Consider the following 65,321-nt stretch of genomic DNA (forward strand, 5'->3'; position numbering starts at 1 on the left):
CGCGGGCTAAGTGGAAAACCATTGTAATCTGTTGAGATTAGTGGATTAAATCCTCAGGTGAGGTAAATCACTCCAAGGAGGTGGACTGGAGTAGTTTAGTTAACAACGAACCAGGATAAAAATAACTATTCAATTTGTTTTTATCGTTCAAGTTTTTAGACTACACTTATTCAAACCCCCCCTTTCTAAGTGTTTTTCTATCCTTCAATTGGTATCAGAGCGCCGGTTCTAAGGTGCAAGCACTTAACCGTGTTTAGAAAAGATTCAGGAAGAGAAAAACGCTTCAGTAAAAGATGGCTGGTGAAATTCCAACAAACCCACCTGCATCTACATCTGGCTCTGCTGAGCAATATAATGGTAACAATGGTTATACTAGACCACCAGTATTTGATGGTGAAAACTTTGAATACTGGAAAGATAAACTGGAAAGTTACTTTCTTGGTCTAGATGGTGAACTATGGGATCTTCTGATGGATGGTTACAAACATCCAGTGAAAGCTAGTGGCGTAAGGCTTACAAGGCAAGAAGTGGATGATGATCAGAATAAGCTTTTCAAGAATCATCATAAATGTAGAACTGTTTTGCTGAATGCTATCTCTCATGCTGAGTATGAGAAGATATCTAACAGGGAAACAGCCTATGATATATATGAGTCATTGAAAATGACCCATGAGGGAAATGCTCAAGTCAAGGAGACTAAAGCTCTTGCTCTAATCCAGAGATATGAAGCCTTCAAGATGGAGGATGATGAAAACATTGAAAAGATGTTCTCAAGATTTCAAACGCTAACTGCTGGATTAAGAGTTCTGGATAAAGGCTACACCAAGGCTGATCATGTAAAGAAGATTATCAGAAGCTTACCCAGAAGATGGGGTCCGATGGTAACAGCATTCAAGATTGCAAAGAATCTGAATGAAGTTTCTTTGGAAGAGCTTATCAGTGCCTTGAGAAGCCATGAAATAGAGCTGGATGCAAACGAGCCTCAGAAGAAAGGTAAGTCTATTGCATTAAAATCTAATGTTAAAAAATGCACTAACGCTTTTCAGGCTAAAGAAGAAGATTCTGAAGAATCAGAATCAAAAGAAGAAGATGAACTGTCCATGATCTCCAGAAGGGTAAAGCAACTCTGGAAGAGCAAGCAAAGGAAGTTCAGAGGCTTCAGAAGTTCAAAGAGATTTGAACGAGGAGAATCTTCTGGTGACAGAAGATCTGACAAGAAGAAGGCTGTCTGCTATGAGTGCAATGAGCCTGGACACTTCAAGAATGAATGTCCAAAACTTCAGAAGGAGAATCCCAAGAAGAAGTTTCATAAGAAGAAAGGTCTTATGGCAACATGGGATGATTCTGAATCAGAATCAGAATCAGACTCTGAAGGAGAGCAAGCCAACTTTGCGCTGATGGCTACAGAAGATGATGGATCAGAATCTACATCAGAATCAGATTCTAAAGAGGTATTTTCTGAAATATCTAGAGAAGAATTAGTTTCCAGTTTAACAGAACTTCTGGAACTCAAGGCTCATCTTAGTATCAAATACAAAAAGCTAAAGAAGCAGTTTGAATTTGAAACTAAGAAGCTGGAAGTGGAAAACTCTGAACTGAAGGAAAAAGTTTTAAATCTATCCAAAGATAGTGGATCTCCTTCTGAAACAGAAAAATCCATTCCGAGTCTCAATCATATTCTGAAAGAATATGACTCGAGCTTCAGAAAGTTCTTATCTAGAAGTATTGGCAGAAGTCATCTTGCTTCTATGATATATGGTGTTTCTGGAAACAGAAGGTTTGGCTTTGGCTATGAGGGTGATACCTCACATAAATTTGAACCTATTGATGATCTGAAGATCACATACAAGCCATTGTATGATCAGTTCAAATATGACCATGCACATGATATTAGGCTCACTTCACATGCACAGAGTTTTAACACTGTTCACACCAAGAAGCATGTGACACATCCCAAGAAATATCATGCTGACAAACCTAAAGAATATCATGTTGTTCCTCCTGTTAAATATTATGCTAAACCCAAGTTCAATCAGAACTTGAGGAGAACTAACAAGAAAGGACCCAAGAAATTGTGGGTACCTAAGGAGTAGATAATTTCTGTTGCAGATATCCTTGGCTGCAAAGAGGACAAAAAGCAAAATGTCATGGTACCTGGACTCTGGGTGCTCGCGACACATGGCGGGAAGAAGGTCTACATTCCAAGACCTGGTGCTTAAACCAGGTGGAGAAGTCAAGTTTGGAGGAGATCAGAAGGGCAAAATCATTGGCTCTGGAACCATAAGTCTTGGTAACTCTCCTTCCATAACTAATGTACTTCTTGTAGAAGGATTAACGCATAACTTATTGTCCATAAGTCAATTAAGTGACAATGGTTATGATATAATCTTCAATCAAAAGTCTTGCAAGGCTGTAAGGCAGAAGGATGGCTCAATCCTATTTACAGGCAAGAGAAAGAACAACATTTATAAGATTGATCTTTCTGATCTTGAGAAGCAGAAGGTGACTTGTCTTATGTCTGTTTCTGAAGAGCAATGGGTCTGGCACAGAAGATTAGGACATGCTAGTTTGAGAAAGATTTCTCAGATTAACAAACTAAATCTGGTCAGAGGACTCCCAAATCTGAAATACAAATCAGATGCTCTTTGTGAAGCATGTCAGAAGGGCAAGTTCTCCAAACCTGCATTCAAGTCTAAGAATGTTGTTTCTTCCTCAAGGCCGTTAGAACTCTTGCACATTGATCTGTTTGGCCCAGTCAAAACAGCATCTGTCAGAGGGAAGAAATATGGATTAGTCATCATAGATGATTATAGCCGCTGGACATGGGTAAAGTTCTTAAAACACAAGGATGAGTCTCATTCAGTGTTCTTTGAATTCTGCACTCAGATCCAATCTGAGAAGGAGTGCAAGATCATAAAGGTCAGAAGTGATCATGGTGGCGAATTTGAGAACAGATTCTTTGAGGAGTTCTTCAAAGAAAATGGTATTGCCCATGATTTCTCTTGCCCTAGAACTCCACAACAAAATGGAGTTGTAGAGCGAAAGAATAGGACTCTACAAGAAATGGCCAGAACCATGATCAATGAAACCAATATGGCTAAGCACTTCTGGGCAGAAGCAATAAACACTGCGTGTTATATTCAGAATAGAATCTCTATAAGACCTATTATAAATAAGACTCCTTATGAATTGTGGAAGAATAGAAAGCCCAACATTTCATATTTTCATCCTTTTGGATGTGTGTGTTTTATTCTGAATACTAAAGATCATCTTGGTAAGTTTGATTCTAAAGCACAAAAGTGTTTCCTTCTTGGATATTCTGAACGCTCAAAAGGCTACAGAGTATACAATACTGAAACATTGGTTGTAGAAGAATCAATCAATATCAGGTTTGATGATAAGCTTGGTCTTGAAAAGCCAAAGCAGTTTGAGAATTTTGCAGATTTTGATATTGATATATCAGAAGCTGTAGAACCAAGAAGCAAAGCTGCAGAAGCTGGTAGTCTCAGAAGCAATGGATCAGAAGATCAAGTTGCTGCTTCTTTAGAGAATCTCAGGATTTCTGAAGAGCCAACAGTCAGAAGATCACCCAGACTTGCATCAGCTCATTCAGAAGATGTGATCCTTGGAAAGAAAGACGATCCCATCAGAACAAGGGCATTCCTTAAGAATAATGCAGACTGTCAATTAGGTCTTGTTTCTTTGATCGAGCCAACTTCTGTTGATCAAGCTCTAGAAGATCCAGACTGGATAATTGCCATGCAAGAAGAACTCAATCAGTTTACAACGAATGATGTATGGGACTTGGTTCCTAGACCAAAAGGATTTAACATCATCGGCACTAAATGGGTATTCAGAAACAAGCTAAGCGAGAAGGGAGAAGTGGTAAGAAATAAAGCCAGACTGGTTGCTCAGGGCTATAGTCAGCAAGAAGAAATTGACTACACAGAAACCTTTGCACCAGTGGCCAGGTTAGAATCTATTCGTCTTTTAATTTCTTTTGCCACTCAACACAACATCACTCTTTATCAGATGGATGTCAAGAGTGCCTTCTTAAATGGTTATATAGATGAAGAAGTTTATGTCCATCAACCTACTGGTTTTGAAGACTCCAAGTCTCCAAATCATGTTTTTAAATTAAAGAAATCATTATACGAATTGAAGCAAGCTCCCAGAGCTTGGTATGAACGTTTAAGTTCTCTCCTTCTGGAAAATGGTTTCACTAGAGGAAAAGTGGACACTACTCTTTTTTGTAAAACCTTTAAAAAGGATATTTTAATCTGTCAAATATATGTTGATGATATCATCTTTGGAACATCTAATGCTACACTTGGAAAGGAGTTTGCTGAGTCTATGCAGGCTGAATTTGAAATGAGCATGATGGGAGAACTCAAGTACTTCCTTGGGATTCAAATCAACCAAACTTCTGATGGAACATATGTTCATCAAACGAAGTATGTGAAAGAACTTCTGAAGAAGTTTAATCTTTCTGAAAGCAAAGAAGCCAAAACTCCTATGCATCCAACATGTGTCCTAGGTGAGGATGAGGTAAGTAAGAAGGTAGATCAGAAGTTGTACAGAGGTATGATTGGATCTCTTCTATACCTAACTGCTTCTAGACCTGACATTCTCTTCAGTGTTTGTTTGTGTGCTAGATTCCAATCAGATCCGAGAGAATCTCATTTAACTGCTGTTAAGAGAATTCTGAAGTATCTGAAAGGTACTACTAATGTTGGTTTAGTCTACAGAAGATCCAAAGAATACAACTTAGTAGGATTCTGTGATGCTGACTATGCTGGAGATAGAATTGAAAGAAAGAGCACTTCTGGAAGTTGTCAATTTCTTGGAAGTCATCTGATCTCATGGTACAGCAAGAAGCAAGCTACTATTTCCCTCTCAACAACAGAAGCAGAATATGTTGCTGCTGCTGGTTGTAGCACACAAATGCTCTGAATGAGAAGTCAGCTAGAAGATTATCAGATATATGAGAGTAACATTCCTATCTTCTGTGATAATACTTCTGCTATATGTTTATCAAAGAATCCTATCTTACATTCAAAAGCTAAACATATTGAGATTAAACATCATTTCATAAGGGACTATGTTCAGAAGGGTGTTATATCTTTAAACTTTGTGGATACAGACCATCAATGGGCTGATATCTTTACAAAACCCCTTGCTGAAGATAGGTTTAAGTTCATTCTGAAGAATATCAGTATGGACTTGTGCCCAGAATGAGAAGATGAGAAGATCTTTGTATGAGTATCTTCTGAAATGTGGTAAGACTAGGCAGCCATAAGAAGTTCTGATACTAATCAATTAGAATCTCTGATTCTGTTATCTCTAACGTGTCATTATCTAAGTTGATTCAGAAGCTTTTTTAAAGCAAAACAGCTGTCACCAGTCTCTCTAGAAAATGAACCAATATTCACTATTTCTGGACAAGCATGCGTGCAGTTGAGGGGACGCTTACTTAGGTAACTGTGCTAATCACTTCTTTTGTCATAATTATCTCTCCTCACGTCACGTAACATTAAATGCTATCCATCATTCCTTTTTATTTCTTTTCTTTTATATTCTTCAAACGTTTCTTTTCCCTCTCATATTTCTCTCTCTTGCATTCAGTTTCTTTTTCTCTCTCTCTCTCTACATTCATATCATAAACCCTAGCGGTTCTTCTCTATCTGCAACTTCACCATGAATCCTTCGTCAAGCTCATCAAATCAAGCAACTGATCGTAAACAAAAGAGAAAGGCAACCGAAGAATCTGAAAACAAACCAAAAAGGATAAGGATCACCTACGATCCTCTCAAGGTGAATCCGTTTGAAGCTATGATGTCTGGAAACTACTCTAGACGTGTGTTTAAACCCCTTGAAGGTATCCCTCAATCACCTCCCTCTTCACAGACCTCCACCACCTCTTCCTCTTCATTCATCTCTCTGCAATCACCATCATCACCGTCTGATATCTCTTCCCCCTCAACCCATCTCACAGATATCTCCTTATCTCTCTCACACCCTTTTCCCACCAGAACACCTAACCCCTACAGCTGTGTGTATCCTGATTCCAGATTCATAGTCAACCCTCCAACACCTACCACTCATACCTATCTAGAGCTTTTACACTCAGATGTAAATAGCTGGTTGGAGATTCTGGGTGCTGCACACCTTAACCATCTGGATGAGCCTGCTACCTGCAACCTCTGGGAAGCCTTTCGCCAGGATTTTCTGGTTAGGGCTATGGATGTCCAGAGAAGGATCATGACTGAAGCACCTGGTGCTCGTGGCCTTCTTTTGGAAGCTGGTGAAAGCAGCTATCACCATCTCATCAGGAACAGAAGAGTTCTTGAAGAGAGGATACCTGCAGATGAGATGGAAGAAGGAAATCCCTGCAGAGACATCGTGGTATGGAGACCAAGGAATCCAGTGCTGACTGGAGATTTTTAATGGTTGTTTAATTGGTTCAGAATGAACCCTTCTGAAAGCGCTCCTCACATGGTCTTTCCAGAAGTGGTTTATCCTGCAGAAGTTGCTGGTCCAACTCCTCCAACAAACCTAGCAGCTATTCTTCAGGCGTTGGAAGTTGGAGCTTCTGAGTTGCCTGAACCAGAATATGCTAAGGATGCTTCTGAGTCAGACTCAGATGTTGAGATGGAAGGTGCAGAAGCTGAAGACCTTCTAGAAGATCGCCCTGCTGAGATTGTTGTCCCTGTTGGCAGAAGTTTTGGCGCTTCTTCTTCTGGTGAACCCTCAACTCTGATGAACACTTTGGACGCTCTACATCAGAATCAAGCCATTCTAGCTTCTCGTTTAGACACGCAAGAAGCAACCAATGCTGAGTTTCGCTCCTTCATGGCAAGGCAAACTGCAAGCACTGACGGGATTCATGACATACTGGCGCAGATTTTGTCTAGGCTAGGGTCTTAGTCTTTGGTCATTGTCGTTTTCTTTCCTTGTTGCATCTGCTTGTTCTGCATCTTTTTGTGTACTTTCTCTTTCAAATCAATGAAAAAGTTTAATTTTGTTTCATTCCTATTGTCTTTTGTTTATCATCTGAATCTTTTATGTTTTTGATGTTATGACAAAAAGGGGGAGAAAATGTGATAAATAATCTGATTAATATTATCAGTTACCGAGTAAAAAGGCCCCACATTTGCTAACAGAACTTGCAAAGTTCTATGGTTTTTGAGTGTTGACTTGCAGGAATTGAAGATCCTCTTTAAAGCTCAACATAAGAAGCAACGAGATGAGGAAAAGCAATTCTATAAAGAATTAAGCTCTTGGATTCTTGAAGCAAGCTGAGTGCTATGAAGCTTCAGAATCAGAAGCAAGAAGGAAGAATGTTCAGATATTCTGATGATAGAATATGCTCTGAAACATTATGTTTATTTGTTTTGATACATATTATGTGGCTCTGATACATATTATGTGTTCTGACTCATTCATGCTGACTTTTGTCGTTTAGCGTTGTTCTGTAACATTTCAGGATGTAGAGATGCTCTAATGATGCTCTAGTACATTCAACAATGTTCTGATACAATCTAGCATGAAGTGATGTAAGAAGAAATTCAAGCTCTGAAGCTGTCCTGATGGAAGCAAGAATCAGAAGCTGTGAATGTTCTGAAGATCAAAGAAATTCAAGTTCTGAAGCTGTCTGATGGAAGCAAGAATCAGAAGCTGTGAATGTTCTGAAGATCAAAGAAATTCAAGTTCTGAAGCTGTCCGATGGAAGCAAGAATCAGAAGCTGTGAATGTTCTGAAGATCAAAGAAATTCAAGTTCTGAAGCTGTCCGATGGAAGCAAGAATCAGAAGTCATGAATGTTCTGAAGATCAAGCATATGTGAACGTCTCTACTGAAATACTCAGGCAAGTCTTTTATTATTAAAATTCTTCTAGTATTTATTTCAGGGGGAGATTATCTATCTCAGGGGGAGATTATAAATCTCAGGGAGAGACATATTCACATGCTTATGCTTTAGCTGTGTAATTGTCTTTAGCCGTCTGCTCTTTCTGATCGCAAATTCATATCATTTATATATGTTTTTGTCATCATCAAAAAGGGGGAGATTGTTAGAACAAGATTTGTTCTGATCAATATTCTTAGTTTTGATGATAACAAGGATATGAATTTTGGATGAGATAATGTGGTACTCTAATACACTGCAATTTCCCTTTCAGGAAATATATAAAGAGTATGCACAAATCAGCGCTCAGAAGCTTTGACTCAGAAGGTTCAGCATGCAACATCAGAACATGGTCTGGCAAGACATCAGAAGATGGTCAAAGCAGAATCAGAACATGGGTCTATGGAAGCATTAGAAGAACTTGAGTTCAGAAGCTGAAGCACTGAAGTTCTCATGGTATCACGCTCAGAAGCTCTTTAAGGTCAGAAGACAAGAAGATGCTCTGCACCAAGCTGTTTGACTCTGATGATATTCAAACATTGTATACATAAACATCAGATCAGAAGCAAGTACAAGATGGCAGGCTACGCTGACTGACAAAAGGAACGTTAGAAGCTATTAAAGGCAACGTCAGTAGACACAGCGTAAACAAGGCTCGAGGTAGTTGACAAAAGAGTGAAACATTAAATGCAATGTTGTACGGAATACGCAAAGCATTAAATGCTCCCAACGGTCATCTTCTCAAGTGCTTATAAATATGAAGTTCTGATGAGAAGCAAGGTTACCGATTCTGACGAATTCTGTGAATACAAACTTGCTGAAACGCTGTTCAAATCAAAGCTCACAAACTTCATCTTCATCAAAGCTCACTACATTGCTGTTGTAATATATTAGTGAGATTAAGCTTAAACTTTAAGAGAAATATCATTGTTGTGATTATAGCTTTTCAGAAGCATTGTAATACTCTTAGAATTGATTACATTAATTTGTAAGTAACTAGAGTGATCAAGTGTGATCAGGATACTCTAGGAAGTCTTAGCTTGTGTCTAAGCAGTTGTAACTAGAGTGATCACGTGGTGGTCAGGATACTCTAGAAAGTCTTAGCTTGTGTCTAAGCAATTGTTCCTGGAGTGATCAGGTTGTGATCAGGATACTCTAGAAGACTTAGTCGCGGGCTAAGTGGAAAACCATTGTAATCTGTTGAGATTAGTGGATTAAATCCTCAGGTGAGGTAAATCACTCCAAGGGGGTGGACTGGAGTAGTTTAGTTAACAACGAACCAGGATAAAAATAACTGTGCAATTTGTTTTTATCGTTCAAGTTTTTAGACTATACTTATTCAAACCCCCCCTTTCTAAGTGTTTTTCTATCCTTCATAAAGGACTCGAAGTGTTCGTGTCTGTACTCGATCGTGACATTTTGGTCATTTGTTTGCCATTTCTTAAATTCATTTACACATAACAACATAAAGGATAAAAAAAACTTTCATAAAACAAATGCAAAAATGAACAAACACTTTAGCACTGTCCCACCGGGTGTGCCATTTTGTTTACCCTTGGATTTGGTAAACTTCGCTAGTCTCTTCTTAAATGTTACTTGTGAGATCGACTAGAGAATCTCACAACAATGCTTTGGTTTTCAAGAGTTTTTTATGAGAAGTCCTTCGATTCTATGATGGCGTCGACACGGCGTCTGACACGTTCGGGATTTGATAAAGGTATTTTCACTAACGTACTTGGTGAAAATTAAACAAACAAAAACAACCGAAGGCGTTCGACACACCTGATCGACAAGTAATAGTTTTGTATAAAGTGCTTGGTGAAAATCAAACCAAAAATAAAGTAAGAAAACGACAGGAAAAGTAGATGGTTCAAACATACATAGTCCTTGTTTGACTCATTTTGCTCTTTCGCTTGGGTACTTTGAGTGTGTAGCGTGTAGGCGTTTGTAAAATTGTGAACCCCTTAAACTATGTACAAAGTTCTTTATTTATAGTGCATAAAAATAACTACTTCATGGAGGTTGTCGACTTCACGTTCTTCCATGTATCCTTCAACCCCCGACTTCACGTTCTCCATTCAACTGTTTTCCCTCCAAATGCTCACTTGCGTGATACGAGTTGTTTTATTTAGATCTTATGGGCTTTCACCCATGTTTTGGGCCTTTCCACTTTTCTTAGGCCTAATAAACAATTTTGACTTGATTAGCTTTTAGTCGACCAAACGAGGTTCGACCTAAGATTTTGTCTTTACAACTTATTCTTTTCCAATTCCATCTTTTGACTGGAATTTCTATGTGGTCGAAAATCCTTACCAACACTTACATTTCAGAGTGTTTGTATCTAATATCCTTTCATCAAATCAACGTAAAAGATCTATCTGAATTAATAAAAATATTTTTCAATGTAAAATTGTTATTTTTTCGTTGTTTTCAAATATAGTATAAAATGGTCGCATGGTACAAATACTAGTATTAGTATATATGATGATTAACATGTCATGATTTTCTAAGATGCTGAAAGTGATTAAATATGTGGATGAATCATTTAAAACGAGAGGGAAGGAGTAATAAATGAAGTGGGCCCGCAAGAGTTTTCTTAACAACGTTAACTTGGTAAACTTGGGGAACAAGATGTTATAATGCCAACACTCGTTTATCGAAGCCCGACCAACTGTTCCATATCCGAACCAAATAGGCTCGGTTTTGCTTCGGTCAACGGTAGGCCCAACCGAACCACAGGCTCGTTCCCTAACTCATTCCCTCCGAACCATTGGTTCGGAAACCAAGCATCTTCCATAGCAAATACCAACAATGCACAGGTCGAATTTCCCGCTCATTCACACGCTGTCGCTTTCGCTTTTTCGATTGAAAAGAAAGAAACAGATTAAATGAACTGAACAGTCAACACAACACAACACTGAGAACGAACTCTTCTACTTCATTCATTCATTAATCGCTCTCTTTATCGAATGCGTTTTCTTCATCATTCATTTCTTTCATACCAATCATGGCTAGGTCAGTTATAGCAATACCGTGTTTGTGTTAATGTGTAAATCCAACTTTTAATTTTTGGGGTTTCATTTTTCATCTTCCTTTTGAGTTGGTGAAGTTCAATCAATGATGTGAATGCTTGTTTTTTTTCTTCTATTTATGGAATGATAGTTTGTTGGCAAATAAAGGAATATTCAATTTGGGGGTTTATTGCCCAAAATGGGAGATACATTAATCTATTTTGTAATAATGCATTAAGAGTTTTTCAGCTAGCAATTTGTTTTGTATGGAATAATCAACATGGAGTGTAATTTGTCATACAGGAGCTGGCTTATTGACATAGGAGGATTTGCAAAGAAAGTGAAAAGAACTACACTGTCTTCAGCTGATCAGATAAAGGATTGTGGCGCATATCGTGAATGTCCAAACTGTTATTGGCGTATAGACAATAGTGATGTATGTAATAAGTTTACATTTCATCATATTTGTTGAGTTCATAATATCGCAAAAATAGATATTTCAATATAACTATTGTTTTTTGATTTGTAGGTTTCTAGTGAGTGGCCTGGCTTTCCGCTTGGTATAAAGTTTGATCCTTCTGATGTGGAACTGTTAGACCATTTAGCGGCTAAATGTGGTGTTGGGAACGCAACTCCTCACATGTTTATCGAAGAGTTCATACCAACATTGGAAGGAGACCAAGGCATTTGCTATACACATCCTGAAAATCTTCCAGGTGAGAATTTTACGACCGATGTTTACTACGTAAGCATTCACCACTCTGTCCGTTATATTATCAATCAACTGTTAAAATAAATTTAGTGGCGAAAAATACATACAACAGGTCCCATGGATTAACTATCTCAATGATTAGGAATGATAATATTAAATCTAAAAGTAGAAGTAGCATGTGTTGCATAAAATATGCTAGATTGTAAAAAAAGAACATAGTTTGTATACAGGACAATCCCATTATTGCCACTTTTAAGTTACAAGTGAAGGGAAACTATAGGCCTTATGTTTATGAAAAATTTGGAATTAAATAGTATGTCATTAGATACGTTTCATCATACGACTTTATTGACTGTTTGCTCCTTACGACAGACCTGATCTAATAGATTAATGCTTTGGTTCTTATTATTTCAAACCTGACAAAAATCACAAAATACTGGACTATCTTCTGCACGCTAGCACTCAATGGTTGTAAATAAGTTGTTATTTGCCAGAAAATTGGATACAATGTACTCCGTCATATTATAAGTTACGGTTAATCGAATCTCAGTCATCAATGCCATTCTTGGCCTTACATTTCCCCTGTAAACTATAACCTAATCACGATTTAGATCATTTGAATGAGAATATGGGAATTATTAGACCTACCTTTGATTGATGGGATTGAGGAAAGGAAGCCTTATCACTGTCAAACAAATGAAGTGGTTACTAATTATATTTCATAAGCAAATTTCTACATGTTATGTTATAGTGATATTTTTCTGTAACTAAGAACATTATTGCCTGTTTTGTTGTTTAGGTGCTAAGAAAGATGGGAGTAGTGTTCATTTCTTTCACAGAACAATGAATGCATATAGTACTGGTCAACGAAAGCGTCGAAAGATTCAACATCATGGTTCGACAGAAGATCATGTACGCTGGCACAAGACTGGTAAGACCAAAGCTGTAATAGAAGATGGAGTACATAAGGGCTATAAGAAGATCATGGTTCTGTATATAAGATCTGAGAAAGAGTCAAAATCCTACAAATCTGACTGGAAAATGCATCAGTACCATCTGGGGACTGGTGAAGATGAGAAGAATGGAGAATATGTGGTTTCAAAAATATTTTATAAACATAATGAGAAAAATGAGGAGAAACCAATGGCTGAAGAATCTGAGAATATACCATCACGAACAAGTCCAAAGACTCCAAAACCAAATCCTCCAAACCTACTGCGTGCAGGAAAAAGTGTTGGCAATGATGATAACATCGATGAAACTGCACTGTTGTCGTCTGCCGAGGTGCGTAGCAATATCTGAAAACATAACTTTCAATTTCAACTACAAAAATAACACTGTTTTTCTTTCTCGACTGTTTATTATGTTGTACTGGAAACAGTGAAAATAATCTTTGAATACAGAAAAAAGTGAAAACAAGGTAATTTTTCAGAAAACATAAACTTCAATTCCAATTACCAAAATAACACTGTTTTTACTTTCGTTACTGTTAATTAAGTTCTACTGGAAACGGAGAAAATAAACTTTGAATACACATAAAAGCGAAAAGGTGATGATGCTTTTGTAATAAAAATCAGAAACTATAGATAGAAATGGAAACCGAACAGGCCATATTATTCTCCCTTATAGAAGATAATAGCAGTTTTGCTTGTCATGATTTTCACTGAAACTTGTTCAAGTTCTAATGAGTAGTGAGTATAGAAGTAATGGTAACAGTTTTACTCTAGTAGTAGTAGTTATTATTATCATTATTTGACCATGTCTACTACTACTACATTCTATTGTTCTTCTCTAAAATTTTAATTTTATGAACTAGGATGCCAAGTCTATCCCTGTAGAATCACATGCCCCACAATCTGAAACTCGGGATCAGGACAATGCAGACAACTCTGCATGGTTGGTTGATGAATTACAGACCATGAAAAATTACGAATACGACGGCTTGGATGACATATTATTGTGCAAGGAGATTTTAGATTCATCAGCTCTATTTAATGATTCTGGATTGAACTCAATCACTCCCAATGACCTCGCTTACTATGAAAACAAAATGACAGGAAATTGTAATGTAGCTAGTGAAACTTCAACTTCTGTTCTGGATACACTGGATTTGGGTACTCCTCCAGATTATGATCTTTCGGTAAGCATCTGATTATGGTTATTGGTTACTACTTACTACTCTTACTTGACTTTTTAGAGTTTTACAAGTTAATGACATGCTATGTGAATCTCAATTTGCATGCAGAATTTGACATTTTGTTCTCAAGACAGTATCCTTGATTGGCTGGACTGGTTGTGAGGTACTTTTTGAAGCAAGTTCTTTTTTCTACTGATGTTAATCCCAGAAGTGTTTCATCCAGATGCTTGGCCAGTGTTGCCCTTTCGCCGTTTCACTCTTCAATTGCAATGCTGTTGTATGTTTTTATGAATCATGATTAGGTTAAGTTTTCTTCATCAAGGCGGTATTTCTGTTAGAACAGTTTTGGTGGTGTATTTGGTTCTTCTGTGGCCAACATAAACTTTTGTTTTGAATCATTATGTCACAGCCATGGAATTAGTGAATATATCTTTGGTGCTATGATCCAAAATGGTGCAGTAGATTCTTATCTTTATGTACCAGATATCTGATGAGTGGTTGTATGTGAATATTGTATCATGATGAACATATTGGTTATCGAAGTTATGTGCTGTAGTAGATTCTTAACTATCTTTTTTCCACTACTTTCATTATGTACCAGAAGTCTAGTTTAGCTTTCATAATCTCCCTCTATTAACATTCAAAGTAAACAATAGTACAATAACCCTTAGTTTACATAAATTTTGCATGTTGTATCTTATGACTAGAACTGGAAACTCCAGCTAGAACACAGTAAATAATACATTATAGAATGAACTAAATTTTAATGTACAATATAGAATTTTACGATGGAATTAACCAAAGTTTCCACTCTATTGTTTGGAAAGTTGATAAAAAGAAATGAATTTTAACATATAAGATGCAATTCTAGGAGTGTTTGCGGGTTGAGTTGGGTCTAATTTGATTAAATCTAATACCCGACCCAATCAATAATCTTTGGTTTAGGTTGAGTGTTCAACCTGTACTACTAAGACTAAATCCGAACCAAATCAACTCGTTCACTAATGGGTTGAGTTGGGTTGGGTTTGTGGATCATCCACTAAATATAATTTTTAAATTCTAAATTAAATATCAATTTAATTAACACATTTATTTTACAAAAAAATTAAAAAAAATTATAAAATTTTATATTTAATTTGAATAAAATATATCATTTAATACCTAAAAATTCTTTTAGGATTCAGATCAAATAAAAAAATATACAAATGGTGTAAAATATAATTTAAAAAGTAAGATACATCTTTTTGAATAAATAAATTTGATTTAAACTTAGACTTTTACAATTAATAAAAACTATATTTATATTTAAAAATATATATGCATTAGAAATACACCATGAGAACTTTAGGCAAAATTTGAGCAGAGTAACAACTGTGTTCAGATGAATCCCTTATCACAATGTCTTGGAATTAACCATCAAAAACTTTTATATAATCACTTGCATACACAAAGAGAAATAACCCAATGCCTTGGAGTAAACTCCAAGGACTTCTAGACAAACAAACACAATACAATTGAAGTATCAAGAACTCAGATGAAACTCCAAAGTGCTAGGGTCAAGATCCTAATTCTAAGTCCATAGGTCAATCCTCCAAGCTTAGGATAAGGTAACCAAAGTCCAAATCCACGTTAAGTATTTTATAATTTATTAGTGTTTTAAGTACAAAAGTAAAAGTATGGTCCAAGTAGACAAAAGAAAAAGAGCATAAGCATAAACATAGGTCCAAATGGACAAAAGGAAAATAGCCATAAACATAAACTTGATAATTGATGATGAATGGATATATAAAGCATAAAGCAAAAATAAAAGTAAAAGAAGCATAAAATAAAGTTAGCAGTTAGTAGTTAATTGTTAGAAATTAGTAGTTATTAGTTAGCATGAATGATAAAAAATGATTAACCAATGAACTTAGGTAAAGGTTGATGAAAATTTATCAGAGGATTGATAGAATCAAAACCTCTACACAATAAGCTTTCAAAAATTTTGAACCAATTGTCAAATAGTTAACCATCCTTGGACTTTGCTTGATTTGTCAGAAGTCAAAGATTAAACATTAGAAACCTCTAGTTTGATGCAACCGTTATCCATTCCCGAGTGTAAGTGGGATAATATTTCCATGGATTTTGTGTCAGGTTTGCCTAGGACACCGAGTAATTATGATGCGATTTGGGTTATTGTGGATAGATTGACAAATTCTGCTCACTTTATTCTGATGATGACGGATTATCTGATGGAGAAGCTTGCAAAGCTTTATGTTGAGAAGATTGTTTGTTTGCATGGTATTTCATCGAGTATTGTTTCAGATAGAGATCTAAGGTTTACTTCGAGATTTTGGGAAGGGTTGTAAGGTGCTTTGGGTACTAAGTTGTATTTGAGTTCTGCGTGTAACGTCCGGAAAAATAATTATTTTCTTAATTTAGTCATTTGTGATGTTTATTGAAATTTTCGCTTTTTGGAACGATTTAGTCGGTATTAGTTCGGGATAGCGGATCGATATTTAATTGAAAATTTTAATATTTTTAGTATTAGAAATATTAATGAGTTAATATTTAGCGTTTTGGGAATTTTCCGAGTAATTAAGATTTGACCGGAAATATGAGACATTGAGTTATTAGAGGATTTTATCAGTATTTATTTTACTATTTTATTTGACTTTATTTGGTGTGTTAATTAATTAATTGATTATTAGATAGTATAATAATTGATTATATTAATTAACTTGGTGTGTATATTTGTGTCTATTTAATTATTGGTGTTATTTAATTTAGTAACTAAAATAGAAATACTAAATAGTATATATTATATTGGGCTTATTTAGTGATGTTAGGAGTAAATAGGGAGTGTTATAATTAGGCCCATATTGTGTAGTTGGTAAGAGTTAGGAAGTGAGGTACCACATTTCTCTTTATTTCCTTTTCATTTTCACGGATAGAGAGGGAGAGAAGCTGAGAAAGAAAAGAAGGAAAAGAGAAAAGAGAAAGGGGAAGAACTAGGAGCAACTAGGGTTTGAAGAAAAAATTGAATAGGTAAGGGGGAGAATCTTTATTATTATGAGTTAGTATGATTGGGTCAATGGGTAGATTAACATAATTTAGGGATTTTGTTCTTCAATTTTTATGGTTTTGACATTGTTAGATTTTAATGAGTAATCCTTGATATGTGATAATTAATTATGTTTGAAATTGATATATTGAAGCCTTGTTTTACTATGTAGTACACTTAAGAATGAAAGGAAGAATAAGAAAGTAGCAGTCCTGTAGCGACATTATTTCTTTTCTTTGAAACAGTACTATAGCGACATTGTTTCTTTTCTTATGTAGATACATTGCTACTATATATTACTTCACATGAGCTATGATATACACATTGATTCATTATGGCATATGCTTAAATACTGTAGCAGCATGACAAGTTTACTAATATAATATTTAGTGATTATGTAAAATCTTTACATGCTGTTTAAATAATTTTGATACTTGTAGGATCTTAGACCACCCACATCGGTGGGTACTTCACCAAATTCAAAAAAATTGTGTCACTAAGTTCTGCTTTTGAACAGTTTATGCGTGGCTTTGTTTTTTGAAAGTGACCTTGCAGAGCACTGTCGTAATATGGCCACATCAGCAATATTGAAACAAAATATATAATAAAAAAATTGGCTTAATTACACTTTTGATCCCCCTCTATTTTCAACTTTCTAAAGTATTCGCCCCCTATTTTAAAAGCCAGGTTTCTAGTCCCCAAACTTTGCTCTACTCGGGATTTTCAAGGTCCCCCTCCACTTGGCTGCTTCATTAATAACGTGGCATACACAATACGCTGCCAAGTCATATTTTTTCTTTTTTTTTTCCACAAATCTATTTTCTAATTATGGATAATTTTTTTTATTTAAAAAACAATTCGTTTCATCTCTCTTCATAAACCCATCGTCCTCGTTCTTCTCCATCCTCTATGGCCGTTTTCACTAACCTCCAATCATGACCTAAAATGGAAAAAAAATTCTCCACCCTAAACATGATTCTGAAACCCGTATCTACATTCACCTCATGAATTTCTTTTAATTTCAACTTTCCTTCACTTTCCTTCATGAACACTAACTTTTTAAATTGAAATTAAATAGTAAACAAACTTGGATTCATTCAATTATAATGGGGGTTTGGCTCCGCACAGCAAAATGAACACTTTGGTACCAAAATTTCGATGGCCGAGTGAAAAATCTTACCTAACCGGAGCTATTCCGACATCTTTCTCGTCTCCGGCAACGCATACAACTTCAAGTAAGATTACTTTTTGATCCTCTCTTCTTCTGCTACTCCTTTTCTCCTTGTTCTTAAACTCTTCTTCTCTATCATTTAAATATTCTCTTTGGCTGCGAATTTTGGTTTGAATTTGGTTGATGAAGCGTTGAGTTCTGGACTTAATTGATGTGTTTTGCAGGTTACTAAAGATTTTGGATGGTGAAGGTTGTTACTGTTATTTTAATTGCAGGTTCTGAACGAGTTTTGATGGAAATTAAATGTGGAGGAAGAGTGGATTTATCTGCATAATTTTTGTGTAGTTTCTTTTCCCTTCAAGCAGTCACAACCTGCTCTTTAAATGGGAAGTTGTAATGAAATTATTGGTGAAAATTGAGAGGGAAATATTGAGATTGAGTGAAGGTTTTAAGGAATATGAAAAAGTTTGTTGAAGGTGAGTTATGTATGAATTTTCTACAGGTTTTTGTTGTGTTTGTAGATCGGTGAGTTGAAACAAGGTTTGGTGAAGAAGATGAATAAATGAATGGGGAAATAAAACAAATAAATGTTTTTTAAATAAAAAATTATCCATAATTAAAAAATAGATTTTTGAAAAAAAATGAAAAAATATGACTTGGCAGCGTATTGTGTATGCCACGTCATTAATGAAGCGGCCAAGTGGAGGGGACCTTGAAAATCTCAAGTGGAGCAAAGTTTAGGGACTAGAAACCTAACTTTTAAAATGGGGGGGCGAATACTTCAGAAAGTTGAAAATAGGGGGACCAAAAGTGTAATTAAGCCTAAAAAATTAATCTATAACAATAAATATGATAGTTAATAAATATAATAGTTTTACTTTACAACATTAAATATTACAATTTTATTTTTCAACGGTAAAAACTTGTATAATTTTCAAACGGTCATTTTTTGATTTATCAGTGTGGCTTTACAATGTAACAGTTATATTTTCAAACGGTCATTTTTTTGTTGCTATATATACTTGTATAATTTTTTTAAGACTTACATACTTAACTTCAATTTGTTTTTCATTTCATTCAAGAAAATTTCATCTTATTTTTTTTCAATGAACCCCAACCATCATAATTCTTGGTCTAATTTTATACAAAATGGTGGCAATCCTCGTTCTATCTCAAATCTACAAAACACCACATATTTTGAAAATACATCTCATAATCCAAATTCACACCATAATCCAAATTTTCAAAATTCTATTTTTATCCCAAATCCACAAAATAACCCATACTTTAGAAATTTCACACATCAAATGCCACATTTTCCAAATCAATATCAACAACTTTCATCTCAATCAACTAATTCTATTATGCCTCATGAAGTTCATATGTGTACTAGTGGTGCGAAATCAAATGACCAAGAGTCCGAAATACCACAATTTTGCACTCAAGATGGTTTGGAAACTATCAACCTTGATGAAGATGTTGGAATCACATCGGTTGTAAATATGCCGAAAACAAGATTTCAACCAAAGGAGGATGAGCTTCTCATTCAGTCATGGCTCAACATTTCAAAGGATCCAATTGTTGGGGTTGATCAAAAAGGAGATAGCTTTTAGAAGAGAATTGGTGAAGCTTATAATAAGCATCGCGGCAAGATTTTTCAAGAGAGGAAACCAATGACATTAAAAGGTCGATGGCACAAAAAGATTAACCCCTCTGTTAATAAATTTGTTGGGTGCTACAAGCAAGCCATGAGTTTTAAAAAAAGTGGGAGCTCCGAGAGCAACATCATTTCAACTGCATATGATATTCATTACCAAGATGAGCGTGAAAAATTTACATTTGAGAGTGCATGGAGATTATTGAAAGATGAACCCAAATGGCTTGCAAGTTCATCAGAACCTTCTACAAAAAGAACAAAGAATTCGGCTTCTGGAGCATATTCTTCATCTTCTAACTCTCCAACACCAACAAGCAACAAATGCAATTCACCATCACCTTCTTCGTTACGTCGACCAATCGGTCAAAAGGCAGCAAAAAGAAAGGAGAAAGAAAAGCTAGTGGAAAGATCAACACCCGATGTCAAATTTAATACTTTGCAAGACGACTTCCAAAAGAAAAAGTTAAGATAGAGAAGAAAAGAATTGATGCAGAGAAGCATAAGGCTGAGAGAGATATGGTAAGATTGAAGATCAATGATTTGTAAATACTTTCAAAAGACACATCATACATGGATTCAAGACAACTGCAAGCTCATGAGTTATTGTGTGACGTGATTAGAAGAGAATATGGGCTTGATTAATTATGTATGTTGAATAGTTTTTAGTATATCATTATTTATTTTTAGTAGTCAATTTGTAGTTGTTATTCAAAGTCAATATTATTCAAACTAGCTGTTATTCAAACTAGCCGTTATTCGTAGCCCTATAAATACTCTTAACTAGAGTAATAAGCTTCACACTCTTTTCCAACTTATCTTCCTCTTTTCCAACTTATTTTTATTTATTTTTAATATATGTTGTTTCCTTTTTATTACATTTTGATATAGTTGAATTAATTTGTTTAAATTATATATTTATATACTAATGTAAAATATAAATTTGGAATATATTGTAAGTTTAGTAGTGCCCATTTTAAAATTTTAGATGAGTGGTATGAATATTTGATAAATATAGTTGGGTGGTTTAAGTAATTGGAAAATGTGAAATAATATATTATATTAGATGGGGTCCATTTATACCACCAAATTGGGTGGCATGGATGTGGATGCACTTAAAAGATTTTATGTACTTCATTTTCAATTCTATCATGAGTGTACTAGTATAAAATTATACTGTCTTGGTTTAACTGGAAGAAGTACTGTAGCTTCACTTCTAGAATTATATATATAATAGAATTTGGAAATGAACTATTATAAATTGAAATACAATAGAAACAGTCTCGTTTGATCGAATTGCCGAATTAAGCGGTATAATTAGTTATCCGGAATTTGATGAAAATTTACGTGGTAGCTAAGTTTAATTAGTAGATTAATATGGTGGTGTTATTTTGTTGAAAATGTGATATTTACGAACCGACCGAAATAATGTGGATTTAAATATCTTTTATATTAATTATTGATTTTGGAATAGAAAATGAATTAATAACTTGGAACTAATGAAGTGTATTTATTAATTAGTTGATTTACTTAATAGTTAAATTAATTTCAATAAGTATAATTAATTGGAATATAATAGATATTGAATTGATTATTTGTTTGTCGGTAACTTACGGTATTTTGGAAAGTTTGACCGTAGTTGTATTTTGGCCAATACTAATGAATTGATACTTGGTTTGGAAGTATATTATTATATTTTGTTGGCAATATGAATCAACATGAGATAGTATGATTTACTAGTGTTAATTGTATTTTGTGAATCATAGTTGAATATTGTTTCTATTATGTGAATTGATATCAATGTGTTGTAAATGTTGTGTATAATTTGATATATAATTCATAGAGTTGAATTATTATGGGTATGCGGTAAGTTAAGATTGATGAGATGATCTTAATTGCATAGTTAGTTGGTAATTGTACAATTATTCATGGCATAGTCGGCTTTATTGTGGAACCGGTGAAACTGTGGGTTCACATGGTAATAGACGGTGATCCTTGAATGGAAATAGACGTAGAATACGTTGATCTTTAATTGGAAACGTATGTGGTGGCTTTGATCTTGTCTGGATCGGAAGTGTGGCTTGGATTCTAGATATTGAATTGGAAAGCGGTGAAACGTTGGGTTCAGATTGCGGTACCACATGCATAGCGTCACATATCTTGCATTGAGTCACAATAGAATTATGCGATAATTGAATATGTGAAGTTGATGTAGTTGTGATATGTGTATGAGTGAGTTTGAATACATATTTGATTAAATGAGTGATGTTTGAATACATATTTGATTAAATGTGTGAATATGTGATAATTATGGTTGTGTGCATAATTGAGAATATAATATTGGAATTGAAATATTATACTATTTATACTTGTTGTATACTTGATAACATGTGAAATATAGATCGATTACTATTATCTACATGGTTATACATAGTGTGATTAATTACTTGAATTGTTGATTTAACCATTGTATCTTATTATACTTTCTTCATAATGATTCGTATTCTCACCCTTCTGTTTTAATGTTGCCCTCGTTTGACGACATGCAGGTTCTGGAGTTTAGTAGCTCGTGCGTGATCTAGCTAGAGATTCTTCCGTGTTTGTTGGAGATTAGATAGTGAGTCGATGCTCTGGTCATGTAACACTGGGTAGATTAGTCGTGTTGAACTCATGTTTCTATTTGGTTATGTATTATGTTATGACTTGAGAACCTGTTTATTTGGCTACTTGTTATTGAGAGGCTTTTAAGACAAATATTCTGATTATGGTTTATTTTATGTTGAGATGATTATTGAGATATGATCATGGTATGGGACATGAATCATTTTATGAAATACATGAGTATTTTAGTATTTTCCGCTGTGAATGCATATTCTGTGTGAATTGTAATTAAATGTTTAGGTGTTATTTGAAATGACCAGGTGTATTGTATATTGTAGATAAATGCTATCGGTTTTTTAAAAGCTTTTAGTTTTTGAAAACATCGATGTGACGTCCTTTTGAATTATATGCATGCTTATTCTCTGATTATATGCTTATTTATTTTGGGGTATAAAAGGGGTGTTACACTACGTATCATCTACAAGCTGATGGTCAGACTGAGAGGACGATTCAGTCGCTTGAGGATCTTTTGAGAGCTTGTGTTTTGGAAAGGTGGTGTTTGGGAAAGTTATTTGCAGAAGAATCTCTCTCAAGCATGCTTAAAGGTTGTACTTCACCATGTGAACCCTAACTTTCATGTTCCTTCACCAAGAAGCAAACTTTGAATTTGTGACATGTCTTCCCTTATTTACTTGCACGCGTGTTTTGTTAACTGTTAGAGCGCATCGTCTTAGTGGCTATGTTTTGAGTCTTTCACCTAAGGGGCGTGGGTTCAAACCTTGCTAGGAACAATCTTTTTTTAGCACTATTTTATTTCACTTTTTCTTCAACTTTGATAAATCATTAAAAAAAAGCAAAATTAATCATTTTAATTTGATTTTTTTGTACTACTTATTTAACTTGTCTATTTTGCTAATATATTTTAAAATCCCAAAAATATTATTTATTTAGTCATTTTAAAATTAAAATAAAAACAAGTCTTTTATATGTTTTAAACCTTAAAAATCATTTTCTTTTAATATTTTTCACCAAGTAAACTCTTAATATTTTGTGTGAATCTCTTCTAGGGTTAGGTAAAATTCACCTTGACCATACCATGTTCCCTTAAACCAACTCTATTTTAGGATTTGGTCTTTAAATCAATTTTAAATTCAATTAGGTTTAGGTGTGTTTCAAAACCCTAATTCAAAACCCTATTGCAAAACCCTAGTTTAAAACGTTTGATCTTTAGCTTCACCATGTTAATATAACTTGTTTGCTTTGATCTCTCATTGCTTGTGTACTTGTACATACTTGTTGATAATTTTGTCCTCGTACATTTGTGTTATATTCATATTATTAACACTGTATATATACATTGTTTACTAACCATATGCATGAGATATCCATCCATCATCCATCATATTCATTCATACATGAAATGATTCAAAGGTATAAACATCCTTTTGCCCATCATCATTTGAGTTTAAATTGATCTCTTTGTTATACTTATTTGTTTACTTTTGTGACACATGTTATCACACACACGCACACACACACACACACACACACACACACACACACACACACACACACACACACACACTCACACACACACACACACACACACACACACACACACACACACACTTGAGGTATCCATGAATGATTGCTTAAGTTGTTGAAATATCCAAAGGAATGAGAATGGTATTGACTAAAATTGTTAAGGTACTCAATCTCTCTTCCAAACTCTTTATCTTTGTGCTTAGTATTGTTAAAGCTTTGCATCCCACTTTTTTTTGAAAATGGTTTTGTATGGTTAAAGCTCAGCCTTTTTAAATCAACCCTTGGTTTTGTATTGTTAAAGCTCAATCAACTTTTTTTAAACCCTAGCCTTGTATTGCTAAAGCTTGGCTCTTTTATTAAAACTTGTTAAGTATTGTTAAAGCTTAACATTTTAAAAATCTGTTGAGTATTGTTAAAGCTCAACACCCAAAAAGATTTTGCCACTTGGATCTTTTATTTTCCTTTTAAGAGGAACTACAAAAGCTCTGACTCCCCCATTGCACTTAAGGGGTATGTAGGCCTAAGATGCGATATCTTATCGAGCTCACTTTAAAACCTTCTTTTCTCATCCTGCCACTATATTTAAACAAAAAACACAAAAGCAGTTTTATAACAATGACAATACAATAAAAAGGTTCCTATATAGTACCATAGATATGAGTGGTGCTTAAAACCTTCCCCTTGCATAACAAACCCCCTGTACCCAAATCTATGATAAGTTTATTAGTTTTGATTTTAAAAAACTTATGTGGGTTTTATTTCGCTCTTTCTCCCATTTCTTTTAGAAACAATAAAGCGCGGTGGCGACTCTGTTTAAAACATATGAGCCAAGTCAATTCAATGGCTTCAGTCTCACAAATTTCACTGTTACGCAATTCAGGAAAAACGATTTTTTTACAAACTTGTAGTTATTTCCTGTCATTGGTGACAATTTTAGCTAATTCACACTATAAAACAACATACATATGCCTAATGATAGTAGAAACCTTCACCTAGATAATGCATCTCTCTAAATAAATAGTATAAATTATGTAACAATAAGATTTCTTCAAACCATATTAGATACTAAAGATATCATATTCTCTTCTTACCATAACTGAAGCATTTAACCCCTCAACCTATAATTAAAGGTTTAAGTGTGAAAGAATTCGATTACACTGAAATACACTACATATTCAAATCTAATTGCACAAGATTTTTGTAGTATTTAGTGTTATTTTCTTGTACTGTGTTTGTTTTTGTCCCATTTTCAAGTATCATGCTCGTTTGGACCCCTCCTTGAAGAAACGAAGCTAAAAGGCCAAGGAATCGAGTTTTTGAGCAAAGTGTACTCATGGCGTTCAGCATGGCGGCCATTCTATGAGACACCATGAAGTTTCTTCCTTCACCCAGGAGACAACTGCCACGTCCCCACGATCTCACCATTTCTCAAAGGTGGTGGGCGCTGGGCTAGGGTGGCGGCCGCCGTTTGTGCAAAAGTTTGTCCCTCCCAAAAGGAGTTAAAGGGCACTCTTGTAAAACCACGCCATGAATTTCCTCTATAAATAGGAGTTTTTGTTTCGTTTTGCGATCATCGAACTTAGTTCACAACACTAACCCTATATTTACCATATGTAAAAGCAATAATTTGTCACATTTAGGGATTATTACACATTAGTTTTTGTTAGGTTGGAGCACTTTACTTTAAATCTTGCCGCCATTTTCACTCCAGTCAAGTTTACCTTCAGTTGTACCAGATTAAAGCCTCTGATTGGAGCAGGTTTCATATTTAAAGTTTGCTTCCACATTTTAATTATTATCTGTCTTGTTCTAAGTTTTAATTTATTTTTTTTACTTGCTTTTATTGCTAATTTAATATGATGAAATTTAACATGCTTATTTCCGTTTTCATGTCTGGCTAAATTTTTAAAGGTTAGAATGTAAGGATCATTGTCACGATGATACTCCACACAACGTATTTGTAGAAATACTTTAGGGGTTGTTTTTAACTTTTAAAACAAGTTTTTTGTACTAAATTATTTTGGATAAGATCGAAAGCTGTCAAATCTTCAAACTTAAACTTGGTTAGTTTTTTACTATTTAAAAAGGGAGAAAGCATTTTAGCTAGTTACTTAGGAATCTTTAACGCTTCTAGAAAATGATTTTGAAATTATTTTCGGACGCGTTGTGGGTTTGAAATCCGGTTCATTGAGCAAAAGCCATGATGAACCTCTTTTAAGTTAAATTTTCCAAGTTAAAACAAATTTTTACCAAGCAAGAAATCAATTTCTTAAAAATAGACTTACTACTTTAACGCAATAAACACCTTTTATAACTGACAAGGAAATGCATTAATTATAGGGTAAGTTTGGTTCTTAGTACGCTAAAGCGACAAGTTTTCCGTTAAGTTGATCCTTTACAAGAGTATAAAATATTTCCCCATAAGTATTTCTATTTAGAGATTAGTGGAGTATTATCCGACTAATGTGAATTACATTCGAGCCTATCTTTTACCTGAATTTGCATTCTTTACTTTCTCTAATTATATGTTCTCAAATCTTGATTCGATCCGCCTTAGATAGACACCTTAACAATATAAATCGATAGATTGACATTTGGTCTTTGTGGGAACAATAATATTTTGTATTACTTCGACGTGATTCATATACTTGCAATTTACACCACATCAACTAGCGCTACCCTCAACTGCATCTTTGCCCGCACCAACAGCTAGTTTCATTCTGCTCGGGCAGCCCATCCAGGATGACGGGCACGAGCTTCCCGCCCTAGGTTTCACGCAGAATTCCTGGTAGTGACCTATTTTTAGGCCTGAATACTAGATGTCCAGCCCAAAAATAGGGACCAATGGTTATGCACTGGGAGCATTATACCCTCTCATTTGAGAGGGTTAGGTATTCAAATCTTATCCTAAAAACACTCTCATGTATCTCTGCACTCTTATTGACTTTATCAACAGAGTACCTTGTAGGTACACCCCTCCTTCTTGATTCCAACATTGTGAACAAAGTCTCTTGCCCACTTCAGATTCTGATCAACCGGTAAGGTCACTTCTCCTTTCATTAGAAATCAAGTTTTTTTTGTCTGCATATTTATACTAGCTGTTGTTGATGATTTTTGTTAAGATTTTGTCTTGTCACATGAACATCTATAACAAAGGAAGGCAGATTTATTATTTAAAGTTGTATACAAAACCATCAATATAAGTTAGTCAATCCAGGAAAAACTGTTTTTTACAAACTTGTAGTTATTTCCTGACATTGGTGACAATTTTAGCTAATTCACACTGTAAAACAACATACATATGCCCAATGACAGTAGAAACCTTCACCTAGATAATGCCTCTCTGTAAATAAACATTATAAATTATGTAACAATAAGATTTCTCCAAACCATATTAGATACTAAACATCTCATATTTTCTTCTTACCACAACTGAAGCATTTAACCCCTCAACCTATAATCTCAATAGTCAATTGATCATTAAGTAATCACACGTTTTCCATCAACCATCAACAAATAATACATCAAGGAGGTTTGAAGATGAATCGTTACTCTCAATCTCCTCAAAGAAACCATTGACGACATTTTCTCTTTTGGCTTTACGCTCTTTGATGACAAAATCTTTTGTTTCCATGCAGTAATTTTGTTGACCTTACTTCGATGGTCTTTCTGCCACAACAAATTTATTTCCATCACGAGGTCTCTCAGCAAAACCTGCCAATACTGACCAAAAATGGGAACACGTTAGAAACTACAAGATGTAGTTGGGAAGGATTAGTTTACTTGACAATCTGCACTATTTGTGTCGAAAGCAAATGAATGGAATTAGAATGCATAATCCATAAAATTGTCATAAATATAATATAATGAAAAAAAACGAGCACATTCACAACAAAGAGAACATACATCCACAAAGGATGGACTATCATTTAGCCTGACTTGCACTAGTTATAGAGTAATTTATGTTGAATGGCAATTGTTCCAAAACAAAGCCATAAGAACTATGGAACTAGGGTAAACAACATTGTATACAAATGCTCCAACAAACACAAGAACACAAAGTTTAGGGACAAGTCGGGTTCATTGTGACATTTCTTGATGTTCTGTTGTAGGGGTACAATACAAACACATCCACTAAAACTCCCCACTAATTCACCTGCCTCATACGATTAATCAATTTTAAAGGGATTACTACATTTTTTAATTAAAGGATCAAAGCAAAACAATAAATTTAATTAAGGGATCAAAAGATGAATTAAATCTAGTAATGATATTTCGACACCAAAGTGTACACCTACTTCGTAGTTATTGTTCATCAATATGATGACCAATAAAAAAATTTATAAAAAAAATTATTTAAAAAAAATTATAACACAAAAATAAGTTTTGTCATTAACCAATTTTACTATTGCATTAACCACAAAAATGTGTTATTAACCACATATTTTACTTAAAATTTATTAACCAAGTTTTCTTTTTAGTTTTTTACCAACGATTTAGTCTAATTCGGGAGTCAGTTCTGGCATCAAGTGGTTCAAGCCCTCTCCCGATCACAGTTGCTGGGGATCAAACCGTGGTTCTCCCTACTTCAATAACCAATAAAATGCATAACATTAACCAAATTTTGACAGTTAATTATAAAATATAATAAACAGTGTTTACACTTCATTAACCAATTTTATTTTTTATATATTTTATATAATTCACAATTTAATATCAAAATTTGGTTAATATAACGTAAAGATTGATTATTATATTTTATAATTTAATTTAGTGGTTAATAAAGTAATAAACTTGATTAAGAAATTAAAAGTAAAACATGTCGTTAATAACATACAATTTTTTTATTTTTTTAATTATTGTTCAACAATATGATGAATAGTATTTTAAAATAAATAAATAAATACAACAAAAATATTTATAAAAAAATATTTTTATTTAAAAATATTTTTCATAAACAAATATAATGTAAAAATAGCATTACTTAATACATAAGTATGATTAATTAATTCCTTATGAGCTTTATTGATAATAACATTGATTTCTTTTCCCTCATAATTAATACACATAGTACCTTTATATATTTTTCTCTTTTTGCTATCAACAAAAAGATTAAAGAAAAAAATGCAATAAAAAACGGGTTAAAGAAGAGAAAAAATAAAATTTAATTAAGATAATAAAGACAACATAAGTTCACCAAAAACATAAGTAGTGCTCAAACATATCAATCTCAAGGGTTTTTTGGGAACTTAAAGTTGTAATCAATTTCATTTGTTATTTTATTAGCTTTTTAAATTGTTGATTTTAAACTATTTTTTTCTTATTTTCAATTTTCAATAATCCTTTAATTATTTTTATATAAATTATTTTATACTTGATATCAATAAAGAAGTAATGTAAAAGTATAATTGAACCAATAAAAAATAATTGTATGTTTAATATTTGGTTATTAAATTTTGAAAAAATTGTGTAAAATAAAATTAAAAGAGATGTGTAAAGTAAGGTAGAGTATACTTTGAAAATTCAAATAATTCCAAAAGATTTTTTAAATTCTTTCATTTTACTTAATTGACAACTCAATTTTGGTTACCCTCTTTCAGCATGAATTCATGAAATCACTGTGGAAAAGTAACATATACATGAAAAAAAGAAAATAAAAACAAAAAAGTGAGTTAATGATAATAAGAAAAAGCATCAGAAATAATGGTAACAACTCATATTCTTATATAATACTCTTTTCTTAGACATTGATGAAAACCATTTCACCACCTTATATATATACATGTAATGTTTGTTTCAATCTCCAACTCAAACATTCATATCATATTTTGCTTATTCAAAAATGGTTCTTGTAATTCTAGTTTTGCTATGTTTCAATGGGATGGTTCATGTGAACTCCCAAAAGGTCCCAGCTATGTTTGTTTTTGGAGATTCAATTGTTGAAGTTGGTAACAATAATTTTCTTAACACCTTAGCAAAAGCTAATTACTATCCATATGGTATTGATTACAACAGGGTTGCTACAGGCAGATTTTCTAATGGAAGATCCCTCATTGATTTCATTGGTAAATTATCTCATTCTACTTTTATATTAAAAAAATTCTCTTATTTTTTATTGGATGTACAAAATAGTCGAGACTAAATATAGTTAATATACAACATTCATTACTAGTCGTCGCAATTATTTGTATAATCTTGACAAAATTTATTTTAATCTTTACAGCAAATATGTTGGGTGTTCCTTCTCCTCCACCTTTTTTAGACCCTTCAACTACCGGATCCAAAATACTTAATGGAGTCAATTATGCTTCAGCTTCTGGTGGCATTCTTGATGAATCAGGAAGACACTATGTACTTACACACTTGTCTCAATTACTTATAACTTTTTATTAATTCTAACAATGTAGTAATTAACATTGTAATGTAATGATGTGATGCAGGGTGATAGGCATAGCATGGGAAGACAAATCCAGAACTTTCAAAGCACATTGAATCAATATAAGACAATGATGAATCCAACTGATTTGAATCAATTCTTAGCCAAATCTATGGTAATTGTCGTGACGGGGAACAACGACTACATCAACAACTACCTCCTACCTGGACTTTATGCCAGCAGTTCCAACTATACCGCTCCACAATTTGCCAATCTTCTTGTTAACAATTTAGCGCAACAAATGCTGGTAATTATTATTCCGCTTAAGATCAAAATGTTATGTTGGTATGTAAATGAAACTAATGGAAATATATTTTATGCTTTACTAAAGGCACTTCACAGCTTAGGATTGAGGAAGATCTTTATAGCAGGAGTTGGACCACTTGGTTGCATTCCTAATCAAAGAGCTAGTCGTTTAGCACCATCAGGAAGGTGTGTGGATTCCGTAAATCAAATTGTTGGACTTTACAATACAGGACTAAGATCAACAGTTGAGAAACTCAACAGAGATCATCCTGGTGCAATCTTTGCATATGGAAACACCTACGGTGTCTTGGGAGATATTCTCAATAACCCTGCAGCATATTGTAAGATTTTGGGTCTTTTCTTGTTATAAATAGGAGAGAAGCATGAAAAATTCATGGGTAATTTTTTGTTGTTGCAGCATTTAATGTTGTTGACAGAGCTTGTTGTGGCTTCGGAAGGAATAGAGGGCAAATATCATGTCTGCCATTGCAATTGCCATGTTTATCAAGACAACAATATTTGTTTTGGGATGCTTTTCATCCAACAGAATCTGCAGTTTATGTGTTTGCATGGAGAGCTGTTAATGGCCCACAAAATGACGTTTATCCCATGAATATCAAACAAATGGCTATCGCATAGTTTGATCTTTGATGTATTATTATCATAATTGTTTCCTTTATGAAACAAAGATGTAGCAAAATTTAAGTGAAACTTTATTAAAATTATCTCTAGAGTTTAAATTGTTTAGTTTTCAAGTATAGTTCCTGAAAGCTTTCATATAACATGGAGTTTTCAAGTTTCAATTACATAGTTTGATCTTCTTTCTCACCCAAATGAATAAAAATTGGGGAGCTACAATTTCTCAAAAGAAATAGATAAGCTATGTTTCAAAGTTTAGAGGGGAGTTGAAGGAAGGGCTTCCAATTTTTTTTTTCTAAAAATATAGAGAAATTTTAAAATGTTTTAAAAAAAGATTTAGTTTAGAATGATAAAATAATGTTTATCATTAACATATTTTTACTTTTTGAAATACTATGACGACAAGAATTATATTTGAACATTTTGTCAAAGCACTCCAAAACCCTCGAAACCCTCCTTTAATATAAATTTTGAGTTTTTCAAAATTAGAGATTTTTGGTGTTACGAAGAAAACCAAACCCTCCAAACTAAAATCTTTCTATTCTTTTTCTGTCAATCCTTCCTATTTTTTAAAACTCCCACTCCCTTCCACTCCAAACTTCCCAACATAGCCTTAAAATTTTGAGTGTATGCACCATAATGGCTAACTTAAATATATATATATATATATATATATATATATATATATATATATATATATATATATATATATATATATATCCTCCATTATTAAAATAAATAATGGAAGAGAGAGAAAAAAATAATAAAACATAATCTCATCCATTTATTTTAAAATTTAATGGTTCTGATTTATTCTCATATTTTATATAAAAATGTCATTCTTATATATATATATATATATATATATATATATATATATATATATATATATATATATATATATATATATATATATATATATATATATATATATATATATATATATATATATAAATATAAAAGTTGATAAGTCACCAAATTAGTAAGTCATTTAACAAATTGTTTAGTCGAAATTGAAAAAATATATACATTTTCTATTATTCCATTTGATTTTATTATTGTTTATTTCACTAACTTTTATATTTTCTTAATTATTATATTTATTTATTTAGAATAATTTAACTTATTAGAAAACAACTTCCACGTTCTCTAATTCTTTTATAATTTTATTATTAGATTTATCTCAATTTTTAAAATCATTTTGGTTGAAACCCTTAGTGAAAATTAATTTTTATTTATTGAATTAAAAGTAACTTTTCTCTCATTATTTCGCTAAAAACCTAACCTTCTGTCCCACTAATTATTTAAACTCATATTTTTTCTTTTTTATTTAATAATAATAATAAAAGAAAAAATATATATTTTACACTGTTAACCATTCATAACTATGTTAAGTGTGAAATCACACTGTTATTTTTGGCTAATTAATGAATCTCAATCGAACGACTTTACATTCATAACTATGTTAAGTGTCAAATCACACTGTTATTTTTGGCTAATTAATGAATCTCAATCGAACGACTTTACATTATCAGTGTACTACCTTTAACCTCTAATAATAATAATGATAAATAATAAAATTTCTCTATAAATCTACCTTTTCATGTAACTTTCACGTTTTGTCCCACTAATTATTTAAACTCCTATTTTTTTATATAATAATAATAATTTTTAGGACAAAACTTAGGAACAATTCTTTAAGTGTGGTTCTTACTATTTTCCAATGAAAATATGACAAGTATACTTAAATATGATTTAGTGAGTGAAAATAGGAGAAATTAGCATACGTGTAAGAGAAAATTATACACTTATCATAATTTTATTGGAAAATAGTAAGAACCATATCTAAAGAATTGTACCTAAGTCTTGTCCTAATTTTTATATATTTAGGTTGTTATTTGAGGGTATATTTATAATTATGTTGTCAACCTTTTTTTTAATTTTACTTTTTTATATGTTAAAAAAGAAATTATTTTACTTTTTTTTTGTCAAATTTGAGGGTGTCATTGTATTTATATTCTTTATTTTTTTAATTTTTAATTTTACTTAATTATTTATTCCTTTTCAATTATTTTTTTTCTAAATTTAATGAGAAGTTATTATATCCATAATTTCATTAAATTGATTATTTGAACTAAAATGATAATTAGAACAAAAATGGGGTGTTTTAGTGAAAAGTTATTATAAACATAAGGAGAATATTTAGATATAATTTCGTAGGTGTGGTTTGTATTATTTTTTTAATTAAAATACGATAAGTGTATAATTATCTCTTACACGTGTGCAATTTTTTCCTATTTGTCACTCCTTAAATGATGGTAAAGGATGCTTATCATATTTTCATTGGTAAATGACATAAACCACACCTAGAAACTTGTAGTTAAGTTCTCTCTTATAATTGTATCGTGTAGCTATATTTTGATTCTATTAAATTTATTATTGGAATAAATAAATTAAAAATCTTATGTATTAAAATTTCTATGACATTAACACGTAATATATTGAGATAATTAGAGGAAAAATCTTATGTATGAAAAATTCTGTCATAAATACTTAATATAGTGAGATAATTTGAGAAAAAGTGACGTGTTTTAGTGGAAAATATTAGAAACTTAAAGTGAATGGAAATGGTCGTCCTATTTTGATCGGAGTTAATTCTAATGGAAAGGGTCATCCTACTATGTATGACAAACCATTTAAGTAGTTATAACTTCTTCCCAATTATTCCTCTCCAATTAATTAAATACTTTAAATAAAAATTAAATTTCACAATTTTTCTATTATTTTAATTAATTAAAATAAGAAAATGCTAATAATATAATAATAATAATTTAATAAAATTTATTAAGTCAGTTAGCAATTTTTGAAGTCAAAATTGAAGACATATTTGTAATTTCCTACTATTCTATTTAATTTAATTTTTATTTATTATTATTTATTCTATTAATTAATTTTTTTAATTAATAAAATATTATCTCTTTTTCCACTAATTTTTATATTTTCTTAATTATTATATTTATTTATTTAGTAAAAATTAACTTAAATGTTGCAATCTTTATGAATAATAATAAATAGATGTAGATATTCATTTATCTAATTTTCTATATTCTTTTAACTCATGTGAGTTAATTTTGTAACCTTTGTGTATTCCTTAAGTTAATGGTTGTTTATTGGTCATGTACTATAAATATGGTTCATGTTACAATGCTACGTGAACTTGAAGATGAATATACAAGATTACTTTCTCTCTTATCTTTCTCTCATTCATCTCTCCTTCATCTCTATATAATTTTGGTTAATTTCATAACACGTTATCAACACGAAGCTCTCAGGTATATTTATCTTTGTTCGTTTTAGTTTCATAAAATATATTAGTTATTCAACATATTATATCATATTTGATTAGGATAATATCAATTGTGATTTCGATTCATCCTAAAAAAAATTCAAAAGTAATATTAAAATATCTCAAAAGAATTTTGATCGTTACGGGCAGAACAAGTGGCTGACAATTGTGAGGCTTGGACTTCTGGGCGGTTGAGAGAAAAAATGTGGTTGTACCTGCAAGGCACTCTGATGCTAAAGTAAGCGTTTGGACAACAAGGTACAACAGAAAGTGAGAGAATTTGGGTTGAAAAGAGATTACCTTGCCCTATAGGATTAGAGGGCTATTTATAGGGCAGTTCTATAAAAACGGACTCCATCTTTTGAGGACCCACGCGTGGTTTTTGGCCAGAAAACGCGGATAACTAGCCATTGCCGAGCACGAGGCTTCAGCGTGCTCGGTTATGTCCCGTGTTTGCCTGGAGCAAGCCGGGGAAGGCTGTCGCGTGTACGGACCAGAATGCCATGGGCCAAAGAGTGGATTGGCCCAATTGGAATAATTGGGCCGGTCCATAACAGGAGCCCCCAAGTCGTTGCTTCCGACTGTGGGAGTGACGACTTTAAGGAAGCTAGGAAGAGGCGCTCTGCCGGGGCGGTGGACCTGGTGCCTCTGAACGGGCCAAGAAAACACTGGGAGAGGGGCGGTTAGGCCGGGATCTAGGAGGTGTGTCGATTGGGAGTTAGTTGTTCGAGATACGTGTCGTATTTAATGCGTAATAATGACTAGTCTAGCCGTATGCTCCTAGGGTTAATGATGACCCTTCCATTCGCAGAGGTCACATGCGGTGCGTGTGACGTTTCTTTGGCGCCTATAAATACTTTGAACTGTCTTCTTTTTCAAACTTTTCAAGCTTGTTCCCTGTGCATTTCTTCTCCCATCGCCGACCACGTCTTCCGCCGTGACGTTTCATCAGTAACAGTCGTTATCTTCATCAGAATCTTAATCGTAAGTTCACTCCTTCGTTTTGTTCCCTATTTTTTCCTTTGATTGTCTAGAAATGTATGGAATGTGGTTAGGGTAGGGTTTTTGGCGTGACTTTGGATGTAGGTTCTGTGGTTTGTTGGTGGTAGACGGTGGAGAAGGCTGGTTTCTCCGCCGTTGACGATTGCAAATTGGTAGACTATTTGTCGTGGATTGAGCTTCTACTTCACTGATTATTTTTAGGGATTCTGTGTTTCCTTTAGTGCGCTTTTAGGTTTGTCTCCGGAAATGTTGCCCTAGGGGGAGTGTGTATGTTTAGCCCGGGTTAGCGTGAATGGCATTTTGCTTGACGATCGATTCTTCGGGGAGGGGCATGGTCGAGGATATTTCGTCCTTTGATCATTTGTGCTCCCTTTCACTTTGAACACCGGTGGAAGGGTGTATTTGATTGTGCTGTCGAATTCACTATTCTCCTCTGCTTTTCAGGTGATTATGGCCGATCAAGGACGTCTGTCGACTTCGGGCTCGTCATTAGCGACGCCTCCGACCCAATGAGTGGTGTCCCTAAACTCCTGGGTGCTAAAGGAGGTACTCGAGACCGAGAGTCATTTCGTCGAGGACCTGTTCGATATTTTCTTGGAGATCGGGGGCCATGTGGATCCCGAGGGGGATGTGAACAAGAACGGATGGTCCGTAGTTGTCCCCGGGGAGGAATACCGGGTGTGTGACGTGTATGCACCTGACCTGATTCCAATGTACGAGGTGGTATTTTGGGAGATGGGCATTAGGGTGCCTTTTACTGACTTTCAGATCGTTGTGTTCAATCATCTGGAACTGGCGCCCGGTCAGCTTCACCCTAATGCGATCGCCTTCATTCGGGCGTTCGAGTTGACTTTCTCTTTTTTAAAGATAGCCGCGACCACTCCGTTGTTCTTCTATTGCTTTTGCGTGCAACGGAAAGTTGCCCACGGTCAATTCGGTTGGGTGTCTCTGAAGCAGACGAAGAAGATCTTCAAGTCGTATTCCGACTCTCTGAAGATTTATAAAACGCGTTTCTATCTTATTCGTCCTTAATCCAAGGAGGCTCGTGACTCTGTTTTCTCTCGGGAACCGACCTTGGATGTGCATGGCCGCCTGGTCCTTAATGATATAGGAGAGCCCGTTACTGCTCGAAAACCGAAGTTTAGGTTTTTCTAGTCGCGAGACCATTTTGCTTACGGCACCGACCAATACCTTACTAGGGTCGGGGATCTAGATGTGGACGGATGGAATGATATCGCCGTTCTTCAAGAATTTGTGCGGGGCCTCCCTCTGGTCGCGAAGTTGGACCTATCGGGGAAGCCCGTAGTTAATGATGGCGGGGAGCCGGTGTTGGAGCCCCGTCTTATTATATCAAAGACCTGCTGGCGAGTGGGACGGACGAGGGAGCCTTTGCCTACCTCAGTATCTGTCTGTTGCTATTTTCTCTTTTTATGTGTGTATTCTGTCCGTTATAACGAGCTGACTCTTATGTGTTTGTGTTTGTTTGTCAGGATCCATGGACCGGGCGTGTCATGACAGGATGCTTAAGCATGCGAGCAAGACTAAGGTGGTGATTAAAAAGAGTGTTGGTCCTCGACTGGCAGCTGTGCAAAGTACCCCGACGACTGGTTCGGGCACTTTGTCCTCTTCCCCGGTGGCTGTTGGATCTCCCCTTCGTGCTTCTGACCAGGGGGATTCTCTGAGACCTGCTATCGTTCATCCTTCCCCCGTGCACCAGCAACCAGATCCGAACGCTCTGGTCCGTCATAAGCGGCCTAGGGTTGATGTTGTGGATCTGACTTAGGAGGAGACTGGTGGTCCCTTTACCTTGTCCTCGCGTTTTCTTCAGACTCGGTTCTTCAAGGGTGGCCCTTCTCTGACCATTCCCCGGGCGGAATCTCTCCATATTGAGGGCCTGGATCCCGCAGTCCGCCAGAGGTTTCTGGTGCAAGACGCCGCCACTGTCGTCAGGGTTTTAGAGCTGGCTACTCTCTATGCTCGGTCAGCGCCTCTTTCCGCAAAGGCCGTAAAGAGGGTCGAGGAAGATTGTAGGAGCAAAGCGGCTGCTTTGGATGAGGTGCGAGAGGAGTTAAAGGTCCATGATTGGGAGCTGGCAGATTTGAGGGCTAGTCTGAGTGCCAAGGAGGATGCTCTGGCTGACGTGCAGGGGAAGTACACTCTGCTCTACCAGACCCTTTATGGAGCGATGCTGTCTTCCTCGGTTAGGGAGGCTTCTCTTCATCGGTCTTTGGCCCTTGCTTAGGACGAGACGCATGAGGAGAAGGCTCTCTTGACCCGGGCGGATCTAATCTAGTACATACGGGTTTTGGGCGAAGACTGTGTGGCTGCTGCCGAGGATACCTATAATTCCACTGTGGCCCAGCTTAAGTTGAAAAATCCTGGGGTGGATTTAGTAATCGAGGGTACCAGCCCTTACCACCGAGTGGAGGGCGGCCAGGTCGTTTCCCCAGAATTCACGGTCGGTAGGAAGGAGTCCGCAGCTCAGGAGGCCGAGGAGATCCAGATGGATGAAGATGTTTAAAGTTTTTGTTTAAGAGTTTGGCATGCGCGCCATTTGTGATTTTGGTTGTACTCCGGGGGGAATGCCCCCCGTTTTTGCTTTGTAAAGATATTCACTGACTCGACCTTCATGGCCGTTAGTCGGGCACAATTGCGGGCTGTTTTCTCGATGGTTTTTTTAATTTGAACTTGCTTTATCTTATATTTAATGTTTCTGTTTGCCTCGTTCTTCGAAGTTTATGCGCATGCGTTTGACTCCTTGGGCATCGTGCACGTTGTTTCCAAGGGTCCTGCAACTATTTAATTCTTCTGTCAGTTCCCATGCTTCTTTATTCCCCTTTCTCTTCCTATAAAAGGAGGTTATTTGAGCCTCTTTTTCTCAATTTTCTGCAGAAATGGGAGGTGCTGAAGGGAAGAAAGTTTCCAAGGTTTTTTGTTCTCGTTGAGTCAAGGGAACGAAGAAGAAGAAGGACTCTGCTGGGTCCACTTCGCACTCTCAAGGGGCTCGTGGTTCGAGCGCGCAGGTGTTGCACCCCAAAATTTGCCCTCTTCTCTGTGCTATAAGTTATCAACGACGTTTATTTCGTCGTTCAAAATTAAAGAAAAAATATTAAAGAGTTTCCTTTAGAGTTACAAGCTAAGGACTATGTTTCAAGGTGTCCTTTGGGGTCATGAATCAAGTTGTTTATTCTTATGCTTGCGCACATCTATGGGGATATCATGTATGCTCGTTGCTTGAGTTTGAAGACATAGATTACAATTGGTGCAAGATAAGATGATTCGGATGTGGAAAATTCAAAGAATTCCGAATTCAAATTGGTGTTCGAGATTAATTGATTGGATTCAAGTTTTTAAGCTCATGATTTGTCTAAGAGTTTGTTTAAATTTGCTAAAAATGGAAGGTTCTTTCACATGTTTTGATATGCAAGTCTCAAGGTTCAAATTCATTCAAATTGCTTGCAAGATTCATCCATTCAAATTCAAGAAAAGCCCATTCAAACTTTTACAAGATTACAAAAAACTCTCAAGAGTCCAAGTCCACTTCATTACAAAAATTACAACAAAAAACCCAAGAGTCCAAGTTCAAAGCCCATTACAAAATATAGTATTATCCATTACACATCCAAATCCATGATTCAGTCGGGAGAAAATACATAAAAACACTTTTGGTATATGGTTTTTGATTCTATTCATCCTGAAAAATTTGTTCACATATCCAGGCTACACAAGACGTCACAGAAACCGAACCAAAAATCCTGCATTCATTCAAAACCACCTGCACCTCATGCCAATACCCACGAGCCCTGCACCTGCAAATGAATCCATAAAAAATCTCTCTGAATCATAATTCAAGAATCTTCATCATCTCAGAACCTCTCCAATTGAATGACGAGAGAAAAACAAATTCAGATAATGAAAACCAAAAGATATAACAAAAAGGGAGGGAGGAAAACCGGTTCCAGAATATAACAGAAAAGGTAGAAGAAATCGATAACAAAAAGGAGGAGAGCAGAAAAAGATAACGAGAAGCATAACAGAATTTTGGAAATCACCTCTAACAGAAACGTAACAAACTTGGAACGCTCCTTCAACCTTCTCCTCTCAATCTCCAAATCGGGAAAACCGAAAATCTCTTCACAACTTCCCAATCTTTCTCTCTGAGTCTCATCCTCAAACTTTCCAGAATTTTCATCGTCTCTGCAAAAAGAATCATCACCATAATCGATCTTCAATCTCCATTCTCTCTGCAATTTCATACACAAAACTCAGAAAAAGCTTCACAGAAAAACCTCATCATCAACCTTACAACTTCACTGATTCAATCTCGAACACATTCCAATTTCACCTTCGATTCAACTTCCAAATTCTCTTTTCAGCATCAAGCTCTAACAGATTCAATCAATCTTCGATCAAAAAGACTCTGAGCTGGCCGAAACACAGAGAATCAGAGATGAGAAAAGGAGAGCGGATTTCAAGAGCTAGAAATTGAACGCATACCTGAATTTCAAAGGAGGCAGCACCGAATTCGTAGATACGTGAATCCTCACCTTCTTCATCTTCCGTCAACAAGAACGCCTCAATCTTCTAAAAGTCGCCGCAACAACAGAGCGATAATCATCATCGTCAACTTCGCTTCGTGTCTGCAATAATCTTCACCACAAGCTTCATCATCAATTTTCATTCGCAATCAACATAAAGAGCATAATCGCCAGAAATTCATCTTCAATCTTCATCGATCTAAAATCCAGATCCGCAAACATCAACGCACCGACATCTATATCATCATAGTCAACCTACGATCTTCTTCATCTTCGTAATACCTCTCGCAGCACATCATCGTCAACATCATATCACTGATTGCGGCAGGTTTCTTCGACTCAACGCTTCAACAAACGAAATCGGAGCGATCTTCATTCCGATTCGGACGGGGAAGACATGAGAGATTGATAGCGAAAGATACTCTTGAATAAAGAAGCATGAGGCGGCGCTGAGTATTTGAATGAGAGCGAGGAGAGGTGATCGAGAGAGCGAGGCCAGAATCTCGTCGGAGACGGAGAACTTCTTGCCGCCGTTTCACGTCTGAGAAGAGAAGAGGAAGGGTCAATTTGGTAATCTGATGCGTCACTTTTGTTAACCCTAATATCCTCTTGCTATTTTGTGTTAACTTAGGAGATTAATTGCATAATTGAGATTAATTGAGATTAGTGGACCAATCATAAAAATCTAATAGAAAACCATGGATTTGGATTTAGAACCTTGGGCCTGTACTGAATGTTGTATGAATTTCCCATTTGAGCCCAATGCAACATCTCTTTTGACACACAAAAAAATCTGAAAACTGTAACAATAAAGGCCATTGGGCCTGGTGCGCCACTTCTGACTCTACACCATGATTTTCACACTTAAACCCCCCTGTTTCATATTAATTCACATTAGTTTTAGTTTTTTTTAACTAGTTTGCTTTCCGTTATTTTTAGCATAATAAATGACATAAAAACAATTACATTTGTTAGACTTTTGCATGAAAAAAATATAAAAAACATGTTCTCTTGTTAGAATTTAAATGCTTTGTTATATAGTTTTGTTCTAATTCTTTGATAAAATACCATGAAAAATATTATGTTCGATTAGATTTCTCGCATTGATAAAAAATGAATAAAAACATGTCATACCTTTTGCTTGTTAGAATTTTAATATTTTGTGCATAGTTTTGTTCTTATTCTTAGATAAAAATGTCATAAAAAACAATTTAATCTTGTTAGATTTTGTTTTAGAATTTACTTAGAATTTAACTTCTATTATTTTCTATGGCGGGTGCGTGTCTCCTTGTTATTACTGATTTGTTTGCTGAGATGTGCGAGGTACTTTGAGAGGGTTCGAGTGCAATTCGACTTACTTTGTGTTCCACTTTATTTGTGGGACACGAATTCGCTTCTAGTGCGATTGATTTGAGTCGTGTTCCACTTTATTTGTGGGATACGAACTTCTTCCCGACGGGATTCATCCGATCTCTCATTCATTGAGATGTATATTCCTGCATTGTCTGGCTTGTGTTCTCTTGCAGGTTGCTTATGTGATTATGCTCGACGCGTGTCACATGTCGCTTGTGATCTATTTTCACGACAACGCTTTCTGACTTGCCTTGCTTGAAACTGGCTTACGCGAAGTATTCTGGACTTCTCTGCTTACGCTTGCTAGCTCATTGCGGATTTGCTATCCGTTCGGTATTGTCTCCTGGTCCCTTTTACCGCTTTCCGCATCATCCTATAACATGAGAAGTAGGATTTAGACATGCATCTGGCCAAGCCCTCGAAAGAGGCTCTGTTTTTGTTGGTGTGTTTACATTTGTGCTTTGCGGCAGGGAGTCACGGTGTAATAAGTCCTATATGGCACTCCGTTAAGTCCTCATGGAAGGCATGCGGAAAGGGTTAGTACTCAACCCCCGCCTAGTCTCATCGAGTCTGTTCATTATGCGCACGCTTCGCGTCGCTTGCTTTTGAACTTGCACAAGATCTTGTTATCGAGTATGTCAGGAAAAGGGTTCATGCAGCCGGACCCCCGCCTTTCTTATAGCTCGTGTCGCTCGACGTTGATGCTCGGTGTACGCACGCACCGTTTTCCTTTACGATCCGTGACGGCTTGGTTGCTGAGAGGGGTCCTCCCTCTTGTCTATGGCCCGATCATTTTCGCGAGGTCTAATGCTTGGTTGACTTGGGTTGAGCTGCTCCCCTTGGCTATGGCGGGACCGCTCTTCTACCATTCGGTCAGTACCGTTGGTTTTGTTTGCTTTACGAGCGGATGCTCGTTTGTGTGATATTCTTGTGTGCCTCCCCTTCTCCCTCGCAGGTTGATAGCTTAGCTTAGACTTGTACCCTTTGTATGATAACATTAGGTAGTAAGCTTTCCCCCTTAGTTTAGGTTTTCCTCATGCATCTTTTAAAACACAAACCACACTCTTTGATTTTCTTTTCTTAAGAGCTTGTTATTTCCGCTCCATTCCCAGCATAAGTCTCCAAAGGTCGAGCAGCGGAGTGCGAATGTAACTCGTTCACCTAAAAAACACAAAACAAACAGAAATTAGTTAGCTGAGCTACGGTAGCTCTGATTCTGCAAAACAGATACGTAGGCAGCGGGGTAGGGCCCGTGCGAGCATAATCCTTTCTTTTCCCTACATTCTGCATTCATTTTAGTCCAGATTAGCGTATATTTGTTACACACCCATAGTTTTAGACACAGGCGTGGATACCATCGAGTACGATGGGCGCGAGGGGTGCTAATACCTCCCCCTCGCGTAACCGACTCCCTTACCCTTTTTCTCTGGTCGTGAGACCGTTATTTTGTTTTGTGGTTTGCTGGCATTCCCTTCCTTTTTAGGATAAATATGTTAGTGGCGACTCTGTTAATTTTCGCGGTAGCGACAGCAGGCTCAGTCCTCGGGTGTGAGGGTTGTGACTAACTCTGATGGCTCTGAGACGGAGTGGGACGAGGACTTGTTCCAGTATCTTCACTCAGAGGAGTTTATGCGCCGGGCAGAATGATGTGTTTTCATTTGCTTTTGTTTTCGCTTATACTTTGTAACTTGCTTGATTAATGAATAAAGTATTATTATCGTAGTTCTTCTAGTGTGTTAGTTAGTAGAAGATTTGCTCTATTATATTTGGTCGCCAAGGGTGTGGAACTATGGTCAACAGCCGGGGACACGTGCCTAGAGGGGGTGAGTCTCAGACCTCGTGGTGTTGAGGTCCGAGTCTCATGGCGTGAACTATCCCTTCGCGAGCAGGGTGTTCTGTCGTCGTGGTACTTGCTTACGACGGGGTGCTCGACATTCGTGCTCCTCGAAGGACAAGGAGTCTGCTCGATTAAGGGAGCGGGCTGCTGTCGTTTTGTTTCATTATGAGGTGCTAGGCGTGTACCCGGGACGCACTTGTGTTCCGAGCGTCTTTGGCTCCTATATGTTGTACTGTTTGAGTTTTTCTGCGTTCCAAGGTCGAGCGAGTTCTTCTCCTTGTATATTTTCTAAGTAGTATGCCCCATTTTCGGTCTTCGCTCGGACGCGATATGGGCCTTCCCAGTTTGCGGCTAGCTTGCCTTCGCGAGAATCTTTGTGTTTTCTCTTGAAAACCAGACTGTCCACTTCAAATTCTCGTCTGATGAATTTTGTGTCATGTCTCAGAGTGATTTTTTGCTTGAGCGAAGCTTCGCGCAGAGTGGCACCCGTTCGGATTTCTTCGACCAGATCGAGTTCCTCTCAGACGGCTTCTCCGTTAGTTTCCTCCTCTAGTGGTTCTTCGGTACGTCTTGTGGGCATGTGTACCTCGACGGGGAATAGATGGGTCTCTGTCCTTCAGGGGTCTCTCGGATGAGGGTGGCGCTAACCGATTCGGTGGCGTCGGCTAGGTATAGGTAAAGGATTTCCCCGACGTCGGGCCTCAAGAGGACAGGTGGGCATGAGAGAACTTGTTTGAGATGGGAGAGAGCACGTTCGCATTCGTCTGTCCATTCGAACGCAACTTCCTTTTGCAGAAGTTTGAAGAGGGGGAGAGCGTGCTGGGCGGACTTGGCCACGAATCTGGACAATGATGTGAGCATTCCGTTCAAGAATTGGATAGATTTTTTCGAGTTCAGTGTAGGGAAGTCAGAGAAGGCCCTGCATTTTTCCGGGTTCTCTTCAATCCCTCTTGCTGTTAAGTAGAAACCGAGGAATTTACCAGCTCGGACTCCGAAAGTGCATTTTTTTGGGTTAAATCTCATCTTGCACTTCCGGGCCTGTTCGAAGACTTTTTTGAGATGAAGTGCGTGGTCGGTTTCCTCTTGGGATTTGACGATCATGTCATCCATGTATACCTCGAGCATATCGCCGATTTCTGTCTAGAACACTTTGTTCATCATTCGCTGGTACGTTGCCCCAGCGTTTTTTAGGCCGAAGGGCATTACGTTGTAGTAATAGTTTCCCGATTCGGTCATGAAAGCCGTATATTTCTTATCCGTTTTAGACATGGTGTAGCGGGGAAAATCTGAAACCGAAGCCATAGGATTGACTCGACTCAATATTTCAGTGAAAGTCGCCACCGCGCTTTATTATTTCCAAAGGAAAAGGGAAAAGAACGAAAAAAACCCAAAGTTTGTTTTTAAAACAAAAAGAAGAGATCTTAGGTACGGGTGTTGATTATACAAGGGGAAGATTTTAAGCACCCCTCATATCAGTAGTACTCCACAGGAACCTTTTTGAAAATCTGTGTCGTGTGTGCTAAAAAAGGGTTTGTTTTATTTTTAAAATAAGCTCGGCAAGACATTAAGCCTTGTGCCTACATACCTCCTCGGTGCAATGGAAAAGTCAGAGCTAATGTAGTTCCGCTTAAAAGGGAAAACGTTTTAAAAACAAATAAACACTTCATCGTCGTCGGAGAGAAATACTCAGCCATTGATCTTGAGCATGGGAACAAATGAGTTCTTTATATCACAAATGAAAGAAGGTCTCCAACTCGGATAGAAATCCACGAGTATGCCACTTGCTCTCTCACGCGGAAAATATCTCATTATATCAATCAATTTCAAAATCGTGGGGTATCGCCACTCGTTTCAACAATTAGTCGTGTCTAAACTTTTTGAAGAAAAAGGCCACTAAGGGCGAAAGATATTTTTAAAGAAAGGTTTTTAAAAGGTTTTACAAACATAAGAAGTTTTTTTGAAAAAGGGATAAGATTTTGAAAATTAAAGAAGGGGAGGAGATGTAGAGGCTATCCTAATACGTAAAATAAAAGCTAAGGAAAAGAACGGTCTAACCGAAAAAGAAGCCAACACTTGACATTATGAGTCAAGGTAGATTTCCCACCCTTTGGACTCATCAATACTAAACCAACACATTACCACTTGGGGATCCAGATGAACTTATTATCTTAGCACCACTTTGCATTAAGCACATTAAAAATCTGACGAAAATCGGGCAGAGTAGCGGCTCTTTTCGGACAAAATCCTTATATCAATGCCTTGGAATTAACCATCAAGGACTTTCAAGGAAAAACCTGCATACACAAACAGACAACAATCCAATGCCAGACAGACAGAATAACAACAGAGTAACAATATCATAACAGGGTCCAGAGGTACTAAGTTCAAAAGTCCATATCTCCAAAATGCCCGGGATAGTAACCAATAGTCCAAGAGAGAACCTTACGCGTTTTTTAGATTTTTGTTGTTTATAAGTGTTTTAGCACAAAAGTAAAGTATGGTCCAAGTGGACAAAAAGAAAATAGAAGAAACATAAACATAGCGTCCAAATGGACAAAGAGAAAATAGCGGAATATAAAGTCCAAATGGACAAAGGGAAAATAGCGGAAACATAAATATGATGAAATGATAAAATAAAGCAACAAAAGAGAAAAATATAAAGAGCAATATAATAAAGTGCGGAAATTAAAGTCAATTGTTAGATGTTATAGATAACCATCTTGAAACTTGTCAAGTATATTATCAAAGTTAGTAATGAAGATCGATGGTGAGTGAAGGATGTTCTCGGATTTAAATTCAATGAACATTTTTCAAAAGCTTGATAAAATCATAGCAACTACACAATAAACCTCCATAAGTCTTAAATCAACCACATACAATTCTCTTCAGTGTTTGATCTTTTTTATTCGGGACACGAAATATTGTGATATGTTAAGCAGATCGCCAAGTGATTTATGTAGAAATCACACTACAACGAGGCCGGTCAAAACTTTATGTGCTAATGCATGCGAGAGAAGCGATATGTAGATCACTCTTCGAAAGCAATACCGCACGAAAAGAAAAATAGGGAGCGATCTCGTCTTTACCAAGAATCCATAAGAATTCTCAAGGTATCAAAGACTTTCATCGATCAAAAGAAAAAGAAATAAAAGATGGAACCACATTCAAAAGCTCCTTTCATCCATAATTTCAATCACTTAATATTGCGGATTTGGATTCTCATCCTATCGACGCCCTAAGTCCATTGAAATTAGAGAGAAATTAGGCCTTTAACTTGTGATTCAAAGAAAATATCAAAAGAATGGAGTAGAAGAAGAGTTAGAACAAAAAACAAGTCAAAAAAGGCAAAAAAACACATTCTGCTCAGATGTAAATCGATTTGCACAGAGTGTAAATCGATTTGCATAACTCTGTTTTCAAATCTGCGCAGTTTTTCAGTTATGTAAATCGATTTGCACCAGATGCAACTCGATTTGCACAACACAGTTTTCCAAAAAAAAAAAACAGCAAATCAAGAGAAGAAAACTTGTTTAAACATAAAACCAAACACCATGTGATCTTGGATCAAATTGTGCACAAAAATGTACCAAGTAAGCAAGCAAAACTCAGCAATGTAGCACCAAAGGTGCATCAAACATAAACAACAATGGATCACGTCTTGAATTATGGAAAGGATCTAGAATTTTACCAAATCTTTCACAAACTTTGAATCTTCTTCAAGAACACACAACCACAAGCCTTGATCTCTCACAATTGATGAAGAAAGTAGTGTTTAGGTGGGGGTTTAGCTCTAAATTAGTGAGGTTCAAGATGTGACTCACTAATTTTATGGAAGAAAAAGAGCTTTGAGTGAGGGGTTTGGAAGAGGTGAGGAGAGAAAGAGCAAGATTTTTCTTTGCTATTAAAGCTTGAAAAATGAAGAGGGGAATGCCTCAATTTATAGAACTTAGGCTTGGGAATTTTTGTGGTTTGGAGTTAGGATTGGAAAATAGAATTAGGCTTGGGAAATGGATTTGGAGCCAAAAATATGATCCAAGGGTCTTGATGTGATCACATGAGGGTTTATGATAAAATGATGTAGGAAATCAAATATAAGAACTAAGTCATGCTTCCCACACTTGCAAATGATGTCATCTCCTTCAAAAGCTGAAAATTGCCTTTATTCTTCAAAATTCGCACTAGTGCAACCGATTTACACTTTATGCAAATCTATTTGCATTGCTGAAAAAGGCAAAATCTGGTGCAAAAAAAGTTATGTAAATCGATTTGCACCTTGTGCAAATCGATTTGCACTGATGACAGAAGCAAAATTTGGGGCAGAATCAGTTATGTAAATCGATTTGCACATTATGCAAATCGATTTGCACAGTGAAATTGTTGAAAAATGCCCTTTTTGATGGATACTTTGACTTGGTACCTACAAAACACAAACATACAAAAGCACAAGGCAATATTTTTGGTATTTTGGTTAGTAAAACAACATATACAAGAAATAAACATTGGTGCTTGATGATTCCTTTGTAGTTGAATTGAGCACAACACCACAAACAGAGTTTTAAGTTGAAAATTTTGATTAATGATTGATATGCGAATGATGTATGATCTTAGGGTCAAAAATTCGGGTATGACAGATGCCCCTATTTAAGTTTCTTCTATTCGGTGATATGAAGATTGGAATTCTTCATTTCGATGCGATCGAAGAGACTTAAATATATAAAACACACAATTTTTGATCCTAAGATGGAATGCAATGTTTATTGAATGCATCTGTCTCGATGATGAAACAATACACCATTGGGGAGAGCAGAAGGAACTCCACTGGGGAAAACAAATGTCTTGCGGGAATAACTCCACTAGGAAAACAAGACTTCATTGGAGAAATGAGACTTTGCAGGGAAAAGAAACTTCACTGGGGAAAACATTTTGCACCAGAGAGGTTAAAGCATCATGTCATACCCTAAAATTTGCCCATCATATTTATTCATATTTTAGTCCATCTGACTTTCAAACGCTCAAAGATACACAAGAAGGAAGCATGCAGTCTCTCTCCTAAACAACAGCCTCTAAAGTAGGGTTTTGTATTTCTCAAAATAAAATCAACTTCTGATACCTCAAATGGGCTCCGTGGTCTCTCATATGCCCCAAAGGATCCTCATGCCAAATTGCAAGCTTTGGTTCACAAGATTAATCGATCAACTGCTCAAACGATCAACAGTAGACCAATTTGACCTAAAAGTCAACAGTGGTCAAAGTACAGTCAAAATTCCTGATTTTTGGTCAACATTCTCATTTTGAAGTATCATTCATTACTTGATCAAGGATTGATCATGATTTATCAAGAAAAGTTCAGAAATCAACAAAATCCAAGGTTTCTAAATTAGGGTTTTTGACTTAAAAGTCAACTAAACTTTGACCAGTGATAACTCCCACATGGAATATCAGAAATTTTCCATCCAAAGCTCAATTTGAAAGAAATTGAATTCTCTACAACTTTGTCTCTCACATGCCAAGGCTAAAAATGCACCATTTGAGAGATATGGGCCAAAACATTACAGGTCCTCCCAAAGGATCGCAAAAAGTCATTTTTTCTCAAAACTCATAACTTGAACATGGTGAACTCAATTGAGATGAAACCAAAAGGAGGTTGTAGAGGACATCTTGGGCTTTCCAAAAAGTCCTATATCATCTCCATATGATAAGAATTGAAGGGGATACGAGGCTCAGAAGTTGGTCGATTCTCAAGAAAAACACAAAACCCTAAATGCATACTTTGGTGTTTTTGGACTAATGGGCCTAAAAGATGCATTCCAAACGTGTCCATGGACCTTTTGAGTATTCCTAAACTAATTGTTTTATTTATTTGAATTTTAATTCATTTAAATATTAATAAATCATATAAATATGAAATAATTAAGTTTAAATCAAGGATTTGATTTTACAATCAAATTCAATCATCAAAATACTCCTCATTTAAGGGGAAAAACGTGGTAAATAGGATTGTAAGAATTGAATCAAGATTCTATGCAAAAATACAAAAGAATTATATAATTTTCACCAAAATTTCTTTCTCTCCAAGAATCAAAGTATCCAAGCCCATTGTTTGACCTAAATTTCTCTATATATATACTATAACATGCTCAGCATAAGGGGACACGTTTTGCAGCCAAGGGAACAAGGATTCAAAGATTCCAAAATCTCACAAAAGCTAGGGCAACTCGTATTGATCTCCCTAGCCATTCTCGATCCCTTCCAGGCGTCGTTACATATTCCTGAAGGCTGCAGGAGGTGTTCCCAATCGTTTACAAGGGGCTCACACGTACAAAATTGCTTTCTCCAAGTGTAACACATTTTGGTAAATTTTCTCAAACTTAAAACTTTTCGTTTGACTCGTTTCAGCCCATGTAGTAGGTGCATATGTGTTTTTATGGATGCTTAGTATGATTTTGATGCATTGATATTGAGTTTTAATGTAAGTATGGTGACTTGCCATCATTAGGGCATAAGGTCTCTTTGGCTTCGGTTTCAGGTTTTTAAGCGTTTTCAGGACACGAAAACACCACCAATGGATTCAGAAGGTCCAAATTAGTGGACAAGAGTCCATCTTGTTTCCGTTCTAACCAGATTTTGCAGGTTTTTAATCTCGAAGGTTTTTTCATAAGAAAATCCGCAGCAATTTCCAAATCTAAATCCGCAGGTATCTATGTAGAAGATGATGAATAGTCTTCTCGGATCAGTCTCGTACAAGTGGCGTTGAATCAATGGCCGGTCAAACATTGTCTCTCTCTCCTCGCGCGTGGACAGATCATATTCGCCAGTCAATTTAGTCAAAACTCTCTTCCCAAACATAATTGGTCTATGCAGCGTGTGGTGGGGCCCTTTGTGACTCTGGTTTGAATTATTATTGAATATTTTTACAATTTATATTTATTTATTGGTTATGGTTGTATTAACTAGTGGTAATGATAGCACAACTGGTGTGGGATACTGCTTTCCACCTTAGAGGCCTGGGTTCGAACCAGGCTGTCTGCAGATTGTTTTTATTCCTTTGCTTGCAGTATGTGATCCAGTGAACGAGACTAAAGCTTGCCTATGATATGGCCTCAGATCTCCACCATCAGATCCCTCCAGCGGCTTAATCCAACGCTAAGGAAAAGAACAGTCTAACCGAAGAAGAAGCCAACACTTGACATTATGAGTCAAGGTAGATTTCCCATCCTTTGGACTCATCAATAATAAACCAACACATTACCACTTGGGGATCCAGATGAACTTATTATCTTAGCACCACTTTGCATTAAGCACATTAAAAATCTGACGAAAATCGGGCAGAGTAACGGCTGTTTTCGGACAAAATCCTTATATCAATGCCTTGGAATTAACCATCAAGGACTTTCAAGGAAAAACCTGCATACACTAACAGACAACAATCCAATGCCAGACAGACAGAATAACAACAGAGTAACAATATCATAACAGGGTCCAGAGGTACTAAGTTCATAAGTCTAAGTCTCCAAAATGCTCGGGATAGTAACCAATAGTCCAAGAGAGAACCTTACGCGTTTTTTAGATTTTTGTTGTTTATTAGTGTTTTAGCACAAAAGTAAAGTATGGTCCAAGTGGACAAAAAGAAAATAGCATAAACATAAACATAGCGTCCAAATGGACAAAGAGAAAATAGCGGAATATAAACGTCCAAATGGACAAAGAGAAAATAGCGGAAACATAAATATGGTGAAATGATAAAATAAAGCAATAAAGAGAAAAATATAAAGAGCAATATAATAAAGTGCAGAAATTAAAGTCAATTGTTAGATGTTAAAGATAACCATCTTGAAACTTGTCAAGTATATTATCAAAGTTAGTAATGAAGATCGATGGTGAGTGAAGGATGTTCTCGGATTTAAATTCAATGAACATTTATCAAAAGCTTGATAAAATCATAGCAACTACACAATAAACCTCCATAAGTCTTAAATCAACCACATACAATTCTCTTCAGTGTTTGATCTTTTTTATTCGGGACACGAAATATTGTGATATGTTAAGCAGATCGCCAAGTGATTTATGTAGAAATCACACTACAACGAGGCCGGTCAAAACTTTATGTGCTAATGCATGCGAGAGAAGCGATATGTAGATCACTCTCCAAAAGCAATACTGCACGAAAAGAAAAAATAGGGAGCGATCTCGTCTTTACCAAGAATCCATAAGAATTCTCAAGGTATCAAAGACTTTCATCGATCAAAAGAAAAAGAAATAAAAGATGGAACCACATTCAAAAGCTCCTTTCATCCATAATTTCAATCACTTAATATTGCGGATATGGATTCTCATCCTATCGACGCCCTAAGTCCATTGAAATTAGAGAGAAATTAGGCCTCTAACTTGTGATTCAAAGAAAATATCAAAAGAATGGAGTAGAAGAAGAGTTAGAACCAAAAACAAGTCAAAAAAAGGTAAAAAACACATTCTGTTCAGATGTAAATTGATTTGCATAACTCTGTTTTCAAATCTGCTCAGTTTTTCAGTTATGTAAATCGATTTGCACCAGATGCAAATCGATTTGCACAACACAGTTTTCCAAAAAAAAGCAAATCAAGAGAAGAAAACTTGTTTAAACATAAAACTAAACACCTTGTGATCTTGGATCAAATTATGCACAAAAATGTATCAAGTAAGCAAGCAAAACTCAGCAATGTAGCACCAAAGGTGCATCAAACATAAAAAACAATGGATCACGTCTTGAATTATGGAAAGGATGTAGAACTTTACCAAATCTTTCACAAACTTTGAATCTTCTTCAAGAATACACAACCTCAAGCCTTGATCTCTCACAATTGATGAAGAAAGTAGTGTTTAGGTGGGGTTTAGCTCTAAATTAGTGAGGTTCAAGATGTGACTCACTAATTTTTATGGAAGAAAAAGAGCTTTGAGTGAGAGGTTTCGAAGAGGTGAGGAGAGAAAGAGCAAGAGTTTTCTTGGCTATCAAAGCTTGAAAAATGAAGAGGGGAATGCCTCAATTTATAGGACTTAGGCTTGGGAATTTTTGTGGATTGGAGTTAGGATTGGAAAATAGAATTAGGCTTGGGAAATGCATTTGGAGCCAAAAATATGATCCAAGGGTCTTGATGTGATCACATGAGGGTTTATGATAAAATGACGTAGGAAATCAAATATAAGAACTAAGTCATGCTTCCCACACTTGCAAATGATGTCATCACCTTCAAAAGCTGAAAATTGCCTTCATTCTTCAAAATCCGCACTAGTGCAATCGATTTACACTTTATGCAAATCTATTTGCGTTGCTGAAAAAGGCAAAATCTGGTGCAAAAACAGTTATGTAAATCGATTTGCACCTTATGCAAATCGATTTGCACTGATGATAGAAGCAAAATTTGGGGCAGAATCAGTTATGTAAATCGATTTGCACATTATGCAAATCGATTTGCACAGTGAAATTGTTGAAAAATGCCCTTTTTGATGGATAATTTGACTTGGTACCTACAAAACACAAACATACAAAAGCACAAGGCAATATTTTTTGTATTTTGGTTAGTAAAACAACATATACAAGAAAAAAACATTGGTGCTTGATGATTCCTTTGCAGTTGAATTGAGCACAACACCACAAACAGAGTTTTAAGTTGAAACTTTTGATTAATGATTGATATGCGAATGATGTATGATCTTAGGGTCAAAAATTCGGGTATGACAGATGCCCCTATTTAAGTTTCTTCTATCCGGAGATATGAAGATTGGAAATCTTCATTTCGACGCGATCGAAGAGACTTAAATATATAAAACACACAATTTTTGATCCTAAGATGGAATGCAATGTTTAATGAATGCATCTGTCTCGATGATGAAACAATACACCATTGGGGAGAGCTGAAGGAACTCCACTGGGGAAAACAAATGTCTTGCGGGAATAACTCCACTAGGAAAACAAGACTTCATTGGAGAAATGAGACTTTGCAGGGAAAAGAAACTTCACTGGGGAAAACATTTCGCACCAGAGAGGTTAAAGCATCATCTCTCATTAGGGATAAGAGAATACACCAACTTTTACTGAAGGTGGACTACCAGCTTTTACTGAAGGTAGGAGGAGAATTACCGACTCAATGGTTGATAGTAAGATACCAACTCAATAGTTGAAGGTAGAGAAAGATTGAATCACCGTCTCAATAGTTGACGATAAGCTACCAACTCGGTAGAAGAAAATCGAATCACCGTCTCAATAGTTGACGATAAGCTACCAACTCAATTGTTAAAGGTAGAAGAAAATCGAATCACCGTCTCAATAGTTGACGATAAGCTACCAACTCAATAGTTGAAGGTAGAAGCAAATTGAATTACCGCCTCAATAGTTGACGATAAGCTACCAACTCAATAGTTGAAGGTAGAAGACGATTGAATTAACGCCTCAATAGTTGACGATAAGCTACCAACTCAATAGTTGAAGGTAGAATAAAATCAAATCACCATCTCAATAGTTGACGATAAGCTGCCGCTAAGAATAGGGATCAACTTCTTCTTTAATCAAGGACGCGGCTTGAGAAAAGGAACTGGATGCAAACTGTCACTTCTGATGAAGGAACTTACCATTTGCGGAGCCTCTTCCACCATTTGGATGAAAACTGTCACTTATGCTAAAGGAACTTACCATTTGCTGAGCTTCTTCCACTTGGATGCAAACTATCACTTATACTGAAGCGACTTACCATTTGCTGAGCTTCTTCCATTTGGATGCAAACTGTCACTCCTGATGAAGGGACTTACCATTTGCTGAGCTTCTTCCATTAACTGGATGCAAACTGTCACTTCTGATGAAGAGACTTACCATTTGCTGAGCTTCTTCCATTTGGATGCAAACTGTCACTTATACTGAAGCGACTTACCATTTGCTGAGCTTCTTCCATTTGGAATCAAGAAGTTCATAAAGCCTGAGAGATTATCACTTGCTTTGAAGATAAGATTGGTACGTGAAGACATACAAACTTGCTTAAATAAAGAGGCTTCCATTTGTTGTCAACCAAAACATGATGGGGATAACATAAGTTGCTCAAAGTCAAAAGCCGCCCTTTGCTTTCAAGCACAAATTCCAACACTGCTGGAAAATAAATATTTCAATATCTGATAAGAACATCAATCACAAATGAACTTTCCATTGTTGAGGAAAGAAGAATCCTCAAGAGGTGCAAAATAAATTCCTTCTCAATAATATTGCAAGAGACCAAAGTTCAACTTCAGGAATAAACTGGATAGAAGCGGTAAAAAAAGACTCTAGCAAATGAGAAATGAACTCAAATGGGTCTAGTTCCATCCCGACAAATGCTGAGGAGGAACGCTGAAGCAAAATTCTTCCACGAGGAACAAACTCTGTGGGGAATTAGAAAGGATAAACACTTTCTACTTAAGGTAGACACTCTAATGGAGAGAGATCATACACTATGGGGGATAAAAATATCATAGAGAGTGGCTCAAAATATTAAGAAACGCAAGATGAAGATGAATTTTTTTTGTGCATGTTGTATGTATGAATGAATGTCATGTATATGCTAACAAAACAAGCACAAAAATACTAAGAAGTGACAAGACATCACAGTACCAACTGACACTCATGGAATATCAATAATCTGGAGATATTAAGCAAATCCTTCTGAAGACCCATGCTAGGGACACAATTGTAGATAAACACATACCACTTAGAGGAACAAAGTCCTACTAGAAGGCTCGAGAGAAAGCTACTGACAGAGGAAAAGACCCAAAGTCACACTTCAAACATCCACACATACATGGAAGGAATAACAACATGAATTCCACACTGAGGGAAAACTTGTTAGAGATACACACCAAACAAACTCTTTGGGAACTATCAATCTCTGCGAGGAATTTACAGATCATCTTCTTATTAACAAAAGGATTGGACAACACATCTTTGCAAGCTATATTATGGGGAATGAGAGAAAATTTCCTTGGAGAAAATCACCATTCTGAACTTGCAGAGGAAATAAGAAGTTATCATCATAGCAAACAAGTTAACATGCGGGGGATTTTAGTTCAAAACTCAACACAAGGTGAGAAAGAAAACCCAACAGTCAACTGTTGTCTCAAAACTTTTTGGTGGAGAGTGACATACTCTGGATTGATCATGGCAACGACCTTTGTACTTCAAGCTAATGAGGTGATTAAGGTAACTTCTAATTCACAAATTTCCCCATACTACATGGTCTATGAGAGGAATATCTTCAAGAGGATTCATATGAATCCTTGGCGTCATAAAGACTTGGAATAATTTGCCCCAGATCAACAGATTCTTGGAGAGATTTGTCGAATCTCGACGTAACTGCCCCTAATTGACTGTACTTGTCACATTCTTTTGCTCGACAGAGTCTTCAAGATTTGCCCCATAATGGTAATCAAACTTGGAAAAGCATTATATTGGGAGCACAATATGCCCCTGACAATGTTTTAGTTTTCATCTGATGATCAGATGTAGACTTCTTGGATGTCAAACAAATGTTTACAAGAAGAAAAATGTTTATTCTAAGAATGATAATTAAAATGCAACAATCATGTAAGTCTTGAAGTTTTATTAAAAAGATGTCGCGAAACCTTGTGAATGAATCACAAGTTAGGTATGACATTGATTTTTGTATGCATATGATACCAACACAAGTTTTCAGCATAACCGATAGGAGTCAGGAACGCTTTCTGGTTCAAAGTATGCTTTCAAAATAAACCCTGCTTCAATTAGGACTTTTGAGGGTTGTATCGTGGCCTGGTTCACAGTTTTCAGAAAAAAGATTTTTAGGCTCAAAGTTTATTTAGCCCACCCCATCTTCGTGATGTTCTCCAGTCCTATGTCCAGTTAACTTAACATGAATATTCATCTCTCAAAAGGATTTTGTGCCATTAAGGATCCAATGAAGCTTTCTTAGAATAGCAATCACCCTTTTGTCTTTGTTTTTGTATTCACACAGATTTGTTCATTGTTGAGGACTTTTGAGGGTAGTCCTTTCTTTTCACTTTTCACTTTTCTTTTATTTTCCCTAACTTTTGCCTGGACTGATTCTTTTGAATTGGTCGTCCAGTGGGATGCTCTAACTTTTTCCTAAGTCATTTATTTTCAAGTTTCTGACTTAGCGAGCTTTTTTTCTCTTCTTTCTTTCCTTTTTTTTCATTCTTTTGATTTGAACAAATCGTACGATATTGACTTTGTCTTGACTTGTTGAGAGGATTGTGATTGCTTCACTCCTTGGCGAATGAAGGATAACCATTGTGGTTTCATACTTTCCAGCCTTTTGATGTGCGATGGATAACCATTGTGGTTTCACATAATCCAACCTTTGATGTGGATATGACATGATTGACATTTGGATGCACAATCCTTTTTGAAATATGAACACTCGGTCAAATTAACTGAAGACTACCTTGCCCCAGGTTAAAATTTAGGGTTTTTTCGTTGAAAAGAAACTCCTACTTCAAGGCTCAAAGGGGTTAACAAGGGATTATCTTCCTTATATCTCCGGTGTTTGGGAATTTGAAACAATGCCTGTACATCATCAGCAGTGTTTTATTCAAAAGCATACAACCAGAAATTTTGCGTTTTCAGATCATCATCCTCCCTCCAATCTCCGCCTAAGCGAAAGTTTGGCAAAAGCAATTGGTATCATAATGCATAAAAAAACATGAGTGAAACGAATGGATTACTTGAAGACAAACATTATCATTGCATTAGTATTAGCATTCAAACACAAACAAGTTTCTACATGCAAACAGTTCATTGAAAAACAAGAAATATTACAAATGAAAATCAGTAAGAATTCTAAAAACTGAGAAGGCTCTCTCCATCTGGGTTTGTGCTGAAGGAAACATCTTTCAAACTTCAGGGCTGCCACTAATAGATCTTCATTCATGCTTTGGCAAGGGATTGTTTTGAACATTAGGACCAATGTCTCGGAAAGACAAAATACCACCACGAGTCAATCTTTGAACTTCAACCTTTAGAGCCCAACAATCTTCTAAACTGTGTTCAGGAGCATCCTGATGAAAAGTGCAAGTAACATCAGCATTGTACCGCCATGGAATCTTCTTTGGAATTGGAGATGGTGACCTTGTTTGAATCAAGTTCTTGTGAATTAGAGTAGGGAACAATTCTGTGTAGGTCATAGGGATAGGATCAAAATTAGGCTTTCGTCTTGCTGGCTGTTGACTAGCCGGAGTCCCATGAGCTGAATTCACAATGGGAGTCACTGACGCCACTTGCTGAGGTTGATGACTAGCTTTTCCCTTGGATCGAATGTTCCTTCCATGAGAAACAGCATTAGCATCAGATTCATTCTTCTTCACAATTCTAGATGCATTGTCATTCTGAACCAGACGTCCTTCTCTTATAGCTTCTTCAAGTTTGACACCCATACCCACCATTTCAGTGAAGTCCACAGGAGCACTTGCAATCATCTTCTCATAGTAAAATGGACCAAGAGTCTTCAGGAAAATCTTAGTCATCTCTTTCTCTTCCATTGGAGGAATTACTTGGGCGGCAACCTCACACCATCTCTGAGCATATTCTTTAAAGGATTCTTTTTCTTTCTGCACCATAGCTCTCAGCTGATCTCGATCAGGAGCCATATCAACATTATACTTGTATTGCTTCACAAACGCCTCAGCTAAATCATTAAAAGTGCGAATATGGGTGCTATCAAGGCCTATATACCACTTAGAAGCAGCTCCAGTCAAACTGTCTTGGAAATAATGGATCAACAGACGTTGATCATCAGTGTGAGTGGATATCTTCCTTACATACATCACCAGATGTGCCTGAGGACAGGAATTTCCTTTATACTTCTCGAATTCAGGCAACTTGAACTTAGCAGGTACTTTCACATTGGGAACAAGGCAGAGATCATGCACATTCTTTCCAAACAATTCTTTCCCAAGCAGGCTTTCATCTCTTTCTGCAATTCTTCGAACTGATCTTGGAAACCATCCATTTTGTCTTGAATACCCAAACCTTCACTTGGCACAGCATCATAAATGGGCTCTGGGATAAAAGGACCAGTATGAATAATAGGAGACGTAGTGACCATGACAGGAGTCAAAGGACGAGTCATCTCAGGAACAGATAGATAACCTTCAGGCATACCCCAAGGATATCCATTAGGCATACGTTGCTGAGTAGCAGCAGCATGAATTGTTGTAGCAGCGATTTCAGAAATCACCGTGGCCTGACCTTGAGCTTGGGCATTGGGAGGAGGAACCTGACTCTGATTCTGATTCTGAGCAGCCATCAATGTCTCGACTAGAGCAGTGAGACGCTCCACCCCAGATCTCAAAGTAACAACCTCTTCACGTAGCTCTCTGTTCCCTTGTTCAAGACCATCCATCTTCTTTTTGTTGTGTGCTCGAGTGTTATACCGATGAGACAACTTGATTTTGTATGAAGGACACTGAATAAAACCTCTGGAATACTCTCGAAAGCAAGACCAAAATGCGGAATGATGCATGAAATGCAATGCAAATGGTTTGTTATTTTATTATTATTTGAGTTTCAAGGAACTTAAGTTATTAACTTGTAAACACTCAAACATTAGACTAAAGCTTCGATTAAGTTATCATCAAAATCAATCATCCATTTTGGTGGATTAGAGTTTTCACCCCATCAACACCCAAGATCCATTGAGTTTGATGAAAATTATGATGTTTACAAGGAAAGACCTCTAAGTTCCTTGAAAATCAAAAGAAAAAGTGTTTTCATGGATGCATGAATGCATGGTTTATGCATCAACCACAACCAAGAGTAGGCAAGGTCACATAAGATCATAGTTCAAAGGTTCGGCGTCACGAGCATGAAGCCATGGGTCCAACCATCCCAAAAGGTATGATCTAGGGAATTTTGTACCTGCCGAACGGGTTCTACAAAGGTTCCTAGAGTTTTCAATCTTCTATCGGATACTTCTGGCACGCACAATTGCTCATGGGCGCCAATAATATGCCTAAAAAGACCTCGTCTGAGCGTAGCATCGCATGACAACAAACTCAAATTGGTACTTGACCTTGTTTTTGCGCTACATCCTAAAAAGGCTTAGATGGGTTAAAAGGTTCTAAACCATTCAGCTTCTACGGACACTCACTATTGAAAGTAATAGCGTTCTTACGATGATTCGTAACAACATCTACTACCTTCCATGAGGCTTCCACTGATTGGGGTTCCACCATATGATGCTCATGTTAAGGATTGCTCCTGACATGCAACTATTGGTCTTACCACCTCCTATCTCAAGTTACTCACCAAACTCCGGGTTAGGACTTTATCTCATCACAGAGGAACCATCGAGCACCAAAAAGAAAAAAGAAAATAAACAAACAAAGCACACAATAATATATACAGATAAAAAACACACAGATAAACAAAAATAGGCTTAACACACTTAAAACTGGATCCCCAGTGAAGTCGCCATTTTTCTGTAGCGGGGAAAATCTGAGACCGAAGCCATAGGATTGACTCGACTAAATATTTTAGTGAAAGTCGCCACCGCGCTTTATTATTTCCAAAGGAAAAGGGAAAAGAACGAAAAAAACCCAAAGTTTGTTTTTAAAACAAAAAGAAGAGATCTTAGGTACGGGTGTTGATTATACAAGGGGAAGGTTTTAAGCACCCCTCATATCTGTGGTACTCCACAGGAACCTTTTTGAAAATTTGTGTCGTGTGTGCTAAAAAAGGGTTTATTTTATTTTTAAAAATAAGCTCGGCAAGACATTAAGCCTTGTGCCTACATACCTCCTCGGTGCAATGGAGAAGTCAGAGCTAATGTAGTTCCGCTTAAAAGGGAAAACGTTTTAAAAACGAATAAACACTTTATCATCGTCGGAGAGAAATACTCAGCCATTGATCTTGAGCATGAGAACAAATAAGTTCTTTATTTCGCAAATGAAAGAAGGGCTCCAACTCGGATAGAAATCCACGAGTATGCCACTAGCTCTCTCACGCGGAAAAGATCTCATTATATCAATCAATTTCAAAATCGTGGGGTATCGCCACTCGTTTCAATAATTAGTCGTGTCTAAACTTTTTGAAGAAAAATGCCACTAAGGGCGAAAGATATTTTTAAAGAAAAGTTTTTAAAAAGGTTATACAAACATAAGAAGTTTTTTTGAAAAAGGGAGAAGATTTTGAAAATTAAAGAAGGGGAGGAGATGAAGAGGCTATCCTAATACGTAAAATAAAAGCTAAGGAAAAGAACGGTCTAACCGAAGAAGAAGCCAACACTTGACATTATGAGTCAAGGTAGATTTCCCATCCTTTGGACTCATCAATACTAAACCAACACGTTACCACTTGGGGATCCAGATGAACTTATTATCTTAGCACCACTTTGCATTAAGCACATTAAAAATCTGACGAAAATCGGGCAGAGTAACGGCTGTTTTCGGACAAAATCCTTATATCAATGCCTTGGAATTAACCATCAAGGACTTTCAAGGAAAAACCTGCATACACAAACAGACAACAATCCAATGCCAGATAGACAGAATAACAACAGAGTAACAATATCATAACAGGGTCTAGAGGTACTAAGTTCACAAGTCCAAGTCTCCAAAATGCTCGGGATAGTAACCAATAGTCCAAGAGAGAACCTTAAGCGTTTTTTAGATTTTTGTTGTTTATTAGTGTTTTAGCACAAAAGTAAAGTATGGTCCAAGTGGACAAAAAGAAAATAGCAGAAACATAAACATAGCGTCCAAATGGACAAAGAGAAAATAGCGGAATATAAACGTCCAAATGGACAAAGAGAAAATAGCGGAAACATAAATATGATAAAATGATAAAATAAAGCAATAAAGAGAAAAATATAAAGAGCAATATAATAAAGTGCGGAAATTAAAGTCAATTGTTAGATGTTAAAGATAACCATCTTGAAACTTGTCAAGTATATTATCAAAGTTAGTAATGAAGATCGATGGTGAGTGAAGGATGTTCTCGGATTTAAATTCAATGAACATTTATCAGAAGCTTGATAAAATCATAAGTCTTAAATCAATTGCATACAATTCTCTTCCATGTTTGATCTTTTTTATTCGGGACACGAAATATTGCGCTATGTTAAGCAGATCGCCAAGTGATTTATGTAGAAATCAGACTACAACGAGGCCGGTCAAAACTTTATGTGCTAATGCATGCGAGAGAAGCGATATGTAGATCACTCTTCGAAAGCAATACAGCACGAAAAGAAAAATAGGGAGCGATCTCGTCTTTACCAAGAATCCATAAGAATTCTCAAGGTATCAAAGACTTTCATCGATCAAAGGAAAAAGAAATAAAAGATGGAACCACATTCAAAAGCTCCTTTCATCCATAATTTCAATCACTTAATATTGCGGATATGGATTCTCATCCTATCGACGCCCTAAGTCCATTGAAATTAGAGAGAAATTAGGCCTCTAACTCGTGATTCAAAGAAAATATCAAAAGAATGGAGTAGAAGAAGAGTTAGAACCAAAAACAAGTCAAAAAAAGGCAAAAAACACATTCTGTTCAGATGTAAATCGATTTGCACATAGTGGAAATCGATTTGCATAACTCTGTTTTCAAATCTGTGCAGTTTTTCAGTTATGTAAATCGATTTGCACCAGATGCAAATCGATTTGCACAACACAGTTTTCCAAAAAAAACAGCAAATCAAGAGAAGAAAACTTGTTTAAACATAAAACCAAACACCTTGTGATCATGGATCAAATTCTGCACAAAAATGTATCAAGTATAAGCAAGCAAAACTCAGCAATGTAGCACCAAAGGTGCATCAAACATAAACAACAATGGATCACGTCTTGAATTATGGAAAGGATCTAGAATTTTACCAAATCTTTCACAAACTTTGAATCTTCTTCAAGAACACACAACCACAAGCCTTGACTATCACAATTGATGAAGAAAGTAGTGTTTAGGTGGGGGTTTAGCTCTAAATTAGTGAGGTTCAAGATGTGACTCACTAATTTTTATGGAAGAAAAAGGGCGTTGAGTGAGGGGTTTGGAAGAGGTGAGGAGAAAAAGAGCAAGAGTTTTCTTGGCTATCAAAGCTTGAAAAATGAAGAGGGGAATGCCTCAATTTATAGGACTTAGGCTTGGGAATTTTTGTGGTTTGGAGTTAGGATTGGAAAATAGAATTAGGCTTGGGAAATGGATTTAGAGCCAAAAATATGTTCCAAGGGTCTTGATGTGATCACATGAGTGTTTATGATAAAATGATGTAGGAAATCAAATATAAGAACTAAGTCATGCTTCCCACACTTGCAAATGATGTCATCACCTTCAAAAGCTGAAAATTGCCTTTATTCTTCAAAATTCGCACTGGTGCAATCGATTTACACTTTATGCAAATCTATTTGCATTGCTGAAAAAGGCAAAGTATGGTGCAAAAACAGTTATGTAAATCGCTTTGCACCTTATGCAAATCGATTTTCACTGATGACAGAAACAAAATTTGGGGCAGAATCAGTTATGTAAATCGATTTGCACATTATGCAAATCGATTTGCACAGTGAAATTGTTGAAAAATGCCCTTTTTGATGGATACTTTGACTTGGTACCTACAAAACACAAACATACAAAAGCACAAGGCAATATTTTTGGTATTTTGGTTAGTAAAACAACATATACAAGAAAAAAACATTGGTGCTTGATGATTCCTTTGCAGTTGAATTGAGCACAACACCACAAACAGAGTTTTAAGTTGAAACTTTTGATTAATGATTGATATGCGAATGATGTATGATCTTAGGGTCAAAAATTCGGGTATGACACATGGGTATTTGGTTGTACCCAGAATACGCGTCCATAAATGATAGTAATTTAAAACCGGCGGAATTATCTACTAATTTATCTATGTTCGATAAAGGATAAGCATCTTTTGGGCAAGCCCTATTAAGATCGGTGTAGTCAATGCACATGCTCCATTTTCCATTGGATTTTTTTCACAAGTACAACGTTGGAGAGCCAAGTAGTATACTTAGCTTCTGTCGCGTGAAAATCGGGATGAGACACCGGATGCCTTCTCTGGGCTCGATGCTCAAGAAAATGATTTTTTTTTGTTTTTGTCACGACCAAACTTTTTATTGTTTCCAAAGCAGGAAAAGGAAAAAAGTTGCACAAACCTTAAAAGATATGCAATGCAAATAATACAAAATTAAAAGCAATGCAAAAGGGGGGAGAGATTCCGGATAAGAGGGTTGGTTATACGAAGGGAAGGTATTAGCACCCTACGTATCTATAGTACTCTATAGGTTTCTTTGTTATGTTTGTCTGTTTATTTCTTTCTATGCTATTAGGGAGGGTTTCTGTTGTGAGATAGGTGGGACCTAAGGTGTTTGTTTGATTATGCTCGCAAAGATCATCGCAATCCTCTGCATACATATCCCTTAGACGGAATCAAAGCATCTGTAGCTCGGGGTCTACGAATGCTAAGGTTTGAGTGGTTTGAGGGAGATAGAAGTTTTGCTCGCCGAGGAATAAGACCTTGTGCCTACGTATTCTCAAAGGGATGTTGAGAAAGTCAGAGCAATCGTAGTTCCCACTTATGCTAGTGGAAGCAAAGTATAAGAGACAAATGTCATCTAAATGCTCGATGTATCTAATCTATTTCATCACATACATCTATTTGATTTTGTTTGAATCTTTTCATTATAAGACCTGGGTTGTGCCACTTATGGTTCTTAGAATGATAAAGATGATTTTTGTTTAGCCAGCCTTGTGGCAAAAACAAGTTTGATTAGCCAGCCTTGTGGCAAAAACTTTTGATAAGTCATCCTTGTGGCAAAAAGTTTTGATAAGCCAGCCTTGTGGCAAAAACTTTTGATAATCCAGCCTTGTGGCAAAAGGTTTGATTCATTAGCCATCCTTGTGGCAAAAGGTTTGATTGATTAATTGTGATGATATAGAAGAGATACTCCTATCATAGAGATGATAAATGTCTAATCTCCTAGGGTATTTGATTTGGATATGGAGATGCTTTTAAGAAGCCCGTGGGTCCTTGTACGAAGCCCAAGAGGAGGCTATCCGAGGGTCCTTGCATTGTAAGCCCAAGAGGAGGCTATGGGAGGGACAATCGAGGGTCCTTGCATTGTAAGCCCAAGAGGAGGCTATGGGAGGGACAAGTCGTTTGTACGAAGCCCAAGAGGAGGCTATGGGAGGGACAAGTCGTTTGTACGAAGCCCAAGAGGAGGCATGGTATAGTTGGTTTGAGCTCTTAGAGCGATTTCACCGGGAAACCATACTCTATGTCCTAACCTAAACTAAGGGAGATTCTTTGCACGAAGCTCAATAGGAGGCTATGGGGAACCTAGTGTTGTACTAAGTTGAACAAATATATATATATATATATATATATATATATATATATATATATATATATATATAACATGAACAAGCATATGAACAAGTATATGAACAAACATGAACAAGCATATGAACAAATACATATATGACAAAGTGTGTGTGTACATTGGAGTTTATGAAGGAAATATACCTTTAAGGATGAACGGCTTGTCAAACAAGGTTATGTACACGGGAATTGGGACTTATACTCGGGGAGAGGCCCAATGAGTTTATTCAAAGCTATGTAAACAAATATTTACAAAGGGGGTTGGGACTTATACCTTGAGGGAGGCCCATGTTGTTTTTTAAAAGGTTTTGATTTAAAACAAAAGTTTTGCAAAAGTTATGCACAAAAAGCATTTAAGAAAATATGTACAAAAGAAAAAAAGGAATGGGACTTACAACTCAAAAGAGAGGCCCATGTTTTATTTTATAAAACATGGTTGATTGTTTTGTTAAAAGATGCAAGGTTTCATCGTTTTGAAAAACTTTGATCGTTTGTTTAAAACATGGATTGAAAACAGTTTGAAAGTTTTTGTTTTGAAAAAAAATTGTATAAAGAAAAAGGGATGGGACTTACAACTCAAAAGAGAGGCCCATGTTTTGAAAATGACTTGATCAATCCAAAAAGATTTAACCAAGAGTTTTTTGAAAGAGAAAATCCTAGAAAAAGGCTTTAAAAATGATTTGTTTTTGATTAAAGTTATGTAAATAAATGAAAAAATATTTACAAAGAGGTTTGAGGCTTACACCTTAAGGGATGCCCATGGCA

At 36.0% G+C, this 65,321-nt stretch overlaps 2 protein-coding genes, 1 long non-coding RNA gene and 1 pseudogene across 5 annotated transcripts; 3 read left to right on the plus strand and 1 right to left on the minus strand.

The window, feature by feature from the left end:
• The first annotated feature begins 10,559 nt into the window (after positions 1-10,559).
• LOC131641145 (SUPPRESSOR OF GAMMA RESPONSE 1-like) lies at positions 10,560-14,352 on the plus strand. The gene is made up of 6 exons (XM_058911462.1): positions 10,560-10,920; positions 11,220-11,352; positions 11,446-11,632; positions 12,428-12,912; positions 13,445-13,768; positions 13,874-14,352. Exons 1-6 carry the CDS (start codon positions 10,913-10,915, stop codon positions 13,925-13,927), a joined length of 1,191 nt encoding a protein of 396 aa, XP_058767445.1. The 5' UTR covers positions 10,560-10,912; the 3' UTR covers positions 13,928-14,352.
• A 4,991-nt stretch (positions 14,353-19,343) lies between these two features.
• Positions 19,344-20,278, plus strand: LOC131641147 (glutathione S-transferase T3-like; annotated as a pseudogene).
• Positions 20,279-29,604: 9,326 nt separating this feature from the next.
• Positions 29,605-31,184, plus strand: LOC131641148 (GDSL esterase/lipase At1g71250-like). Its single transcript, XM_058911463.1, has 5 exons — positions 29,605-29,844; positions 30,003-30,130; positions 30,220-30,462; positions 30,547-30,802; positions 30,880-31,184. Exons 1-5 carry the CDS (start codon positions 29,622-29,624, stop codon positions 31,098-31,100), a joined length of 1,071 nt encoding a protein of 356 aa, XP_058767446.1. The 5' UTR covers positions 29,605-29,621; the 3' UTR covers positions 31,101-31,184.
• Positions 31,185-38,781: 7,597 nt separating this feature from the next.
• Positions 38,782-40,594, minus strand: LOC131641146 (uncharacterized). 3 transcript variants are annotated; one of them, XR_009295439.1, is made up of 4 exons: positions 39,946-40,594; positions 39,794-39,873; positions 39,501-39,692; positions 38,782-39,257 (listed from the first exon to the last, which is right to left on the minus strand). It is a non-coding gene; the product is annotated as an uncharacterized LOC131641146 (long non-coding RNA). The 3 variants fall into 3 exon arrangements; XR_009295437.1 differs by having other exon boundaries at positions 39,501-39,868; XR_009295438.1 differs by having other exon boundaries at positions 39,501-39,873.
• Between the last annotated feature and the right edge of the window lie 24,727 nt (positions 40,595-65,321).

This window comes from Vicia villosa, unplaced genomic scaffold (genome assembly GCF_029867415.1).
Source record: "Vicia villosa cultivar HV-30 ecotype Madison, WI unplaced genomic scaffold, Vvil1.0 ctg.003534F_1_1, whole genome shotgun sequence".
Taxonomy (NCBI): domain Eukaryota; kingdom Viridiplantae; phylum Streptophyta; class Magnoliopsida; order Fabales; family Fabaceae; genus Vicia; species Vicia villosa.

Coding starts and splice junctions, on each gene's coding strand:
- LOC131641145 (XM_058911462.1), top strand. Junction 11,353..11,445: donor GGCGTATAGACAATAGTGAT/GTATGTAATAAG, acceptor TTTGATTTGTAG/GTTTCTAGTGAGTGGCCTGG. Junction 13,769..13,873: donor CTCCAGATTATGATCTTTCG/GTAAGCATCTGA, acceptor ATTTGCATGCAG/AATTTGACATTTTGTTCTCA.
- LOC131641148 (XM_058911463.1), top strand. CDS start 29,622: ATGGTTCTTGTAATTCTAGTTTTGCTATGTTTCAATGGGATGGTTCAT. Junction 30,131..30,219: donor ATGAATCAGGAAGACACTAT/GTACTTACACAC, acceptor GATGTGATGCAG/GGTGATAGGCATAGCATGGG. Junction 30,463..30,546: donor ATTTAGCGCAACAAATGCTG/GTAATTATTATT, acceptor GCTTTACTAAAG/GCACTTCACAGCTTAGGATT.